Below are 70,236 nucleotides of genomic sequence, written 5' to 3'. Positions count from 1 at the left end.
ATCCACAGTCTTTGTCACCAGACGCCTGGAGGCATTTCCATGACAGTGTGTTTACCTATTCCAAGGCCCATCTTCCGCATGAAGACTCGGGCATAGGCAGTCCCTACGTGCTCTGCATTCAACACGCATCTCACGCACAAGACCGCGGCTGTGTTATTACGAGGGTACCACAAGAGTCTCAAGTGGTGGTTCTCATGGCAACCCTCCAAGAGCCACTTCACCAGCGTACTTGCAGATCACTGGACGTGACTCATGTTTGCAATCCCACTTGTGCCGGGAGGCGTAGGCTTCTTTCTTGTGTTTATCTCTTTGCTGATTTTCAAGCACACTGTGGTTGCAATTTGATAGATGATCGACGTGATTTTATCTCAGAGGCCCCTATCCTGGGCCCATCTGTAGAAAAGAAACGAACATATTCAACTCAGTGAAACGCGTGACGATCATCTTCTATATACAAAACACTAAAGTGGAGATTCTAAGAGAAACCAAGATGAATAAAGGTGCTCTCAGGTGGATGAGACCCTCATACGGAGGATCTTCGTGCCAACATTATAGCAAAAGATGGGCTTTGGCATGAGCTGTTTTGCAGACCTCGGGAGAAGTGACTTGTGGCCAGTGCCCATCCAGGAAGAAGTTCTACTGAGAAAGACGCTCACCACATCAGTGTGTCTGCCATTCCTGGCTTCAGAACTTGCCAGCAGGCGATCTCGGGCCACTTCCCCATCTTTAGAATCAGGAAAAATACTGTCAACCACTCAGAGTTGGACAGGAGAATAAAAGGTCATGTATGTGACCTACTTAGCACAAAACCTGGCATGTAGTAAGTGCTTCATCAGTGTCGGCTGTTGTTATTTGAGCTGGTAGGATTTAAAAAAAAAAAAAAGATAAATAAACCAGGAGGCCCCTGGTTGCAGACAGAGAGCAGGGCAGCAGGATGGGTGCTATCAGAGGCCAGAGGTGAGTCAGGACCTCTGTCTTAGTCCACTTTCTGTTGCTATAACAGAATATCCAAGGTCAGGTAATTTGCAAAGAAAAGAGGTTTACAGTTCTGGAGGTTCGAGAGCATGGCACTGGCATCTGCTCAGCTCTGGTGAGGACCTCATGGGAGAAGGCAGCACAGTGACGGGCACTTATAGGAAAGTGATGATGCAGCCCGTGCCGAAGAGGGTTCAGGGGAAATGCCAGGCTCCCTCAGAACGCATCTTCTTGTGAGAACTCACCCCTTCCTGTGAGACCCCGGTTAGTCCTTTCCAGGGTCGGGGACCCGGGACCTAACTACTGTCCCCAGGCTGCACCTCTTCAAGTTTCCACCAGCTCAACACTGCCACCCTGGAGGCCAGGCCTCCAGCCTGTGCAGCTCTGGGGCCAACCACAGCCGGGCCACCACCCCTTCCCTGGGAGGCTGCCCCGCGGTCCTCACAGTGCCTTCTGCTGAGGCCTGGAGAGGGTTTTATTGATACCGTGACCAGCTTCTTTCCAGCCAAGGACAGAGGCGCTGTAGGCTCGCACCGTGGGAGCCTGTCTCCATCCCCCGCCCCTGTGTTGAGCTCTGTGCTGGGCTGTCTGCAGAGCTGCAGAAGAGCCCCTCTCCCCTGGTCCCCCACGACAGTGTGGCCCCCCAGGAAAGGGGAAGGTCCCTCCTTATCACCACCCCCTAACACACACAGGCCCGTGGCTCTCGTGTGAGAACGGTGTGATTTCAGTCCCTGCCTCTTATCTCGGGGAAGGTTCCCCCATTTCCTGGGGGTGGGGGTTTCTGGGAAGCCGTGAGATTGCATCTTGCAGCTCAAAGCATCTTTTTCCTGCTGGCTCTGAGTCAGCTCTGTGAGATGCCTTGACACCGACAGGTGCTGATCGGTCCTGCGGTCCAGGCGGCTTCGCAGAGGCAAACCCTCTCTGTGCCCGGCAGCCCCAGCCCCCATCCTGGAACTTGGCAGCAGCTGATCGGGTCAGTTCTGGTGTCTGCCAGTCACTCAGCTGTCTTCACACGGAGGACTCTGTCGGGTAGAGAGGAAACTGTCGCTGAACAAGCCAGGCGAGAACTTCTAGAAGTGTCGGTGGGCAGTCCTGGGGAATTCTGGAAACACAGTAACAATAAGCTATTTTTTATTTTTTTCAGAAAGAGCAATTCTGGAGTGGGAAGTGCCATTTGATTGCTTTCTTGACAAATGTATTGGACAGGGAGCCTGGTCAGGAGTGGGTTAGGGCGTCTGGGGCCTCCACAAAGCCCATCCCCGGGCACCAGGGGGCTACAATACAGGTCAGCCAGCAGCAGTCGAGAGGAAATGGCCACTGAAGTTTTGCAACCTGAAGTCTAGAAAGGGCAGAGGTGCATATGTGAGCAGAAGTAAAGGGGCGATCACCCAGGCAACCAGCAAGCTGTCTACCAAGGACACGTGGAGGTCAGGGCGTGGGGAATCGCCACGGTGGCCCAGAACCGTCCAGAGTGCGGGGCCTGGAGATGGCTGTGGCACAGAGCCAAGGCCACTGCCACCCTGGGGCTCTCCTCTCTAAGTGAGGAGCATGCAGGAACAGAACCCAGGATCGCCTCCCACCCCCAGACACCAACTCACCACCTGGTGTACCCTCCATGCCCCAGGGAGACCTGGGGCACCTTCTCCAGGCCTGGAAGGAGACTCCTGGTCCCCCTAGCCAAAGCCCCCAGGTCTGGGGCCTCCACTGTGATTAGAAAGTAGCTTCTGGAGGGAATAAGCCGAGGTGAGCTCTGGGCCGGACCCAGGTAAGGTGGGCCTCCTTGCCCTCCAGTCCTCCCTGTGCCCACCAGCCCAGCCCCGGGGGACAGACACAAGCACCCTACGGCCCACTCTTTGTCAATTTGTCCGGCTTGGGCCCCTCACTGTCCTGGGCCCACGCAGCACGGTTCTCTTCCTCTGGGCCACAGGTATTTACAGTGACACAGCTTCTGGCCGGGTCTCCCGCCCCCCCCCCCCCCCCCCCCGCCCCTGCCTGCTCCTCGCCGACAGGTGGCCTGACTCTGGCATTTCCTCTCTGGATCCCGGGGTGCTGGCTCTGCCGGGCCTCTGGAAGAGCCTGGGCCTCCCAGGGGTCAGGCCCACTTCCCCTCTGCTCAGGTCTGCACCATGACCCACTGACCTACTTTTCGGACTGCTTGGGGTAACTCGGCACCCTTGCAAGTGGCAGCTGCCCCCCGCCCACGGATCTGTGATGTTTCAAGTCTGTGACAGGAAACGTGAGGGTGACGGCCTTGCAGATAGAGATACAATGCACTGAGATGCCCGAAGCCATCGGGCGGGCTCAGGCACACCGTCATCATCCTGAGAGCTGTGACAGGTCCATCTTTATTTTTCCCTCCCAGGTGACTATCTGTGTTGAACCAATTTGTTCATTTACCCTGAGACTTTCAGCTTAATAGAGATTGGAAAACTGTGTGTGTGTGTGTTTCTGTGTGTGTCTGGGTGTCTGTGTGTGTGTCTCTCTGTGTGTCGCTGTGTGTGTCTGTGTATGTCTCTGTGTGTGTTTGTGTGTGTGTATCTGTGTGTGTGTGTCTCTCTGTGTGTCTCTGTGTGTGTCTGTGTATGTCTCTGTGTGTGTTTGTGTGTCTGTATCTGTGTGTGTGTATCTGTGTGTGTCTCTCTGTGTGTGCACGTACTCTGTATTTGTTTTGCCTTCAGAGGGTTGGAATATCTGAATTGAATGGATCATTCAGAAAGAAATTTCCAGAATGTCTTGGATCATTTGCACAAAACAAAGAGTCTGAACATGGCCCAGGAGAAACATCCTCAGGGATGAAAGAGCCGTCACCCACAAAACCAAGCCAACATGGCAGTCCGTGCATCGTAAATGATTCACACCTTGACGGAGAATCACAGCGAGTGTTGAATGGCTTTCTCCCGCTGGGTTAAGGGCTTTGAAGGAAGGACAGGGCAGTAGGGCACCGCAGGGCCTGACCGGGGCTACACAGAGGCCCCGGGTCTGGGGAGAGGTGGCACCTGCTGATGGAGGAGAAGCCCTCTCCGTGGGGCAGGGAGATGGGAGGCAGGGGATCTGGCCCAGCAGGGAGGGGTCGCCCCTGTAACGTGTCCTTCCTTGTGAATGGCACCAGCCTCACCCGCAGACCCCTCCCTGTCTGTCTCTGAAGCGCTGTCTGCTCTGGGTTTCCAGTTTCTCCCCCTCAGGTTCTCGGTCCTTCTCCCCTGGGCCATGCTGGTCCTCCTGCGGGTGGCCTCTAAATAGGGGAGCTCCCCACGCCTTCGGAGACTGTGCCTCACTCCTCATTGATTCGTCCAGTCCTGGGGCTCTGAGCAATGTGTAGAAGGTGGAGATCAGAAACAGGCTGCTCCATCCTGAGGCTGGACCACCAGCCCCACCTGACACCCAGCCTGGACCTGAGAGGCATGCAGACGGGTCCAGAGGAGGATCCTTGTCACCGTCCCTGCCTGATCTGTGCTGTCCTGGTCTCTCCACCTCAGTTAACACGCCATGATTTAGTAGTCACACACTGGGGTCCACTTTGGTCCCTGACTTTTCTTCCCACAACTCCTGGGGACTCTACCCAGTCCATCCAGAGTCTTTTAGCTTCTCAGCACCCTGGGCCTCCAGCATGCTTCAAAGCCCCGTCCCCACACCTGAACTACTGCCATGGCCAATTAAAATTTTCTGCCTCCTTCAAACCACTCGCAGAAGCAATTCTTTCCAGAGCTTTTAAAAACTGAAAACAATCATGTCATGCCCTGCACAAAACCCTCCAGAGCTCCCTGTCTTCCTCAGAACAAGCCCCAGTGTCTCTGAGTGGCCCTTCGCCCTCTTTCTGGGCCCCATGCACTGGGGCTCTAGCAGAGCGACTCGCAGGGCGAGGCTTCTGTTTTGTCATTGCTGTCGCCCAATGTGCAGCAGATTCATTCCCTCTCTCCTTGTCTCTCTCTCTCAATTAGTTCCCTTGTTGTTTCTTATAACACAATGCCACAGGCTGCGTAAATTGCAAAGAAAAGAGATTCATTTGGCCCACAGATCTGGTCTCACAGCAAGAAGCAGTATCTGATGATGGCTTCTCGCTGGGAGAATTCCAAGGGGATGCCAAGGATCACATGGCTAGAAACAGGGTCCACACACGTGTGTGTGTGTGTGTGTGTGTGTGTGTGTGTGTGTTTCCATTTTTTTGAATGGGGTTTTGCTATGTTGCCCAGGTTGGCCTGGAACTCACGATGCTGCCATCTCAAGTCCCTGGAGTATCTGGGATTGTAGGCATGTGCCACCACACCTGGATCTCTCTCTTTTTATAAAGCCCCCAGGATGCAATCATGGGGCTCCACCCTGATGACCTTATCTAACCCTGATCGTCTCCCAAAGGTACCAGCTCTCCACACTCCAGGCAGATTAGGCTTCTGCCTTCGTGATACCTCACAGTGGAGATCAAACTCCAGGAGTGTCGGAGGGGGTGAGCCACATTCAACCACAGTGTGTGCATACACACACACACACACACACACACACACACATGCATATATGTACATACTAACACACACAACACATACAGGCGCACACATACACACACGCGCACACACACACACACACACACACACAATATCCACTCCTTTCTTTGTCCTCACTGCATAGCAGTCCATGGCATGGATTTACCATAACTTGTTTAACTACTCTTATACTGATAAGAAATTCTTCATCAGTGTGATTGACAAATACAATGGAGAAAGGGAACAGTTTTAATCCTCACACAGGAAGCTGTGGAAGGGCCTCAGGGTGTCTGGAATCCTCTAAAGAACGTGCTTGGTCATGGAGACTGTGGTTCTCTACCTTCTCAAAAGTTATAAATCACTGGGTCAGTACCTTTGCTTAAACCCAGGCCATCCACTAGGCTGGTCCAGCCAACCCCTAACAGGACCCCCAGAAAAGGAAATAATTTAGAAGACAGTTGACCGCCCAGAGTTTTTGAGGCAGCATGTTCTAGGGAAGGCACCCTAGAGCCGCAGTGAGGACATCAGCACTACGTCCTGGTGGCCCCTGGTAGCCTCCAAGCCTCCGCTGGCCTCTCTGCCTCCTGACCGTGAGCCTCAGGAGACCTGAATACCTCCAGGAAGCACACAACTGCAGGTTGCCCTCCAGTGACACTCACTGTTCTGTTTTACTTGGGTTTCCCCATTCCCCCATCTCTTCGTCCCACACTAATGACAGGAGAAGGAAAAAAAGAAATATTAAATGAGATGAGGATGAGACGAAGTCCACGAAAGCCGCCATGGGTCTTTAAGATGTGAAAGGCTCTGAGGGCCCCGCCCCGGGCCCCGCCCCCTGCCCCGCCCCCGGGCCCCTCCCGGGCCCCGCCTCCCAGGCCCCGCTCCCAGGCCCCGCCCCCAGGCCCCGCCCCAGGCCCCGCCTCCCGGGCCCCGCCTCAGGTCCCGCCCCCTGGTCCCGCCCCCGGGCCCCGCCTCCCGGGCCCCGCCCCCGGGCCCCACCCTCCTGTGTTCCCGCCATCTCCTGCAGTGTGGCCATGTGGCTGTGTCCTCCCCTATGGAGTGTGAACGCAAGTGATTCGTGCTGTCCCCAAGCCGGCTTTGCACCCCCTCCACACTGGTGTGCTCTACTTCTGATGCCTTAAGCATCGGTGAACCGAGGGCCTTTGGAGGCCGTGTGTGGACAAGGGCAGGACAGCAGGAGCCTAACCCTACTGCAGTCCAACTTGGAACTCAGAGAGTCACTTGAGAGAAAAGTGGCACTTGGTTCAAGCCACCCTATTTTTAGTCACTTAAAGCAGCCTTGCCTTTCGTGAGGATTCTCATGCAATTAGGAAGGAAAACTTCTGTAAAAATTATGTGGTATGTTTCAAAACTCTATGTGAAAATTATCACATGCTGTGGCGTTTTCTAATCTCCAGCCCACAGGTCAGGGTTGTTGCCCAGGTAACCTGGAATCGACCAGCAACACAAAATGCAAAAGCATATGATATTTGGGGTTATATCTTTGGTTACGAAAATTTTTTATGATGACTAAAATAATGTACCCTGCTCAGAAAGTTCCCAAGCCAAGTAATTAGCAACTTGTGCCAAGAAGACAGAAATGGAATGATAATTACCAGGATGGATGACTTTCCCACTACCTAGAAATATAAATGGGAAGCAGACAGATGCACCGGCCCTTTCTTAAATTTGATTGTGATATCTCTTTGTGTCTACTTTTCTGTTTTTCCGCCATGATGTTGACACTTTAAGGTGCTTCCGGAAAGTCCCGGGCATCTGTCATCATGGTGGAGCTCAACCGTCTGTACAGATGTCACTCTGCGATGCATGTGCTCCCAGGTTGCCTGGTTACAGGAGCAGAGCAGGAGAGCTACAGTGGAAAGGAGCTGGCAGGAGGAGCCCCCGACTTACAGCAGGTGGACTGATGAGTTGCAGGAGCTTTTTGTTTTGATACGCGTACAGTTTCCCCAGCTTCGCTGCATGTCGGCCTAGGCAGAGATGCCGCCTCTGCTGTCAGTCAACCTTGATGCAGATCCCACAGAGGACCACTACGGTCATCTGCACTGATCCCTGCTCTGGACAAAAACAATAAATGACTGAATTATTTCCAGGTCCCCTGGCTGGGATCATGGACAAGGACCTCGGGCTCTCCAGCTGTGCCCTGATCCAGAGACAGGCAGCTCTGGACCTGACCCAGGGGGACAGGGGCCCGCTGGCCAAGATCACCTGCAAAGCCTGAGTCCAGAGTGCGCCTCACATCACACCAGCATCTGTGGACCAGCTCCGAATGCTCATGAAAGCCAGATGCACCAAGGTCACTGAGAGAGCCTGACTTCCGCTGGCAAGGTATCCCAGAATTCCACAACCCCCTTGCAGCTGCCATACCCCGTCGAGTGCCAGCCGCAGTCTGGACGTCCCACCCAGGCAGCTGCCTCAGTGAAGGACTAAGTGGGCAGAGAGCAGGGTGGCAGAGGGGGCGGAGGCCCAGGCACTGGAGACAGACACCTGCTTCCTCCACTTATGGGCAAATGACCTGGTTTAGGTCTCTTCCTCCTCCGGCCTCCGTTTTCTGAGGACATGGAGATTCACACAACAGAGCCATCAGTCAATGCAGATTAGGGAGGCAAAGTGCTGAGCACAGAGTCTTCACACAATGTCTGCTCAACAAGTAGGGTGACAGTCCCAGGAGGACCATCTCTTGTGCTAAAGTAATTCATAATTACCAGAGTAATCATCAAGGACCCTCACCTTCACATTCCAAGGTGTCCCAGTTTGAGTGACAGAGAAAACGGTCACCCTGTTCATAGTCGATGATGACAATGACGGGTGGTCAGGAGCTCGTTGGGGACCTGTAGGAGTCCCCGAACACCAGTTTCCACCCTGCGACTCTGAACCATGGCTGAAGGCCTCACCCAGCCCCTGCGTGCAGAGTGGAACGTGGGTGTGAGCCATTGCACTTGGAGCTGCTCAGTACCGCACAGGCCACACAAGGAATGTTTTGTTGGAAAAGGATTCCTCCTGGAGACCTGACTCAGGAAGGGAGGCAGCCTAGAGCAGGGATGAGCAGTGTCCACAGAAGAACTCCTGCAGCAGGCAGAGCGGGGCTGTTGGAAAACCTTCTGAATGGTGCCAGGTACTGATGTCCCTGAAAGACTGCCTTTGTTTTCCCTTATAGCAAGGAGCTCTCTGGTGACGTCACAGATGACAACAATGAAGTCACTTTATAACCCAGATGCGGCCGTCACTGATTGAACTGGAATCAAGGGCTCTACATATTGTTGATCCTTTCTTCACCCCAGCAGATGGATGGAGTTAGTACTGTTATTCTCCTTCCAAAGAAGGGGAGATTAGAACCTGGGAAGATGAAGCCTTTCCTGTGGCATAAGCCAGAGTCAGGTAAGAACAGACCAAGTCAGGTGCCCCTCCAAGGGAAGCCTTGCCTTCAAAACAAGGCGTGCAGGATATATCCGTCAGCTTTCCACTACTGTAAGAAACGCTGGAGATAATCGACTTACAAATAGAAAAGGTTTGTGTTTGTTCACAGTTTTGGAGGTTGGAGTTCATGACTGGTGGACCCCGTGTGTCTTGGGCCTGTTGTAAGGCAGTACATCATGGCAGGAGCATCTGGCAGAGAAAAACCCCTATCCTCCTGTCAGGGCAAAGAAAGGAGAGAGGACAGTCCTCAGGCCCTTCAAGGGCATGCCCCCAGCCACCCGAGAACCTCCTGCCTGGCTCCACCTCCCAAGAGCACCAAAGCAGGAGCCAGGCCTCGGGTGGACATTCCAAATCCAAGCATAGCCCACGGGAGACACAGGACACGCAGAGGGTCAGACCCCCAAGCTCTGTGTGTGTGTGTGTGTGTGTGCGCGTGTGTGTGTGTGATGTGAACCTGCAATCCTGTCAAAGGAAATCACACAATGTGAAAATTAATTTTTCTCTGCTGGAAAAGAGCACCGGGGTCTACAAAGTGTATGAATGGCTTCACACGCAGGGGGGGAGGCCAACGTGGCCCCAGCCTGGGGATGGAGGAGAATAAGTACGTGCTGAGAGCAGCAGAAGTCAGGGTGTGCATGTGTCCATGGAATGAAGGTCGAAGCCCGGACGAGCGGTGCAGGAGTTGGTATCTTTGTCTCCTTTCTGTGGCTATCACAAAATATCTGAGACCAGGTGATTTATAAAGAAGAGAGCACCTATCATGTGCCATGGCTGATGTTCTGCAGGCTGGGGAGTCTAAGAACATGGCACCAGCCTATCTGCTTGGCACTGGTGAGGACCTTCTTGCCACATCAGAACATGGCGGAGGGCATCCCTGATGAGACAGAGCAAGCGTGATAACTCAGGTCAAGTCACTAATGCCGTTATCTAAACCTGCTCCCCTCCTAATGGCTCCACCCTCAAATGCGCACTGACGTGTGAACTGGAGGATTGAGGTTCTAACACATGAACTTTTAGGGGATCTACTTTTGGGTCCCCAGTTCTTGGGTCTTTGGGCATGAGGTACAGGTTTGAGGCAGGGAGAATGGGAGGGACAGATGGTCACAAGAACTGTGTTCTGCAGTTGGCTGGTGTGGGCAAGGCAGGAGCCCAGGGGCTGGGACTGAGATCCACGGACAGAGTGAGGCGAGTGGAGCTCCAGGTGCCCCATCTCCAAATAGGAGATCCTCCAGGGCACCCTGACTCGGGCGGGTGAGGCCAAGGTCTGCACTGGAGGCACAGGCCGCGGGAAATGGGGCCCAGGGCTGGAGGGGAGTCACCTGGCAGACGCCTTTCTCGTGTCAGTCAGGATGCACAGCCTTGGGTTAGACGTCACTGCTCATGTGTGGATTTTCAGAGGGGACCCCAGAGCACCCTGCTTCCCATGTGCTTCTGACAGCACATCTCAGGAAACCTCTGGAAGCAGTGTCCCGCTTGTAATTTCAACAGGAATTGGTTTTCCCCAAAGTAGGTCAGAAGCTCCAGAGAAACTTATGGATTTTGACTTGGCTTTTTCCATCTTGAAGTTCAAAGAGCTTGAACAAGTTCACTGGAAAAGAAAAAAACATGACTTTTTTTAAAAAAAAAAAATCTGAAATATGCGTGGCATGAAGGAAACTGAAAACGGACGGCGTCAGAGAGAACCTCAGTGCTGGCCCAGTCAGTCACCCGAGAACAAGTTCACTGTCCCAGGCTGACGCCTAGGTGGACCTCCCCTTTGCCCAGGTGGGGCAGGTGCAGCCCAGGGTGCAGAGACCACAGAAGCAGGTGAGGCAGATGGCTCTTTGAGGCTGCTACCTGTCCCTGGTCTCACTTATGGTCAACTCTGTCATTGGGCCTGCCTTTCTAGGTGAGTCACAAGGACAATTTATAATCTTCAGTCAATTTCCTGTGCTTCCTACACTTTGCAAGGTTTCTTCAGCCTCTCTGCTAGAAGGAGGAAATGGGGGTGGGGGTTCATGCACAAGGGGGGAAAGCGTTTTGTCTCCAGCCCCATGTGTGCGTATGTCGGGCAAAGAACCCAGATCTCCAAGTCCCACAAAGACACCCTATTTTTCATCCTCAGTAGTACTCGGTCAAGGACCTTGTCCAGAGCCAGCCCCCTTAAATGGCTGCTGAATAAATGACCGTGTGACTACGGCTTGTGTCTTCACTTGACAAGGAAGCGTATGCCTGGGAGGGCTTGGAGGGTGGGGTGAAGGGAGAATTCCTCTCTGTCTCTTGCCAACTCCAGGGGCTGCTACTTCTCCTGCTGATCAGCAGCCCTTCTGCCGTCTTTAGGCATCAGAACCCGGATTTTCCACTGATGGACCACCTTTTTCCATTCTTCAGTCGTTGGGTTTGGGTGAGCTTGAGTTCCCCAGGCTCCAGTGGGTCTGTGGCCAAACCTGGAAAATTACAGAATCCAGTGAATGCCTTGTCATGCTTTGGATTCCGCAGGCTAAGAACTCCTACATCAGAAAGTGATTTTGTCCAAATAAGCCCAGATGGCAATAGGCATCATAAACTGCCTTCAATAGCCCTGGTCTCCCTCCTTAGAAGGGCTGGCAGATGACTAGGGTGCAGGTTACCTTGTCCCTGGACTTTGGAGAACATTTCTACAGATGACTAATTGGGAACAAATTAGATTCCATCTTATGTTGCTAGAACTTCCGCAGGAACAAGCACTCTTTTTATCTGACAGCTGGACCTCGCTCTGCCACAGCAAGATGGGTTTCAGATTTGCGTACAAACTCCAGTGATCTTGTGATCTTGTCCTTCAAACGCTTATAGCAATGCAAACCGAAAAAGAAGGAGCATATTCACAGCTTGGTCAGCACGCTGTCTTTGGAGCAAGACTGGAGGAAACGTGTGATCTCTTTACCCCTGAATATCTTCATTTGTGGCCAGGTGCCCAGCTTCTGGTTGAGTGTCAACAGTTGAGTTCAATTCCCTCCCAACTGGACATGGCATCTGTTGGCTCTGTGGTCTGGAAGACCCTGATCAATGACCATGAGGTGGTACTGTGATCTGCACTTGCCGATAAAGACCTGCCACGATCCCTATCCTAAAACCAAGCCCCGAGCCAGGCAGCGTCCGATTCTCAGATCCATTTCTGAGCAGCTTCTTCATTGGGCTGAGGGAAGGGGTGACGGGACCTTGTGGGGTTCATTAGATCCACCTAAGGACTGCATAGAGAGGTCTGTGCTCAGGAGCTTCACAGAGCAGAAGACACAGAAATCGTTGTCATTCCTGAGAGATGGCTTTCACGTGAACAGGAAATCAGAAGGACTCTGTCCGTCCAGGTGGAGAGGCCAGCCTTTGGGTTTGCCAGCCTCCCTCCCCAGGGGAAAGGCAGGAACACTGCGTGATTCTGGCCGTAACTCCAGGGTGCACCCAGGTCCCACCCTCTCTGCTTTCATCCAAAATGTCCCTTCTGGAAAGAACCTGCTTCTCTATGGAGCCTGTTTACCGGAGTCGCGAGAACTCTCAGAACACTCCATTCCCTGTCTCTCCACCCCCCGACTCCCACCCCACAGCATCCCCGTTGGCTCCCTTCCACATGGTGGTCACATCGACACAGTCTGGCCCAGGGTGACCATATAGTCACTTCATTTATTTTTAAAAATCAGAGGGAAAAAAAGAAGCCTAACAATAATGAACGTCACATTCTGAATCCAGACTGGAGTGTGCTCATCCTTATGCCCACACAGTCACAAAGGAGAATTGTTAATACAGTTTTATGGAGCAAGGGGTGCGCAGAGGCAAGAAGACCTGGGTTCAGGAAAGCCACCTGAGGCTCTAAAGACCTAGAATCTTCTGGCTACAGAAAAGTTCTAGGAACATAGAAAGGCCAACTTCCTCTCTTCCTCCTCCCACCTCCTCTTATGTGCCCAACAACAAAACCTGTGCTTCATACAGAGCGGGGACAGTCTGCTCCCCCGGGGGACCTCGCAGAGGGGGATGCACTGACCCCATGCCAGTGTCCAGGAATACCACAGAAGACCCCTGGCCTCAGGATGCACCGCACAGTGCCCAGGACCAGGCTGGGGTCTGACGGGGGGCTGGGCCCCACTGTTCACACCCTCTGGGAGACAATGGAGCACCCACTCTCTGCCAAGTTCAGAGGCCCTCCAGGCCTCCCTGTGCTGGGCGGGACAGAGGTGGTGAGCTGCAGGGCCACCGCAAGCAACTCTAGGCAAAACTGGAAGCAGGAAGACAGTCAGGGAAATGGCAGGAGGCTGGGGACGTGAGGCTCCGAGTGGATCTGGAGGCTGGAGGTGCCATGTTAAAGTGCCATCTCTGGACCCAGACCAGAGACTCAGACTCTGGGGTCACAGCTGGGGCCCCTCCTGGGTAGGGACAGAGAGGGGTGGGCGGGGGTGGAGTGGGACATGTGGATTTTGAAAGACACCTGAATGGGCATCAGCAGGCACTGGGGAGGGACAGTCAGCCAGACACTGGGGAGTCAACGGGAAAGCTCTGGGCAGGACACTCACCTGTCCCCTGAGGCTTAAGGCTGCCAGAATGACTCCCCTGGGCCTAGGTCACTTTCTGTCAAGTGCTGAGAGGAAGTTGGCTCAAAATGGCCTCCCAGGCCCTCCACAGGGAAGCTGTGTTCTGAGGACCATGAGGAGGCAGCAGCTGGCCACTGTCCAGGTGTGCGTCCACCCAGACGCCGCCTTGCCCAGCACAGCGACCTCGGCCCCTCGGCCACCTGTTCTGAGGTCATTCTTCTGTCCCCAGGCTGTGACGTGCTGAGCTCCCAGCTGGAAATGCGCCCAGGGCTGCGAAGGGACGGGGCGGGGGCAGGTGGACGGGAATGGGAAGTCAAGGACACTGGGTTCCTCAGCGTCACCAAACCTGGCCACCACCGTGGGCAAACCACCACAGCTTTCTGAGCCTCTGTTCTCAACTGCTGGGAGGAGGACCGTCCGGATGTCCCCAGTCCCCTGCAGAGGTGGTGTGCTGGGAACTCACAGGTCAGGAGCCCGGGCCTCCCACGCTCACCGGCTCTCCAGTCCTCTGGCAGAGCTTCCTGGAAATGCAGGGAGGATCTCCCCTCAACCCTCCTCACCTTTCCACAGCCATCTGACCCCAAAGAGAAGGCCGTCCTCACTGGGCTTAGCTGCAGCCAGGACCCCCTTTCCCAGATGGGCCAGCGCTGCCTTCTACACCACTGCCCAGTGGAGCCCGTGTGTTGGGCTGCAGGCCTGGGGACAGCGTGGCACCTTCCACCTGCCTGCAGAATGACACCTGCCCTGCTCATCAGGCATGCTCCTCTTCTAGAAGCCACTGCGGGTCTGAGGCCAGCCTCCCCCTTAGCCTTTGCCCCATATCACAGGCTTGTGTTGCCTTACAAACCAGACCCAAGTCTTGGCAGTGTGCGCCCAAAGCCCAGGTCCTCCGGGCTGGGGGGAGGGATGCTGGAACAGAGACGGGCCGCTCTGCTGTGGCTGCCCTCAGCTCAAGCGGCCCCACCTGCCTTCCTTGACAACAGAGATAAGGAGGCTCAGAATTGACCAGGCAGTCGGGAGAAACAAAGTCCTCCCACACCAGCAATTGCCCAGAGATGTTGCCATGGTAAAGGGGGCATGGCTGAGAGCCAAGCTCAAAGAACCAGTTGCTGTCACCACTGCTGGCAAGGTACCCATGGACGTGCACCAGCCGCCTGAGGCTGCAAAGGACCTTTGCACTCCTGAATATATAAATAGTTATCTTTTAATTTTATTTTAAAAAAAATTTAAGGTGCTGGGGTTCAAACCTAGGGCCTTGTTCATGCTAAGAATATGCTCTACCATGGAGCTATACCCCCAACCTGCTGGGGATTCCAAGGTTAACCAGGTTCCAAGTTTAACCAGGAGGAGTTTGAGGATTGTTGCTTATTTGTGAACTGAATAGCTGGAGAGAGAGAGAGAAAGGAAAAAAAAGAAAGAAAGAAAGAAAACTTGGTGCTTGATAGCCTGCACCTAATACATAAGATGATCCTTGCTGGGTTGGTGGCTCATGCCCACCATCCCAGCATCTCGGGCAGGAGGCTGAGGCAGGAGGATCGCAAGTTCAAAGCCAGATTCAGCAAAAGCAAGGCGCTAAGCAACTCAGTGAGACCCTGTCTCTAAATAAAATGCAAAATAGGGCTGGGGATGTGGCTCAGTGGTTGAGTGCCCAGAGTTCAATTCCAGGTACACACACCCCTGCCCTCCAGAAAGAGAGATCATACTTACCTTACTAAATTGCAAGAAAGCAGAGGTGAACATCATCGGCTTCATATCTAGGAATTTATGATCTGGTTGAGATACTAATAGAGACAAGCAGGGCATTCCTGGATCTGCCTGGGGTCAGCATGTCCACATCCAGGGGTAACTTCTCCACGTGCTCCTAGTGGAGCGAGCTGATGGGGGCACCCGTCTGTCTCTGTCTCTCTCTCTGTCTCTCTCTCTCTCTCTCTCTCTCTCTCTCTCTCTCTCTCTCTCTCTCTCTCACGCACACAGGGCAGAACCCAGTTCACAGACCCGCTTACCAGATTTCTAAACACAGGAGGCCTGGGAGATAAATCAGGGGCGCTCAGAAGAGGCAGCATTTAGTTGGACAAACAGGAGGGAAAATATTGCGAGCAAGAGGAACAGAGCGAAAGAAAAATGGAACGAATTAAACTGAACATGAGACACGTTTGGCCCTTGTTGAAGTCAAGTCAGGTGATTTATGCTCGAGACTTCTAAAATGCCCTGGAGGGCTTCTCTGAAGTTCCGTTCCCTTCGGTGCAAAACGGGCACCACCGCGCCGTAGAGACGCGGTGTTAAATGTGAAAAAGAGCCAAGAAGCAGGGGGATCAGGCGCTGCCGAGGGCGAAACCTCACTCTTCAGTACATGAAGCTTTTGGGTGACTAACGCCGTGTGAGCAATTTGTGTGGGCGACGACCGAGTGGATCCAGAGCTGCGAAGAAAGAGGATGCAGGAAAAAGCCTCGCGCTGCTGCTCCCACCTCGGGTTCACTGCAAGCTCGCTCCCGCCCGCTTCTTCCCAGGAGTTTCTTGGGGCTGCTGAAGGCAGAGCAGGCAAACGGCGCGGCTCCCTGGCGGATGGCGCCCTCGCGCGGCGACGCCGGGAGTGACAGCTCGGCCCGCAGGTGCGGGGGAGTCAGGGGAGGATCAGGCTCCAGAGCTGGAAGGGGAACGCGTGGTGGGGGATACCGAGGCTCCGGGGACCCTGTGCCTGCAGTCCCTGCTCCCTGAGGGCATGTGGATCTCAGCGCTGGCCCCGAGGCTCCCAATCCCCCTCCTCCCGCCCACCCTGGACCCCAAGGCTACTGCATCCTGCAGAACGGCTCTCTGCAAAGTTAATTAATTAATCCAGTAGGCGGAATAACAAAATGACCTTAGATTTATCTTATCCTCTCCTTTCAGTGAATCTGAACGTGGCCTTGTGCTGAGAAGCTCTTCTTTGTGTAATGAAAAATGTCATGTTAACAGCATTCATAAACAGAAGTGAGCTTAAAGGCTTTTTTCCCCCCACTGGCTCTGTTCTGTCCTTGGTGCTAACGGTGTTCCCAGAGTCCCACCAGGGCCAGCACGCCTTGTCACTACCCCAAGCAGTGGACATTCACAGACTCGCATGCTGATACTTACCTGGAAGGTACATCTTGTTGTTTGTGCTGCTGTGGGGAAACTGAGGCTCAGAGAGTGAAAGCAACTTGCTCAGGAGTCAGTGGTGGAGTTGGCTGCAAATTCAGGTGTGTAGACCATCAGAACCATTCCTTTTTTTGACACCAGAGATTGAACCCAGGGGTGCTTTACCACGCAGTCACATCCCCAACCCTTTTTAATATTTTATTTAGAGACAGGGCCTCGCTGAGTTGCTTAGGGCCTCACGAAGTTGCTGAGGCTGACTTGGAACTTGGGATCCTCCTGCCTCAGCCTCCCCAGCCACTGGGTTTCCAGGTGCACACCACTGCGCCTGGCACTGGAGGTCATTTCTAAAAGGTTGTGGGCTTCCTGGAAGGTGCCCAGCTGCTTAGGCTGAGAAGGAACAAAAATTCTGGGTCAAAGAAGCTTTCAAGACCAGCTGGTGACCACAAAGCTCCATCATCCTGAGCAAAGTGAGAGGTCTTTTCTTTCTGGCCACCCTGAGACACTTGGCTCGGGAAGCTTCCCCGTCATCGGGAAGTGACTCTGAATGAAACATATTTCAGAAGAGGCTGGAGCCTGTGCCTGGCCACCCACCGGGGTGGTGACTTTAGAATTCAACCCCTCCCACGGTAAGGCACATCACTACCATTTGATCAAAACCCAGGGGTCATCGGGCGCCATGGCGCACACCTGTAATCCCAATGGCTCTGGAGGCTGAGGCGGGAGGATCGTGAGTTCAAAGCCAGCCTCGGCAAAAGCCAGGCTCTCAGCAATTCAGTGAGACCCTGTCTCTAAATAAAATACAGAATAGAGCTGGGGATGTGGCTCAGTGGTCAAGTGTCCCTGAGTTCAATCCCTGGTGCCCCCACAAAAAAAACCCAGGGGTCATAAATCTTGAATATTTTCTACAAATGAGAGCATTTTAAAACACTGAGAACTCAAAACTGAATAGAGGAATATTTGATTTTTTTAATTTTTTTATTTTTTATTTATTTATTTATTTTTTTGTCGTACCTACTGACGTGGTCCGTTCTCTTGAGAGCTTGGAACTCAAAGCCAGGCGGCAGGAGCTGAAGGTCGTCCTGAGATGGTTCAGCTGCCAGCTCCCATGGCACAAAGACAATTAGAGGAACCAGTTTGACACCATGCACCCTGGGGCCACCTTACCTGCTGTCTCCAGCTACAGCCCCCTCAAGCTGCCCAGATCCACTGGGCACTGAGGGACCTCACCCGTGTGCAGACAAGAGACAGGAGCTGCCCCGGTACAGTAACATGAACAGGGAGAAATGCACCATAAACAGGCATCAGCTATTAACACCATAGCTGCTCTGAGCAGGGGACAGGAAGACTGTAAATAGCCTTGGGCTAAGGGAAGACAAAGTACGCCAGGGACAGACATGGCTGGGATTCAGACCCCACTGGACAGAGGGGCCATTGGTTTGAGGGTGACTTCTGCTCCACAGCCTCCCCCAAGGCTGGCTAGCAGATGGCAGCAAACCTCACTGGGGGCTGAGCGCCGCCCCGGGGGCACCCAGCACTGACCAATGTTGCCAGAATGTTCTCCTGAGCACCAGAAGCAGGAGGAGAGGCCCTTTCTGGCTGCAGTGTTCTCCCAGGTCCTTCCAGCGACCAATCTGGCAGAAGGGAAATGTTTACAGGGTCCAGCTCCAGGACTGAAGCAAAGCAAAGGAAGGACGAGGGGCTTTGGAGCTGAGAAGCCATGCATTGCTTGCAAGAGTCCCAGATGGGAAGCAACCCGAATGTCCACCAGAAAAACAGGATTAAATAAACAGCCATAGAGATCTTCAAAGATTCAGGGTACGGTGGCGCACACCTGTCATCCCCGCAGCTCGGCGGCCGAGGCAGGAGGATCGCAAGTTCAAGTCCAGCTCAGCAGCTTAGTGAGGCCCTGTCTCTAAAGAAAATACAAAAAAGGGCTGGGGATGTGGCCCAGTGCTAAAGTGCCCCTGGTTCAATCCCCAGCACCACCCCTCCCCCACCAAAAAAAATTAAAACAAATTCAAAGATTCAGTAAAAAAAGGAGTGAATTCCAGCCACACATGACCACACGGATGAATTCTAGAAACAAAATTCAAGGAGAAAAAGTCGCAGAAGATCAATGCAATTCCACATTTATAGAGGTCAAAACAAAGTGGAAGATATAGATGTGGTATTTTTTAAATGAGTAAATTTTTAATGAGCTATTTTTGATGATTAAAATCATGAAAACTAATATTTAGGAGAATGGTTACTTTGGGGGTAGGGGCTCAGATTGGAGAGCAGTTCGTAGGGAGTTTCGAACCTATTGATCATGTTCGAGTTCTTGTATTGATGGCAGTGCATGAGCATCCATTTTACTGCTATACTTTTACTTTCATGAATGTCTGCGTGGATAAATATAACTTAGACTAAAATAAAAGCTGGGCGGAGGCTGTAGCTCAGTGGCAGAGCACTTGCCTAGTATGAGTGAGGCACTGGGTTCCATCCTCAGCACTGCATAAAAATAAATAAACAAAATAAAGATATTGTATCCATCTAAAAATAAAAAAAAAATAAATAAATAAAAGGAATTGAATTACAGAAGATGGGTGGGGACCTACCTGGTCTGGCGGCAGCTCCTGTTTAGAAGACCTGTGCCTCTTAATGGATACAGCTCCACGTGAGCCAGCCCAGGACAAATTGTTGACAGAACATTTGCAAACTTTGCAGAATCCAAAAAAAAGTGCCCAGGACCAAAGTAAATTGGTCCTTCGTGACTGAGAATCCAATTAAAATTAAGCTGTCTGCATTCATTCCTGGGGGATCTTCCACCGAGCAAAGACTTTTGGAGAATTTTCCAGTAACTCATGAGTCACTGTCTTGAACAATGAAGACTGGCCTTTCCCTTGGGGTTCCGGATCTCACAATCGGGAGCGATGCTGAAGAGTCCAAGGATGTTGATGTCCACTCCATTCAAAGACCTGGGTGTCCGTCCGATAGAGAATGCTAAATGTTGGAGAGAGTGTGCAGACGTGGGGACGCTGGTGCTTTCCTGGTTGGGATGCCACGTGGTGCAGCTACCGGGGATTCCCATGTGAGGAAGGTATTTGGCTCCGGAGAACAGACTCCAAAGAACTGAAAACAGGGACCCTGACACCCATGTTCATAGGACATTATTCACCGTAGTCAACAGACGGCAGGAACCCAAGTGTCCACCCGTGGATGAGTGGATACACAAATGTAGCATAGTACTGAGGAGGAAGAAGGAGATTCTGACACCTGACACAGCATGAAGAAAGCTCACAGACTGTAAGTGCAGCCAGCCAGTCCCAAGACAACTCACACCGTGGGGCGCATGAGGTGCGCTCACACACTGTGTAACGAGAGGTGTTTCAGTCGACAACGGAGCGTGTGTGCCACAGGGGTCCCCTAAGATCGCATCACCTGGTGACGGCACAGCATTGTGATGGTACACTCGACGGCGCTCACCCCAGGACAAGATTGCCCGACTCTGCATTTCTCGGAACTTGTCCCCATTGTTGAATAAAGCAGGACTGTACCCTAAGTGTAGTGGTGGCTGTCACGGCTGGGGAGAGGGAGGGAGGGAGGGAGAGTTGGGGCATCATGGGGACAGAGTAGGTAGATCCTGAGATGGACGGTGGTGTGTTTGCACCACCAAGTGAACTCGCAGAACTGGCCGTTTTGAATTTTGTCCTGTTTACTTTACCACACACAGGAACAAATCTATGAATCCAGCCTGAAGGGCTCAGCAAGTTCCCCTGTGCTGAGAGGGTTCATGCCAGGGCTGGGGCGTGTCTTGTGGGGAAGAGTTTGGTCTGCGGCTCTGGCAGCTGTGACCCAAACCTCTGCTTAAGGAAATCAGTGGGAGGGTCCCAGAGAGTGGCTTCCTCCAATCCAAGAGGTTCTGTGTCCTCCCAAGAAAAGCAGTGGGGTCTCCCCAAAGAACCCAAGCCCCCCATCCTTCACAGACCCCCAGGGCTCCTGGAGAGGGCTGCCTCGGGGTCTTGAGATGCACCTGGGGGGAGGTGGTCTGGAAACCCCCTCCCCCATTAGCATAGGCCCCAGGGCCCATGTATCTGTTTGTGTCACCAAGCTACACTCTGCTCGGATGTCATCACAGCATTCCTCTCTGGCCTGCCCAGACCCTCGGGAGCCCCTGTAAAGCTTCCTCATCTCAGCTCTAGGCCAGGATTCCTCCCGGCCCCTGCCTGAGCAGGCCAACCCCATGCACCTTCCACCCCAGGCTACTTCCGCCTTTTCCTAATCGTGGTCGGAGCCCAAGGAGGTAAACGTCACTGTTGTTTTTATGGATAGTATTCAAACCTAGAAATCTAAACTTTGAATTGCAACAGATATCCAGATCTTGAAAAGAAACCACCTACAATCAGGGTTGGCATTGACAGTGTGCCATTAATAGGCAGAAGTTAAGGAAACTTAAAGCAAAGAAGCCAAGTTAAGAAACCTAGAAAAGGAAAACAAAACCAAAATAAACAAGTCTCAAAAGAAAGATAAACTGAGAAAACTAGTAGTCATAATGAAGTGCTAGTATCCTTCATATGCAAAGATTAGTAACAAGTCAATAAAAACAAAGGAATATCTTGGGCTGGGGTTGTGGCTCAGCAGTAGAGCACTTGCCTAGCACCTGCGAGGCCCTGGGTGTGATCCTCAGCACCAAATAAAAGTGAATAAAATAAAGGTATTGTGTGCAACTACAATTAAAAAATACAGGAATATCTCAATAAAAGGGAAAAGAAAAGATAATTCTTGGCCTGGGGTTATAACTCAGTGGTAAAGCAGCACTGGCCTAGCACAGGAAAGGGTCTGGGTTTGATCTTCACCACATAAAAACAAATAAATAAAATAAAAAGGTTAAATTCCAAAAAAGAAAAAGAAAAGGAAATTCTTCAAAAGATATGTAAATCTCTGCCAATGCTTCCTTATAAGTTTTAAAAGTTCAGACCTCAGCAAAAACAAAATCTGGACTAGCTTTTCAGACTGTATGAACTGAATTTCTTACCTATCCTCATCCTTCATATTTACCTTAGGAGCACCGCCCTGAGGAAGCCGCTCCTGAGCTCCCCTCCAAAACTCGGGGTCCCTACATTTGCCTTCGTGCTCTGGTCTGTTTTAACACCTATGGCAGCTGGCTTCCACCAGGCCTGGGCTGCACCAGGACAGGACCCCCAGCAGCAGCATACGTTCAGCATTCAGTAGGCACTTTTAATAGGTGCTTGCTGAAGCACTGAATGTATGCATGCATGAAGATGAATACAGTAAAAGCATAATTTTTAGTTATGAGCCAAAATCTCACTTGACTCGTCATGACACCTCGTGGTGACTGATCCCCTCTACAAACCTGACAAAATCAGCAGAACTTACCCTAAGGACAGGCACTTCCTTTTGTTCCAGCAAAGGCCTTCTGAGCACCAGAAGGAACGGTGTACCAGGGACCGTGTGAGTGCAGGGGACACTGGATGAGCTGATGGGCCCCATCCTCTTGGGGCCAGAAGCACCTGCTGGTGCTGACCACCACAGGGTGGGTGCTGGTGTTAATACTGTACCATCGTAGGAGAAAGTGTAGGAAACTTCTCGGAGGGTGGTCATGGAATTAGCACCAGAAGGGTAGCCTCCAGGAAGTGGAAACTTTCCATTACGTGAAGCTGCTTTTTAATATCCGGTTCATCCTTCCCTCTAAAACTGACTGGGGTTCCCCGTGGCAGGGTATCGCCTCAGTGTCACTCCTGGTTCCAGCAATCCCTCTGGAAGTCAATATCTAAAGCTGAGTGGTCCTCCACCTCTGCAGAGAAAGGAGGCTGGGCAGGGAGATGCGCCTTCAACTTCCACGTCCTCCAGTCCGTCTCCTCTGCTCTCCAACCCAGCTTTAAAAGGACACCCTAATTGGGTCACCCGGGGCTGGATTTCTCATGCTAAACCTGTAGCAAAGCACATGACAGACATTAAAATACCAGGACTAAACCTGGGTGACATTTCCTCCCAGCCTGCAAAGGCTCTATGCACAGCAGCTCCCTGACTTACGTTGGGGGTTCTGCCTCAATAGAACCAAGGCTGCGTGAACATGTGAGTTAAAATGCATTTACTACACCTGACCACCAGATCCCAACTTAGCCTGGCCTTCCCTCCACATGCTCAGAACGCACACATTAGCCTACAGCTGGTCAAAATCATCTAACACAAACCACTTTGTATAATATGGTGGTGGAAAAACAAAATAATAGCATGGTGATGCTTTTGTATCATCATAAAGATGAAAAATCATAAGTTGGGTATTACCAAAAGCTATGAGGGATGATATTGAAATAGTTGACTTTGTGACACTTCTATGTGGAAAAAAATAAAACACAAGAAAAAATAAAAATAAAAAAAGATAAAATAGCAGTCCACACACAGTGAAGTGCTAGTGTCCTAATACATAAAGAGCAGTTAGAAATCAATGACTATATTGAATATCTCAATAAGAATAGGTAGAGAAGAGATAATTTTTCAAAAAATATATAAATTAGGACTTGGGATGTCAGAACTTGCCTAGCATGCATAAGGCCCTGCACTTAGTTTAAAAAAAAAAAACAGAAAAACATAAAAATAGCAATTGCATGAAAATTAAGACAACATTGTTTCATGGGTTGAAAAGGAATGAAAGATTTATAATACTTAACTCTGACAACAGAGTCCTTTGGGGTGTTAAAAGTGACATATTTCCAGAGGAAGTTGTTGGTAATAGATATTTAAAAAATAGTAAACCTTTATATTTTAGATATAAATACAGTAAGAGTTCATATTTAGATATAAAATTTCTAAATTTCATAAGTAGATATGAAAATAGTAAAATGCCGTATTTTTAGTGAATTCATCATTATCTGCCAACTCTTCCACTTCTAGGACCATATTCCCGTTGGCCAAGAACATAAAGAAGCAGCATGTTGGTGAAAGCACAGCTGTGCGTGCAGAGCGTCTGCATACATGGATATTCGAAATAACTCCCTTTCCGTAGAGTGAAAGAAGAACTCTTGAAAAATTATGTGTTTGAAGCCGAAATTTTACTTGATTCAAATAAGAGTCGACTGACCCTATACTATCCTGTCTTAGGCGGGAGACATAATGTCATTCAAGTTTCTTATCAGCTGAGAACATTTAAAATGGTGGATGTGTCCACATTCTGGCCGTGGTCTGAAAGGATTCTCACCAACAGGCCTGCAGAGCTTCATCTGTGGGTGGATTTAGGTGGATGTTCACTTTACTCATAATTTTAAAAAATAATGTGTCGAGGATGTGTGGTTTTAAATTTATTTATTTATTTGTACCAGGGACTGAACTCAGGGCACTCGACCACTGAGCCACGTCCCCAGGCCTGTTTTGTATTTTATTTAGCGACAGGGCCTCACTGAGTTGCTTAGTGCCTCACTGTTGCTGAGGCTGGCTTTGAACTCCCGATCCTCCTGCCTCAGCCTCCTGCGCCACTGGGATGACAGGCGCGTGCCACCATGCCTAGCTGAAACGCGTTTTGAAATGCAATTTAAAATCGCATTATTAAATGCCAGCTGTTTCCATTTAACATAAGCCTGACCTTTCACACATGCCCAATTCCAACCCAGCCACTGCCCTTGAGCTTCGAGGTGACACAGATCACCTCCTGAAACCCACAGAAAAGCTAGGTTCTGAGACTCGGGGTGAAAGATTTGGCCCTTCTTTTCCTTTAGCGTGACACCGCTTTTCCAAACCCCTCCACGAAGCCATCGGACACTTGGAACGACCCAGGTCACCGTGCACGGTGCCAGCTCTACCAACGCACAGCAGGAAAGCCTGCCTCCGCTGAGGCTGCGGTTCCGTGTGGAGGCCCGTGGAGCCTCCCAGCCCAGAATAGCGCTCCTCCGAGGCTCCGTTTACAGGACGCGGAATTACACCTTGATGGCGCTCATCTGGCTGTCACGTCCCGGTCGCTCCTATTTTTAACCAGCACAATGGGAACATTCGTCCTCTGACTCACGGGAGAGTTTCGAGGCCAGGCTTTGGCTTTGAATGCGACAGTCCCCCTCGTCCTCACGCTGCCTGTTCAATGAAGGAACAGCCTGAGATTAAAACCTCAGCGCCCAGGCCACCTCCGGGGACAAGAATAGCGACTGCGCCGAGGAAGGGGACCTGGAGCCCGGGAGCAGCAGACTCGGCCCGGCTTGGTGGCCTTGGGGGACCCTCGAGTCCCGCAGGGCAGTGCCTGGAAGGGGCGCTGGGTGCCGGTCCACTCGGGCAGACCCACCAGGGTGGGCCGAGTCCCCAGGCCTTTCTGCTCCCCGGAACCAGCCCCAGGGTGGCCCTGGTGCCCACGCAGACCATAGCAGGTGACATTCAAAGCCGAAGAGCAGTGAGGTCATTCCCTCCTCCAGACCCAAAGCCACCCAGAGGGGAGGTCTGCGTCCCCACCCTTGCATCTCAGCCAGCTCCTGAGAGCTCCGTCCCCAGAACGTCCTAGAAGTGCCACTGAGCTGCCTGGGGCAAAGGCCAGGCGCCCTCCTCCTGGCTCCTCTGCCTGGCTCACTGCTGGGACACCGCCTCTCGGAACCCGGATGCTAGGGTCTGCACAGCCCGAGCCGTGATTGACAGCTCTGATTGACACCTCTGATTGACAGCTCTAATTGACAGTTCCCACCGACCTAGCCGCCCAGCCTGGCCCAGGCAGGTGAGGGAGGACACGACACGTCTCCAGGGTCCCTGCCAGTCTCGGGGTCTCCCTGTCTGAGTGCTTATTGGGTCTTGATCTGTGGAATCTGTGACCACAAGGGAGGGGTGTCTTCTAATGCCAACGGTTCAGCGGGGACCGCTGGGCAGTGATACCAACTGCAGCTCAGGTCTGGTGGATGCATTTGCCAGGACTTGCTGCACACAAAGCCCTGTTCTAAGTGAGACACGAATATTAATGTAGTGGAACACCCATCTGCGTCACAGCCCTGTGAGGTCCACACTAGTATCATCTACATCATTCACTGTGGAAACTGGAGCTCAGAAAGGTTAAGTCACTTGCCCAAGATCATGCAGCTACCAAGTAGCAAACACAGCATGTGCATTGCATACATGCTCTTACACTGCTTGGTAGGTACTTTGCTTCTGGTGAAGGTTTTCTCTTTCAACTTTCTACATGGACTCCCTCTCCCGACTCCAGTGTCCCCTCAGTGTCCTGTTTCCTTTTTTGTCCTGCCTTGCAGGGATGTGATCTGAGGGACATCTGCCCATCTTGCCCACCTTGAGAAAAATCGGATAAAAATGTACTGTCTCTGTAGCAAAGGGACAGTTCATCAGACCAGCCTCACGGTGCCTCCTCGCCCCGACCTGATTCCTCGCAGGCCCCGGGCAGGGGTTGATTTACATCCTGCAAGCACACAGGCGGCCCGAGATGCCCCTTCAGCTGCGGGCCCCTCTCAGCAGTCATTTCACCTGGGTGCACATTGAGTTCCTGGGCGCTGGCTCACTCAGCAGGCCTGCTGTCTCCAAAAGAGGACACGGCAGCACAGTGGCCTTCGGGAGCTCTGAGGGGCTGGATTTCTTGCTTCCTTAAACACTTATATGCACCTGCTAACGCATCCCATCAATAAAGGTCACTGCTGTGCAGCCTTCTAGCTCTGCCTCTGCCGGCTGGGAGTCCCTCCTAGAGCCCTGGGCAGCTCTGACAGCGGTGCACTAGATGAGGAGGAAACCCATCCCACCCTGGTATCCACCCCAAATCAGCAAAACGTTCTGATTGTTTTCAAACAAATAAAAGCCTGAGTGGCAGTGGCCTCAGTCTTACCCACTTACCATTCTATTTGCCAAGGAGATGAACTCATTGACTTTAAAATAATTGCCTGAACAAGACCTGCAGACATCTCCGATTCTTTCCTCTCTTCCTCTCTCCTCCCCTTCCTTTGTCTTTGATTCTTCTTTATCTGAGTGTTTTTTTTGGGGTTTACGATAAGAACTGTGGAAAGTCAAGTGGACCCTGGGAGAAGCCCCAGAGGCAGGTATTATTTATATATTTTGTTTGTTTGGTTGGTTTTTTGGTACAGGACATTGAACCCAGTGGTGCTTGATGGCTGAGCCACATCCCCAGCCCTTTTATGTTTTATTTTGAGACAGGGTCTTGCTGAGTTGCTTAGGGCCTTGCTGAGGCTGGCCTTGAAGTCGCGATCCTCCTGCCTCAGCCTCCCACGCTGCTGGGATTACAGCCATGAGCCACCCTGCCCAGCCACGACTGCATTTATTTGACAGAAGCTTCACTGTTACAAAATCATTGGGAGGATATGTCTGTGACTTACAGCTCATTTCAGAGAAAGTCCCTCCCTGTCCACTGATCATTGATGGAGGCATAGATGGGTATCCAGTGACACTGACAGTCTGTTCTCCCAAGACTCCCCGTGCCCAGATGTTACAATATAAGCAGCAGGATCTGCGGGGGCAAGCTAGGGAAGATGGCACAAGCCGAGGAGGGGGTCCCCTTACATTCAGGGGACTTTCCTTCTGCTTCATGCCCTGAACCTGTCAGGCTCTGCCTTCTCTCATGCTTCTCTAAAACAACAAAAAAGGGAAGATGTGCCTTCAACCTCAGGGGCCCACTCTGCTCTCGGGACTGGTCAGCTGCTGCTACGGTTTTTACACCATCCTAAAAGAAGTCCCGTCTTTGGATTCTCCAAGATGGAAGGAGGGACCGGGAGGGGGGGGGGCTGCTCCGACCAGCTCTCTCCTCTCATGTTGGTGTCCTGTCTGTAATTTAGAGGGTGAGTCAGTCCACAAACCACAGGGCAGTAGTGGCTTTAGGTAAAGAAAAGTCAATGCAAAAAAAAAAAAAAAAAAAAACCAAGCCACCATTTAATCTGAGTGAAGACCAGAAGCCATTGATCCTAACAGTGATAAATGCCATGAGACAATGAGACTCAGGTGCATTGCATTGCAAGATACCTTCCAGGCGGGACACCAGGGAGCAAGAGATGAGGCAGAGAGAGAGAAGGGAGGAGAGGGAGAGAGAGGAGGCAAGGGAGAGAGAGGCTTTTTAACCTAAGAAAATATGGAAGAATGTAGGAAAATAGGTGATGCTGATTTTAATAGATTTTTATCAGGTCATGGTGGAGATGCAAAAGGAAGCAAACGATAGGAAGTTGCCCAGATGAGAAGGTTAAAAGATGTATTTTAAGATTCTCCCCCAATTTGTACTGAAAAACTGGAAGAGTTTCTGGGTTGTGCAAGACACAGTTGAGAAATCATAAGTACTAGAGCAAGCAATTAATCTCAAATCGCAAATGGTTACTAGCATGGAAACAGCAAAGCAAAAAAAAGAATACCAACAAACCCACCTAAGTGGTTTATAAGTCTTAGTTTATTTAATCCTCACAACAATTGAATGCAACGGATTCTTCTCACAAGGGAGGAAACTGAGGCTCAGGAGAGTAAGACCATTTTTTTTGGTGGGGGCGGCTACCAGGGATTGAAGACGGACGGGGTTCTTAACCACGGAGCCACACCCCCAGGCCTTTTTATTTTGAGACAGGGTCTCATTATAAAAAGGGCCTTGCTAAATTGCTGAGGCTGAACTTGCAATCCTCCTGCCTCAGCCTCCCAAGCCCCTGGGATTACAGGTGTGCGCCTCCGCACCTGGCGACCGAGACTCACTCTAAGCGCACCACGAGTCTCCCAAGCTCTGCTGCGCGTGATGAGAGACAGAGATGAAGACATTGCTTCAGGAAGGTTGGTCCTCTGGAGGTAATCTGGGGTCATCCTGGGTTTCCAGGGTCTAGTTCTCAGCCTGACATTTTCAACAACCTCCTTGATTAATGCAGAGGTAACCAAGTCTCAGAGATGGATTTGTGCTGATCAACGCAGCTTCAGATTGAGTTTAAATTATAGTGCCGATATATACGTCCATTGGTTTATGGCTCAATAGTTTTTCCACGGGGCTCCTAAGCCAGATAAACAAACAAACAAACAAACAAACCCTGACAGCTTATTGAGTAGTTATTGTCAAACAGCTTAATAAGCTTTCAGATCTCAAAATTGTTGAGTTGTTTCAAAACAAACATAGATGAAAATTAAAGGAAAAATAACATCCTTGCTCACGATGTACCAAGTGTCTGTTGGCCACCACACAATCCCTCCAACCCTGGAACTGGGTCAGATACCACGACCCCATTACCTGCTCCATGATGATTTTCACACTGTCCTTGCTTTGGTCACAGTGGCCACCCAAAACCCAGCTTTAGAAAGATGTGACATCATCAAAAAGAACCAAGTCCCAGCAAATGTTGAAACTGGGAACTATGTGGAGCTTCAGGGGTCAATGGCATATCACAGGGTTGCCCTTGAGAACTCGGAATGTCTGGTTCCTAGGAACTTGCAGCAGGGGCCTGGGCACTCAGCGTGTGGTTTGGGAACTAGAACAGTAATTTCTACTAAGAAACAAAACTACTGCTGGCACATGGTGGCACAGTCCTGGAATCCCAGCAGCTCAGGAGGCTGAGGCAGGAGGATTGCGAGTTCAAGGCCAGCCTCAGCAATTTAGCGAGGACATAAGCAACTTAGTGAGACCCTGTCTCAAAATAAAAAGGGCTGGGGATGTGGCTCAGTGGTTAAGAACCCTGTCTTCAATCCCTGTTACAAAAAAAAAAAAGAAAAGAGAAAGAAAGAAGAAAGAAAGAAAGAAAGAAAGAAAGAAAGAAAGAAAGAAAGAAAGAAAGAAAGAAAGAAAGAAAGAAAGAAAGAAAGAAAGAAAGAAAGAAAGAAAGAAATAGAACTGCTATTAAGAAATATAAGTGCCAAATCCCAAGTGGTGGACTTCCCACCCTGTGTTCCCAGTAGGACTGGTAAACAAATCAGAATCAGTATGAGAGATGACCTGAACCTGACAGATGTACCTTGACTTGGACTAGTTAACTGCAGGCAAATAGTTTGTGTGTGTGTGTGTGTGTGTGTGTGTGTGTGTGTAAGACAAGAGTGTGTGCATGTGTTAGTTTCATCTTAGTATCTCAAATCCCAGAAAGAAAAGCAGTTGTAGGTCTTTCATGCTTTTCTGTAACACTGTAAGGCAAAAGATTGGCTTGTTAATTATCCAACTCTTATACTAAGGACAACTTACAAGAAACATACATGTTTCACTTTTCTAAATCATCATCTCAGAAAAAGTGAAAAGGAAACACCGATGCGGATGCTTATTTTCCTTTAAAAGTCATATTCACTTGAACATGTATTCAAGGAATAGTGGTAGCATTTTCCTTCTTAGGAAGTTGGTATTTCCAGCATCTGAAGGAGCAGTAAGCATTCCCAGAGAGTTCATGATCTGCTTCCAAAATAAAAGCGACAGCGGTCAAGATGAAAGAACCAGACGGGTCTTCCTCCACTGAGAGAAAACTAGGTGGTCTCCTCCATTCTGAGGGCACCTTCTCCCGGCTCACAGTCCTTAAGGTCAGGGTGGCACTAAAGGTGCCTGGGGACAACTGCCATCGCGATCAAGTTGCCATTGTGCGCCACCTTCTGGCAGGATCAAGAAAGCGCCAGCAGGAAAACTAGCAGGAAAAGCCTCAGAGCAGGACTCAGCTGGACTTTCCTGTTTCTATTCCTGGTTATGTAGGCATGAGGGGGACGGGGGACAGAAGCCGATGCCTGAACATGTCTAAGAAAGTTCTCTCAAGGGTATGCAATACCATCCTGCTCCCTGCGTCACCCAGCCACATGCTGGCTCCGCTCTTGTGCAAGAACAGCCCAGAAGAGCAGGGCTGTTGACTCCCCTGGGCAGTGGGGACCAGGATGAGCAAGGCTTTCTGCTTCTTAATACAGAGGGACCGAGCTCCCTCGGCCTCCAGCCCTGACCTCCGATTCTCACCCCATCCCCTGCCGGTGTCTCTCAAAGGCCTCTGCCCTCCTGCATCCTAGGATTTCTACTTAAATAAAATTAGCCGTTCGCCTGGGTCCTGGCTCAGGCTCTGCCTTCAGGCAGATTCAAACGAGGACCTAGGCAGCCCTTTAGTTCTGGCACTTTCTATCAAGAACTGAGCAGCACCTTTTTTATTATAATTATTTTTTGGTACAGGGAATTGAACCCAGGGATGCTTAACCACTGAGCCACATCCCCAGTCCTTTTTGGTTTCTGAGACAGGCTCTAAGTTCCTTAGGGCCTCACTAAGTCGCTGAGGCCAGCCTCAAACTTGTGATCCTCCTGCCGCAGCCTGCCAAGTTGCTGATATTACAAATGTGCACAACAGCACCTGGCTGAGCACCACCTTCCTTACATGATTTACAATTTCCATTTTGAAGTGGTTCATGAACTACCACATTTTAAAGTCAACTTTTAATAGTTTTAGATCTGCAGAAAAATCAGGAAGATAGTTCAGAGTACCCACATATCCGCAGCCAGTTTCCCCTGATTATTATATGGGAACAATTTCCTCCCTAAAACTCCCTTATGCTTTATCTATCCGGCCCCTCCCCTGTCCCAGCCCCTGGCAATCACTTATCTTTTCCAAAAAACTAGGGATGTGGCCTTGAGTGGGGGAACAGCCTGGTCCATCCAGCTGCAGGACTGAGACATGAGAGATGTCATGGGGAAGGAAGGAGGGGCCGGCTGTGGCCCAGGGGTGGGGCTCTCACCCAGCACGTGTGCCGGCCTGGGTTCGAGCCTATCGCCTCTTCCCCAGGAGAAAAGGAACAAATGAGGCGAGACTCACCTGGTGAATTTGTGAGTCATCAGCTGGTTCCTGTGACTAGGACCGGAAACACATTCACGGTAGCAAGTTTCTACAGAGGCCACTGTCACGGGGGATGGGTGTGTGACATTTGAGAAATGTTAAAATTGGGGGTCATTTACAGGACAGTGGAACTTGGGGAAGGAGGCACAGTCTGGATCTTGGGGTGGAGGACAGCCTTCTCATCAGCCTCTCCCCTTTTGTTCCCAGCAGTTTCCTGGGGTCCTTTAGAAAGTGGCTCTGCTCATCTGCCACCTGGGGGCGGGAGAGCTTGAAGGACCACCAGGCCTCCCTTTTCTCCTCACTGAAACCAGGCAGCGGGACCTCTGGTGGTCAGTCTTACCATTTCACTTCTCTCAATCGCTTCCTATCCCAAGTTTCTGGAATATTTCTCACCCCTCTTAAAAGGGGCTGGCACCTGCCTAACACCTTCCCCTGGCACCTGCAGACAGCTATGTAGCTTTCTTGCATTCCCTTGGCCACGGTGTTTCTGCTGTGTCTTGGACAAACCAATGCTTTAGTCCATCACCTGTGACATCTTGAATGCCCCAAAGGAAACAGAAGGAAAATCATGGTAGATACCACATTATCTGGAGACGTCCAAGAATGAGCTAACCTATAGATACAGCAGGTCAGATTCAAAATTATAATCCCAATTTTAGGATAAAGATGCTGCTCTTTATCTAAATTAAGTACAGCCACATGATTGACAGCAGCCTGGGCTCCAGATGCTGTGTGAGCACAGAGGGCTTCACTAGCCAAGGTCAAGCGCACCCGAGCTTACTTTGTGCTCAACCTGAAGGTCTTACGGGGCACCGAGGCGAGACTCTGGGGCAGTGCTCAGTTAGATGAAAGTGACATGGTTCTTAGAATTAGCTCTGCCTGGGCTCCACAGCGGACTCCAGCTGCGGCTCCCCACACTTCTGAACGCTGCCTAACAACACGTCTCCATATACCGTCAGCTCCCAACCAAAAACCTCAGCAGCCAGCTCCTACCAACCCAGAGACGGTGTGGGAGCACCAGAGCCCTCAAGCTCGCGTCAACCCTGCAGCTGAGATTTCATGGCCACCTTTCACAGGACACTGGGCACGTTCTTAGCAGCAGCGCTGGCTGGTCTCATGAACATAGAAAGACGAGTACCAAGCACTTCTGACAAATAAACTGGGTCACAGCTGCCTGTCATTCTTTGAATCAGAGCAAAAAGTAATTTTACCATCTAATCTGAAAGAACTCTGTGCTCCAATTCTTATTTTTGAGATATGAAATCAGCATTAAGTGCTGTAGCATTCAAAACAAATATGAGGGAATATTTCCCCTAACTTTTCTCTTGTCAATATCGATTTGACAGGAAGTGATATAAAGTTCTGGTTCATAAAACATCTTGATGTTTTTTATTGATTGACTGAGACACATTTTATTTATATGACTGCTTAAATTTTATTTCCAAAAAGAATTTAATGTGGCCTTTTACAGTAATCAAGATTCCCTATCTCAACAGTCTGAGGTAAACATTATTTTAACTAGGAAAAAAAAAAAAAAAACACTTGAAGAAATGACAGTAAATTAAACCTGTCAGTTATTGCTTTGATAAAACAATGTTTTGCAAGAATTATCTATTTCTTCTCAGGAGGACAGAACAAAGATTTTTCTCTAAAGATCATTCATTTGTTGATAACTGTTGCTAGTTTATAAAATATATAATGTAAGTATAAAACTTAGTTTGTGGTTTTTCCACCATAACTTATTCACGATTTTTTAAAAAACTCATATCCCTTTTACATAATTACACATCAAAAAATAGAGAACACAGATTTATGGCTTACTTAAAATGCAAGTGGGAGAACAGACATCTCTGCCATGCCAGGAACAAGTCCTGACTGTTTTATAAAGAAAGTGCTATTAATTTTTTTAAAAAGAGTTCCAAGAAACTGAATAGAATTCCCAGCACTGATCATCCTAAAACGTACGATAGGAAATATCATCAAAAAAGGCTTAAAACCGAAGGCTCCTTCCTGCTTGCTCCTCTCCTTTCTTCATCCTCCGAGGGGCCTCCCAGGCCGCCAGCCTCCCCCAGCTCCTGGCTCAGGCCACCCTCCCGCCCTAGGACCTGGCGCCACAGGCCCAGGCCCAGCTCTTTATTCTTAAAAAAAAAAAAAAAAAAAAAAAAATCAGTTGATTTGTCACATCAAGAAAGTTCAGCAAATTATGTCAGCTGCGGCCTCAGTCTCCCTCAGAGTCACTGTCCTTCCTCGTGGGGACCGAGCACCGCACAGAGGACAGCAGCGTGTCTTCAATGGGTTTCCTGGGGTTTTCCTCCAGGTCCGTCTTGACTGCTCCAGACTCGGACAGTTTCCACTCCAGCTCTGCGAACCCAGAAAAGCACATGGCGTAAGGCCCCGAGCGCTCGGTCCCCTCACCCAAGCCATCAGGCTTCATCTGAACAGAAAACACAACCATCAAACTTGGTGACAATTTCAGTGCCATGTTTTTAAGGTGCTCAGAAGAAGGGGGGATCAGACATTTAAGGAAAAAAATAATACTTTTCACTGTTTTAGAAGATGGGCTCAAACGAGTTTGGACATAAACTTGAAACTGCCTGAAAACCCAAGAACAAAGGCTAACCCTGTCCTCTACCGACCGGTTTCCAGCTAGGACACTCCCCCAGGGAAGGCCAGCCGCCATGTAACAGCTGCCAGCCTGATCATTCAATCTGATTTTCGTTGATAAGAGTGTTTCAGCTCCTTGTCCAGCAACCCATCTACTAAGGTCAGAGGGTAAATGTGTGACAACACCCGAGGAACGACCCCAAAGTACCAGAAAGGAAAGGTCAGAGACCACCCGGCCCCAGGTCCCGTAGTTCACTCCCGTCATCAGTGAGACTCCACCGGGTGAGGCCTGTGAGCGAGAGTGAGCGGTTCTGCATCTGAGAAGCCAGGCGGGGTGAAGGGACGGCCCAGGAGCTTCCCAGCCACAGCATGGCCGAGAGGCAGGTCAATGCAGAGATTCTTCACAATTGCACGCTTCCCCAAGCCGCACCACCAATGTTACTGAAGCCATGTTGATTTAGAGCATGCCCCGAAATAGAGCAGAAGGGTACGGGGCGGAGGAGGGAGGCAGATGCCAGAAAGGCATGGACTTTGAGGTGGAAGATGAGTAGGTTCTGGGGACCCAGCACACAGCCGTGCCATTCAGAATGATGCATGGCTTATGTGAAATCTGCCACAAGATGGACAGTTGTGAAAACTCAAGAAACTTCTTTGAACAACCTTAAGACTTCTGATTCTGGACTCAGGAATGATTTCTGTGTCCACACCTGCACACATCTGTGTATGCGCTCAACACCGCTCACTTACACATAATCATTGTTCCACATTAAGTTCACTTGTCCTCAAACGAGACTCTTCTAGAAACAGACCACAGCTGTGACTGTACAGGCCAGGTGTGGGTGTGCTTCGCCGCCACCAAAACCAACGCTGAAATCCGGTGCCCACGTGGCAGTGCTGGGATGGGGTCCTTAAGGGGCCCAAGGTCCTTCTCTGGAGACTGCACTGGTTCTTACACGAACAGGTCGGTTCTCAAGAGAGCAGGCCAAGTGCCTCCCCCTGCGGCAGCCAATCTCCTCTCCCTCACTCTCACACGTGTTCCTTCCCTGTCACTTCTCTGTACTGATATGAAATGGCACAAAGCTGCCACCAGAAGCCAGGCAGATGCTGGTGTCGTGCTCTTGACATTCCCAGCCTTCAGAACCATGAGCCAAAATAAATCTCTTTCCTTTATAAAGCACTCAGCCTCAGGTGTCTTGTTACAGCAACAGAAAGGGGACTAAGATATACACCTATCTCCCTTCGATAAGATCGAAACAGACAAAATTAGATATTTATCAATTTGAAACACTGTATGTCTTTGAATACTGAATAACGTAGCCTACTTTATATGAGTGTCTGTGCAATTATTCCTACTCAAATATCACAGTGGCAAAGTATATAAAGTCATGTTTAAATACATATTCCTGTTAACGAGTAAAGTATAACTGGATATATTTTGATAACTCCATGTGCAACAGGTGGAAAAGAACAGCAATGCCTTCCAGGATTAAGAGGCAAAATTAAAATTTAAAAGCTACTGAGATATTCAACTGTGAAAATATTTCTATAGAGAAACACACACACATACAGAAGTTATGAATTAAATAAGAAACAAAGGCTGTGGTCTTGAGCTACAACTTAAACCCTCAACTGCAGAGACTGCACTGGTTCTCACTCTTGCTGTCATGACGGATCCCGTCCACCCCCTCCACTGCGCATCTTCTTTCCAGTTCCAGCTGCCCACACTTCCGTCACCCACAGAGGCAAGGAGAGCTCCCCGGCCGCCCTCACAAGGCAAGTGGGTGGCCAGGAACTCCCTCCAGCAGAACAGCCTCCCCACATGCCCTTGCCCGCCTTTAAGAGCTCTTACCATCTCTCGTCAGGTTCATGCCACCAAACACCAGAGGACCAATGAACTGAGCCTTGATGTCACCTTCCCGGTAAACAAACACGGTGGGCAGGTTCCTATCAGGATAGTTGGGTATGCAGGTGGTTGAAATGGCTTTGACAAACTTGACATCAGGAAACTTCCTGGCAAGTCCACTCAGGTGTTGATTTATCAGAGCACAGAGAGGAATCCTAGAACCCAGAAAGAGAAAACAGAAGCAGCTGTGATTCTGCCTGTGCACAGGACAAAGCACAGCCCCCCTCCTCCCCGACAGAGGCCTCCGGTAGCTTTGGGAGCAGCCTGCTGCCAGCCGGATGAGCCCAGCTTTGTGTTTGGTTTGCTTTTGGTAATAGAGAATGAACCCAGGGTCACTGTACCACTGAGCTACATCCCCAGCCCTTTTTACTTTTTATTTTGAGACAGAGTCTTGCTAAATTGCTCAGGCTGGCCTCAAAATTGCGATCCTCCTTCTGCAGCCTCCCAAGTTGCTGAGATTACAGATATGTGCCACTACATCTGGCTTGAATTCACAGTTTTTAAAAACTTTCTAATAAGTTCAGGGAGGGTGAAGATCTTAAAGTCCAAAGTCCAATTTAATTAGACCCAACAATAATTCAGAAAACTGACTTGGGTGTAAAAGACTGCTATCATGCTATACCATTGCTATATAATTGCTATACCATTCTATAAGGTTGCAAGAACTGAAGATTTAGAATGTTTGAAACAGGCCAGAATGCAATCCTGCTTTAAGAGAATTCCTCAACAAGCACTGAACTCTAGTTTAAGAACAAGACTGGGCAGGCGAGAAACACTGGAGGCTCAGGGCATCTCTAAGTACAGACTACCACTGTCAAGGTCACCCTTGTCATCTACAAGAGTGATTAGACACGTGGAACTTTGAAATTTGTTCCTCTAGAGGGATGAATAACTTAGGAATCATCTCCCCCCCTTTTTTCATTGGTGGGTATTATAGTTGCACATAATAACAGGATTTGTTGTTATGCACTCACACACACGTGCACACAATATAACAATACAATTTGGCCAATATCATTCCCTAGTAAATCTCCTTTCCCTCCAGGAATCATTTCTAATAAAAAAAATCAAGTCTTCATTGCATGACTTTAACAAAGGCACTTATATTATTAACAAATATTAATTTGAAACCTTAAAATAAGAATCAGGCACCGAGTTTTAGACAAATCAGCAACAAAAACACAATGTTAGTGAAAAACAAAACACAAAATCTGATATTAAGCCTCCTACAGGTTCAAGACATAAATCCCAACCAACAGCTTGCAGACCACGTGGAAGATGAGCTCACCCTTGTTTGTAAAGGTGCAGGACTACCCACAAGCCCTCACCGGCTTTCGTAACTTCTTGAACATAATCCTTGCCTGAGATCTCCAAAACTTCTCCAAATTTGTTCTTCAGCTGGGTCGCTTTCCACTCCGCCAGCCTTTGTTGCCTACACAATGGAAGAAAAAATAAAGGTCCTAGGAGCACACACACGCACCCAGGAGCACATGCATGCACCCCGTCTCTCCGGAGGCCTCCCTGGGGTGGTCCAGGCTCACTGATGTGCCTCAGGCCCACAGTGTAGGGCTGCTTCCTTGGAATGAATGACACTGATGTGTAATCAAGGTCTTTTCCAAATGTTATCTCAGCTAGAAAATTAATTTTTCACCATGCAAAACAAACAAACAAACACAAAAAACCCACACGTCCCTCTGGGTGGCACCAACCTATACATCTCAATGGCCCGCTCATCCTCCTCGCTGAATTCATCTTCATTCTCCTCCAGCTCCTCCAGAGTCATGTCTTCGTATGTTTTCACTGAAATGAGCGACAAAGGCAAAAGTGGCAAATTTAAAAGATGAACAGGCAGCAGTTCAGGTGTTCCTCACGTTTCTCCTAAAGCCATGAGCACAACGGCACTAGACCCCCAGCCCACAGAGCCAACACAGCCAGGGCCTGTCATTGGCAATGAGCGGTGGGCACCGTGAAGGACAGAACTCGCTAGAATCTGCTGGCTTGCCCATCTTACCCTCCCTCAGCAATAACATCTCCCACATTTCTAAAACAAAAGTAGAGTTGCCAGTGCCTGCGGCCACCTGGTCTGACCTTCAAGTCTGTGTGCTGGGGGCCAGTGTCCCCAGAGTCGTCAGATCACCCAAGGAGCAGGGCAGACACAGGGTCCTCCCCGAGCACCTTTCCTGGAGTGGAGGGTGCCCCTGCCGTACTCCTCGTCTTTCCTAGTGACCAGCTGCTATGAAATCCATCTTTTTTATGGTAATAAACACTCTTATTTCTTGACATCAAAGCAGGCTGTGCCCTTGCCCCTTCTTGACTCTTATCATGGTCACAATGACTTCCATTCTTGATAAAAATGGGCCCAAGCCACCACTGCCCTCCTCTGGCTTCCAGGGGCGTCTCTCCTCCCACAATCAAGGCCCTCCCACTTTTGTGATTAAAATCCCCAGGCTGATCTGGGACGCCTCTCTTCATTGCTTATGCTCACTCTTAGCAACTACGCCCAGCCCTGTGCTGACAAGCGCCTAAGGCAGGCCTCAGTTAGGCAGCAGCAGGGCAGTGCTGTCACCCTGTCCTGACCTTCAACTACCTCCCACCTCACAGCCATAAAAGCCAAGGCGCCTACAGAAGACTCCAGGTCCTCCATGCTTTGGCCCCTGTGGTCACTCTGAACTCCCTGTCTCCTCTTCTCCTCACTGGCCTCCTCCCGCACGCCAGGACAGCTTTCCACCTGCTGGGGGATGTCACCTCACCGTTAGGACTTTACTCAGGTGTCTCCGTCATCCCTTTCAGATCCACATGAATGCTGCCTCCCAGGGAAGCCTCTCTGGAACTGCTCTTATCCCTCCCAGCCCCTCCTAGCCCCTTTCCCCGTGTGACTTCCCTTATTATTCAGTCTCCCCCTGCCGCTAGAATGCAGGCTCCACACGGAAGGAGAACACTAAATCCCCACTGCCCAGGACAGCAGGTGAGACACTGATCGTTCAATAAGCACTTGCTGGACACCTTCTAATAAATCCTTCTCTGAGTTAGCTCTCGCGTGTCAGCTGGGCACAGAAGTACTAGGCTCTGTGATTGATGTGTCGCACACGTTAGTAAGAATCAGAAACAGTTTACCATGCAGATTCCAGGGCCTCACCAGAGACTGACTCAGTAGGGACTGGGCATATGGACCAGCCCTCTAAGGAATTCCAACTAAGAAACCCCCCCAGACCCCACATATTGCAAACATTCTAAACAGATTAAGTTGTTTTACTTTGATGTCCTTAACCAAACCACAAAGATCAATAAAGTGTACAACCTCAGGAGAATACAAACACTAAACTCTTTGGAGAAATTCCTATGACATTATTAAATTGAATCATGGTCAGGAAAGTCTGTGTTCACATAACACAGACCAGGACTTGCGGGGCTGCAAGGGTAGCTCTGAAGTTCTCTAACTCTGTGGCCTTGGGACACCTGTGACTCCCCTGAGGGCCAGCACTCCAGCCGTCTCCTGGCTGCTGCTCAGAGGCTCCTTCTGCTGCAGCGGCTGGAGGCTCTGGGACTTGTTCCCAGACCCAGCAGACACAGAACAAGAAGGCCAGCTCACCCACTGATTGCTGGAGGATTCGCTGCGCTTCCTCCTCCGCCTCCTCCTCCGCGCCTTTTAGGCTTTCCTTCGGGGGCAGGATGCCCTTCTTGCGTAAGATGTCGTTCCATTCAGTGTCTGCATTGGGGTCCTGCAAAGGAGGACCAAGAACACCAAGAATAAGAAGTGCCCAGTTCAGTGCAGAGGGGCCACACTGGACAGAGAGCCAAAGGGGAACAGTGGTAGGACAGGAGGAATTCAAGCCACATTACTCTGTGACCTATTTCTGAAAAAAAGTGTCAAAGACTCACAGACCCTGTTCAATTTTTTTTCTTCCCGTTCCTCCTCCTTATCCTCGGTCTAGGAATAAAATTCAGGCTATGACGTGCAGATCAGCATCCGTATTACAACCCAGGCTCTGACCTGGCTGCTGTTCAATATTTTTATTAATGACCTGGAATGACTCATTCCACAGATCCTTAAGTGCCTACTCAACACGAATTCCTGGGTTACGCATCAAGAAAGTCTGGTGAACACAAGAGTCAAGAGGGTAAGAGAGAGGATGCACAGATACAGACACAAACCGCATATTAAAAAAAAAACTGTGGTTACCGCGAGGACGAACGGGCTGCTGTTCTAGAAAGGGACAGGAGACCCACTAGAAAAACTGACATACACCAGTCACCTGAGGGTGATGAGAACCAAACAGGGGAGAGGCGGGCTTAAGAAATAACTTTCCAGACAAGGGACCAACACATATGAAGGCCCAAAAGCCAAGAGATATGACATTCGAGCGCCTCAAAGCCTTAAGTGGCTGCATCTGGGAAGGAGGAGGCCTCAGCTAGGCTGAGAGGAGCTGAGACCTTGGGGTATCCCTAACAGTCAACTCTCACCCACCACTAAGCGCTGCGCAATCTTCCAGGTCTCTACCTATGTCCACTCACTTGACCCTTGACCCTTGACCATCAGAAGCCTGACTGCTCAGCATGGTGTCCAGAAAGGCACTACCATTCTGGGCAGTCAGGCAAACTGACCAGGACTGAATGCCAGGTGGGTACTCAGAGGCAGAACCCAAGTGCCCAGGCTCAGGTTTGCATGGTCTGGCAGGAACAAGGACAGTGAGCTGCGACTCGGTTTGGAATATGAACTGAAGAAGTGCCCTGGACACCAGGGAGACCAGACCCCGGCCCCCCTGCATGTCATCAAGGGAAAAATGAACAGAATCTTTCAGTCCCGGTCAGGGAAGGCCCCTGAAGAGGCAGTAACATCTTCAAGCAGGGACCTGAAGCACAGAGGATACCAATGAGGTCAGAGGTGCCCCAGAGCTTTCTCTTCCCCCATTTAAGAGCTTCTGGTTTGTGCCACTTGCTATATATGTAAATATCCCCTCGGAGCCCTCAGTGACCCTCCCCCCCTCCAAAAAAAAAAATGTCATTTCAATGAAGTTTTCTTCACTTCCTTCGGGGTTTTTGGCAAATTCTGGCTACCAAATAAAACCAAAAACGATTCTTATTTAACTCCTTTTCAGAAATTAGCACTGAGGCCGGGCAAGGTGGCGCACGCCTGCAATCACAGGGGCTGGGGAGGCTGAGGCAGGAGGGTCGCCAGCCTCAGCAACTTCCGTGAGGCCCTAAGCAACTTGGCGAGACCTTGCCTCAGACGGGAAAAACAAACTCACACTGAGCGGAGAAACTGCGGCTGGGACCTGGAACCCAGGGAGCCCGACGGGGGACACCCCACCTGCACGGCGCGAGGTGCTGGGGGACGTGGTTTGCGCCGTGGGCACCCCTCCCAGCCGGGCCCCACCTCTCCAGCTCGGGCGCTAATGCGTGGAGTTTAGTGAACGGGGAGTAACAGACCAACCAAGGCCTGACAAGCGCTTCACAGGCCCGGAGGAGGTGGACCTCAAGCAGGGGCGGCCCCTGAACACGGCGCTCCGGGGAGCAGGGCCAGCGGCCGCCGCGGCGGGGAAGCCGGCTGGACCACGCCCGCCCGCCCGCACTGCGCCTGCGCGGGGCCTCGCCACGCGGGGCCGGTGCCGAACCTGCGGCACCCGGCGGTTCTCAGGCCTGGCGCCCGCGGCCCGAGCAAACACAACACAACAAACGAGACCTGTCCTTCAGACCCCGGGGAACCTGCCCCGATTACCTGCATCTTGTCTCCGAACGCTCAGGCCCCCCAGCCCCGCCGCGCCCTAGCTCCTTTCCGCGCACGCGCGAGGCCCAGCCCCGCCTTTTCTCCCAGCCAGGCTTAGTCCCGCCCCCAGAAACGAACTGGGCGGAGCCAGGCGGAAGCGAGGGGTCTGAGTCTGCGCCACGCCAAGGAACGGGCGCGAGGGCTGTGCGCGTGCGCAAAACAGGACGCGCGTAGACCAGGGTCGGGTAGTGGAGCTCACGTGACTCGGGGTGATCCTGGACGCTCCCTTATTAGGAAAGGTCTTCGGCCTTGGAGTCGCTTGGTGGAAGAGATGCTCAGGGGCGAGGCTGCCACCGCGACCCAAGCAGGTGAAGAGGTCTCTGCCCTCCCAAAGAAGAAGTCCGAAAAAGAAACTCGTCTCAGTGGTCTGACGATACGATTGAAGATGGTGCAGGGTCACCGGGAGTTCGTCCTAAGTCACGTTTATTGTCCGCCGTGTGTCACGCTCTATTCTGGGGTCTGTGGATGCAGCAGTGAGGAAAGCAGTCAAATGAGGGCTGTACTCGGTGGCACAGTGCTTGCCCTTGGGTCCAGGCCTCAGCACCGAAACAAAAAAGAGGTGGAAGTCCTTTCACCACTTCAGCCTCTGGAGAGACACCTGTGCAAAGGCTTTTAGCCGCACGCCACTGAAATCAGCAGTCTGACTGCTAAGAGCAGGTGTGGGTCCCAGCGCTTCTGCCTGTGCACCTCTCCAAATTTGAGTGGAGAAGGGTACTCTTCCTAATGCTAAAGGAAGCGCCCTGGTAATAGAGCCACGCACCTGTGGGGCTCCCAACCTCGCCCGCACATTGGAATCACCTTCAAAAACTGCAGCTGTTCTGGGGGCTCAATAGCCCGGCAAATTAAATTCCCAGAAGTAGGTCTAGAACTGATATTTCCTTCCTTCCTTCCTTCCTTCCTTCCTTCCTCCTTCCTTCTTCCTTCTTCCTTCCCTCCCTCCCTCCCTTTTTTATGTGCTGCTGGAGATGAACCCAACACCCCGCGCATGCCAGGCATGCCAGGCGAGCACCCTACCGCTTGAGCCACATCCCCAGCCCTAGAACTGACATTTTCTGTATTTCCCAAGTGATGCTAATGTGCACAAACACTGATGAGGGGATCAAATGATTCCTTGAGAGCAAGGAGTTTTGGTTTAATAATTTGCAAGGGTCCTAAAGATTTACCTAACTCTGACTCAATTACAGGCCTTTTTAAGTATTTGTTTATTAATTTATCTGGCAGCAAAGTGTGAGTGAATTTTCCATGTTATCACCACCTAAATCAACTGGTGCTAGTTTGGGGATAACTCTAAATCTATGCTTTCCTCTCCATCCTGCGCAGAAATAAAATGGAGGGGTTTGACCTTTCCTCATCACCAGTTAAATCAGTTCTTCTTTGATAGTTTTGGAAGTAATTCTATCAATTCCTTTTTCCTACATATATCAGAACCATTTCCTGTTAATATGATATATTGACTTTTGGTTTTATTATGTTGGCATAAATACTCGGGGAAAAACTTTTCATTTTAACACACATGAGAGACAGATTGCTCAGCTGGTCTTTAATTTTTTTAAAAAACTACCAAAGTTTGTGTGACAAAATAACAATCTGAACAGGAAGGTGAGGGACAGCTGGCCCTACCAGATATTAAAACCATGTGGTTTGATGCATGAATAGACAATAGTATCAAAGGAGCAACATAGCAAGTTCAGAACAAGTTCAGGAATGGAGTCAAGTTCATAGAAACATTTAGTGTATGCTTCAGACAGTATCTCAGCCTGCTGGAGAAGGAGGGTGAACTTTGAATGAAGGGTGTTGGGACAATTGGATAAAAACCATTTGAAAGTATATAAAACTGAATACATACTTCACAATGTGTATCAGAATAAAAGGACTTAAAGTATTAAAGGAAAACATGGCATAATTTTATAACTTAGAAATGAAAAAAAAAGACTTTGATGATAATCACTCAAAATTTAGAAGAAACCAAATTGTATTTTTATTATTACTAGTATTTGCTCCTGGGGATTGATTGCAAAGTGCTTTACCACTGAGCTACATTCCCAATCCTTTCAATTTTGGGGGACAGGGTTTCACTAAATAGCTGAGGCTGGTCTCAAACCTGTAATCCCCCTGCCTTAACCTTTCACTGGATTTTGCTTCAGTCTCCTTATCTCTGGAAGTGTCCAAGTAAGGAGGTATGCACCACTGTGTCCAGCTCAAATTTTAAAAATGATTGATTTAATAATTTTTAACAGAAATAATGTGTATAAGCATGATGCCTCTGAAGTAAAAATACACTTACGTGTTTATTCATCTTTGTTTATTTTAATTAATTTATTTATTTATTGTTACTAGAGAGTGAACCCAGGGGTGCTTAACCACTGAGCCATATCATGAGCCACTTTTTTTTTTTTTTAAAGAGAAGTTTTTGCTAAGCTGCCTTAGGGCCTTGCTTAGTTGCTGAGCCTGGTTTTGGAATTGGGATCCTCTTGCCTCAGCCTTCCTAGTCACTGGGATTACAGGCATGCACCCCCATGCCCAGTCATATTTGTTTAATTTTGTAAGAATTACAGGAAGAAGGAAACAGTGGGAATTCCTAACTGTTGGGGGGGAATGAGGTGGTGGGGACAGGGATGAGAATGAGAATTCTCTAATCAACTCTTATATAGGAGCAAATATAATTTTGTGTGGCCTGAAGCACTTTTGACTTTGGAAGTCCTCTTTAAGAATGCAAAATTAGACATGAAAGTGAATGTTTATTTAGACTGAATAAAAGAAACAATTATAAATTACTAATTTTACCTGGGTGTGGTGGCACACACCTGTAATCCCAATGGCTCAGCCGAGACAGGAGGATCTTGAGTCCAAAGCCAGCTTCCACAAAAGCAACTCAGTGAGACCCTGTCCCTAAATAAAATACAAAATAGGGCTGGGGACATTGCTCAGTGGTCAAGTGCCCCTGAGTTCAATCTCTGGTACCCCAAATAAATAAATTAATGACCAATTTGTGAAAGTTGACAAATTCAACTAACATCACAAAACCCAGAAAAATATCCTATTGTTTATAAACAGTTTGACATGATCCTGTAGACTAACTCCTGGCTAGTACGAGTCAAGCCCTGTTTCTTCTAGAATTACTCAAATACCTCATCCTGTGGACAGAGCCCATATTACATTATGTTCCCTGGACCTGCAACTTCATGTCCCATCACTGGTCAGGGTTGATGGCGGTACTTCTGCAGGTCATTCCTGCCCTGGGATGGCGTGTCTGGAAGGTCACACCTGTAGACCATGTCAACCAACGCATGTCTGTAAATGCCCCCCATCTTCTGTTAGTGGCTTTCTTGTTCCTTGTAGACCACTTTGTTATTTGACCTTATTTCCTCTAATGAATGTTTTTGGTTTTTCTCCAGCAGAACTGTGGGAAGGCTTTCACTGGATTTTGCTTCAGTCTCCTTATCTCTGGAAGTGTCTGAAATAAGGTCAGTTTTTCTTGATATCTTTGAATATATTTTCTCACAGTGGAGATGGAAGACTTGGGGTGGGCACATGACTGTAATTCCTTCCTACAAATGTCTGCTTATTTCCCTCTCCCTTCTGGGGCGTGTTTATGACTCCTTATAAATGATGAATGGAGAAAACCAATTCTGAAGTTATATATTATGTATGGATTTCTTTTTTTGGTACCAGGGATTGAACCCAGGGTACTTAACTACTGAGCCACATCCCCAGCCCGCTTTTTATTTTTTATTTTGAGAAGTGTCTGGCTAAGTCGGTTAAGTCTTCACTAAGTTGCTGAGGCTGGCCTAAGACTTGCAATTCTCTGCCTCAGCTTCCCAAGCCCAGTGTACAGATTTCTTAACGGGTCAGTAAAGAGCTCCCCAAACTCCCCATATATCTCGAAGCCTCTGTACAAATATGATTCAGACACACTTCACCAGGACTGTCCTGTGATGTGTACCCATATAGGATGTTGTCACTTCTTAGAAAATTGTACCAGCAATTTTCTAAGCAGTAGCCTGGTATTGATGGCTCTTGCTCAAGTTTCTGCTGCAATTGGCATTGAAGTTTGGCTGCTGCAAGTCTTGCCATACAGGGTCCTGAGTACAGAAAGGATACCATCCATTAGCTCACAGTTTCTTTGCCTCCTAGGGAAAGGGACAAGTAGATTCATATAACAAGCTGACCTCAAAATGTCCTTTCTTTCTAAGACAAAGGCCTGTCTGTAACATACAACTGAGTGTCTGTGGTTAAAAGAACTATTAAGAGTATGCTCTTAAAATTAAATGAGCTCTCATTAAACGTGGGATTCCATGGCTGCTGCCAAGTAAAGAGGAATTCCCTATTCAGAACGTGCTTCATGGTGGCTCCCTAGGTAACCATCTCCCCGAGATCCCTGTGAGTGGCTTCACAGTAGATGAAAGACTGCCCGCCTCTCTCTTCCCTTTCCTGTCATCTCCCCTTCCTGGTTTACTTGACATGAAAAGCGTGCTAGTGTATCCTGTTGAGGACTGCATCTGTGTGATACTGAAACACAGAGCAAGATTCTGTGTCTCACAAATTGGAAAAACAGAATCCACAGATACAAGCCTTAGAGCAAAGTATAGGATTTATTAGAGTAACAGAAAGGAATCAGAGCTCCCGAAGGAGAGGGGTCCCGAGTGATGGGGTCTGCTGTCTAGAGGTTTTTATGGGCTTGATCTGTCCCTATAAGTGATTGGCGGGATGGCATAGAAATATAGGATTCAGAAAGGGGACCTATCATCTCTATTTTGTCTTCTTCAGCAAATTTTTTCTAGAGCAAAGTGACTTCTAAGCCTTTATTTGCATTGGGTGGGAGTGAGGTCTGTTGGCACAAGAAGTACCTTTTGCAGTTGGTCCTGTCTAGGGGCTGTTGAGGAACTGTCCTTGTGGATAGGAATAGCTGGGGTCAAGAAGCTTGATTCCCCAACGTCCTCTTCCTTCTTTCCTTCTCTGAGTCCCTGTGCCTGGCTCCCTGTGAATGAACTGTCACGTCTATCCATTCTGAGATCCTCTGGAAGTTAAGACATTAAGAGTTGACTGCAACCAGTCACAATGGCACATGCCTGTAATCCCAGCGGCTTGGGAGGCTGAGTCGTTCAAAGCAGTTCACAGCCAGCCTCAGCAACTTCGTGAGGCTTCAGCAATCCAGTGAGACCTGTCTCCAAATAAAATGCAAAAAAGGACTGGGGATGTGGCTCAGTAGGTCATCACCCCTGGGTTCAATCCCTGGTACCCAAAAACAAGGTGCCCGCAGGGAGTGACTAGATGCTGAGATGATGTCTACATGAAAACATTTGGAAATTTGGGGACCTTTAGGACTACTGAAGCCAGTGAGGCAAACATGTAAAAGAATATCTAGAAAAAAGCTTTGGTAAATCCTGATCAAACTATATTCTCTAAAGACTAACAATAATTTTTTTTAGAAAAAAGTGAAAAGATGGCCCAGCTTCTGCTTGTATGGGCAGCTTAGTATTTAAACTTTTCTAGGTTTCATAATAAGTTGTTGAAGCCAGGCATGGTGGTGCACACCTATAATCCCAGTGGCTAGGGAGGCTGAGGCAGAAGGATTGCAAGTGTGAGGCCGGTCTGAGCAATTTAGGGAAGCCCCACACAACTTAGTGAGCCCGTCTCTAAATAAAAAATAGAAAGGGCTGGGGCTATGGCTCACCTCTGGCCTCAATCCCTGGAAGAAGTAGCAGATGAAGAAGAAAAAGGAGGAGAAAGTGGGGAGTTGGAGCGGAGAGGGAGAGAAAAGAGAGAAGTTGTCCAGAATATTGATGTATGGGTGGTCTGTGGGACACCTTTGATTCCCTTGGAATTCCAGGGTGATCTTTAAAAATGATCACAAAGACTACCATAAGCATTTCCCATGTCATTAACAAATGTCAAATGGAAAAAAAGTCAGTATAACTAGGGAGTGCAGTAGGTTCTTCATCAACCAATGATGGCTTGAAAATATCCAGGAAAAAAGGTCCTGTCTATGCTGAACATGTGCCAGCATTGGGGGCCATTGTTCCTTAAATAATACGGCGTAGCAACTATGTACATGGTACTTACATTGTGTTAGGTGCCATGACTTCTCTGAGATGACTTCAGATACACAGGAGGACATGCCAAGGTCATATGCAAATACGAGATCGTCTGATATTTGTGATTGTGGTGTCCACAGGGAGTCTTGGAACCAATTCCCTTTGGATACTGAGGGACCACTGTGTGGTAGGAGGACAACCCCTGAAATAGTCTCCTCATAAAATTGAAATCAAGGCACCTTCCAGAGGTTAGCCGCACTGCGTCAGAGTCTCGGTGGCCGGGCGTTGACTCCTCTTGCCCACTCTGTGTTTTCAGAGCTTTGCTGTGGGCGGCAAGGAAACTAGTGAGCGAATCCTGCCCATTCCCTTCCTGGCTCCCTGTGATGTCCTGACCCCAGGGTGCAAGGGGTAGGCCTGACGCATCAGACCCGGGGACCAGCACAGGGAGGGACCTGCATCCTTCCTCACACCCAGCCATGCCTCCCCACAGCATGAGCCCAGTCGCCCCTCTAGGGAGCAAATCCCAGGTTCCCTCATTCCCTGGCCCCGGGAGTGAGGGACTGCACTGACCAGTCTCTGAATCCCCTGCCTTGTCTTTTGTGACTCCTTCCGTCCTTGGGACAGTTCGTAGCTAGGCATGTTTTGTATGGGATCCCATCCATTTGAAAAGAGCCCTAGTGTAGTTCCTTTCCCCCTGGCTCAGGTTCTGAATAACGGTGAAATCAGGGCCATTTATTTTCTCTATTTTTTACATTTTCCTTACTATGCCTGCATTTCTTTATTTTTAAACAACAGTTTTATTGCAGCAGAGTTCACATGCCATAAAATACCCTGTTAAAAAGTGTATACTCAGTGAATTTTAGTATATCGCAAGGCTGTGTGGTCATGGCCACTAGCTCATTTCACAACATTTCATCACCACAAAAAGAAACTGTGCACTTCAGCAGTCCCTCCCCGTTGCTCCTCTCTCCCAGACCCTGGCCACCACGAATCTGCTTCCTATCTCTGAGGAGTTACCCATTCTGGACACTTGATACCTGTGTGGCTGTTTGTATCTGATTCTTTGCTTTAGCAAACGGTTTCAATTTTCATCCATATTGTAGCATTTATCGGTACTGTTTTTTTATGACCAAATAGCATCCATTGTAAGGGTATGCCACATTCTGTTTATCTACTCATCTCTAGGTGGACATTTGAGTTGCTTAGAATTTTGGTTGTTATGATTTATGCTGCTGCGAACATTCACATTAATTTTATGTGAGTCCGGTGCAGTGGTGCACACTTGTAATCCCAGCAGCTCAGGAAGCTGAGGCAGGAGGATCACAAGTTCAAAGCCATTCTCAGCAACTTAGCAAGGCTCTAAGAAACTTAGTGAGACTCTGTCTCAAAATAAAAACTAAAAAGGGCTGGGGATGTGGCTCAGTGATTGAGAGACCCTGAGTTCAATGTCTCATACCAAAAAAAAAATGTTTTGTGAACACGTTTTTCACTTCTCTTGGGCGTTTCTAGGTTAAATGGTATTCCCAAGTTTTTGAGGAACTTCATTTTCCAAACCTATTGCACATTTTACATTCTGTTTTAGTCAGCTTTTTCTCTGCTGTGACTCAAGGACCTGACCATTACAATTATAGAGGAGCAATAGTTGATTGTGGGGGTGCACAGTTTCAGAGGTCTTCGTCCATAAGTGGCAGCCTCCATTCCTTGGAGCTCAAGGCAGGGCAAGACCACATGGTGGAAGAATGTGGCAGAGGGAAGCAGCTCACTTGATGATCAGGAACTAGAAAGAGAAGTGGCCCCCCCATGAGCCACTTCCTCCAGCCACACCCACCTGCCTCAGTTATCACCCAGTTCATCCCATCAGGGATAAATGCTCTGATTAGGTGAAGGCTGAAACCCAGTCATTGCTCCTCCACACCTTCTTGCATTGTCTCACACATGAGCTTTTGGGGGACACCTCACATCCAAACCATAACACACTCAAAATAAGAAATATACAGAATGTACAGAATGTTCCCATTTCCCAGCAGTGTGCAAAGGTTCCTGTTTCTCTACATCCTTGCCATTGGTTGTCATTGCTCGTGTCTTTGGCTAAAGCCACCCTAGTGCGTATAATACAATACTACATTATAGTGTTGACTTGCATTTCCTCATTGAGTGATGATCCTGGGTTACTTTACTGTGCTTACTGGCTATATGTATATCTTAGAATAAGGTTTATTGTAACCCTTTGCTTATATAAAAATTGGGTTGTCTTTTTTATTACTGAATTGTAAGAGTTCTCAATAGATATACCAGTCGCATGTTAGGGACATGATTTGCAGAAACATCCTGCATTCTGTAATTTGTCCTTTTGTTTTCTTGCTAATGTCCTTCAAAGCAGGAAATTTTAAATCTTAATGGCATTCAGGTTAGGGATATTAGAAGCGCAGTTGATGTCTGATATTTTTTTATTGTGCTTCAGGTTTTATATCTAAAAAACGACTTGACTATTCTGAAGTCATGAACATTTACACCTATATTTTCTTCTAAGAGTTTTATAGCTTTAGCTCTTACATTTTTTAGATCTATAATCAATTTTACCTTTAGTTATTACACTTATAAAGTCTATGATCCATTTAAGCTGATTTTGTCCATTGTATGAGAGGAGTCCAACATCGTGCTTTTTCGTGTGACTTTCCAGTTGTCCCAGCACCATTTGTCAAAAAGATTATTCTTTCTCCATTAATTATTTTGCCACCCTTGTCAAAAAAATCAACTGACCATTAATGTGAGGGTTTATTTTAGGATTCTTAATTGTTACATATCCGTTCTTACCCAAGTACTACACTATCTTGACAGATGATCTGAATAAGCTTATAGCTGTTAGAAGTTTAAATCAGTAACTAATAACATTCTCAAACAGAAAGAACCTGACACAGGTGAATTCACTGTCTCAAACATCTACCAAACATTCAAGGGAGAAATTTTAACAAGTCTGTACCATTTCTTCCAGAAAATAGAAGCAGAAAGAGTATTTCCTAAGTCACTCTATGAAGCTGTCATTAATCAACTGTCAAAACCAGACATTACAGGAAATGAAAAATAGAGTTCAATATCTCTTGTGCACATAGATGCAAAAATCCTGAACAAAATAGTGGCAAATTGAAACCAACTATATAAATGATTATATATAAAATTATACAGATTACCAAGTAAGATTTATTCTGGGTATGCAAGGCTGGACTAACATTTAAAAATCAACCAATTTAATTCATCACATAAACAGGTTAAGGAAGAAAAATTACATGCTTATATTAATAGGTGCAAAAAAATCATTTGTCAAAATCCATTCACAATTTAAAAATAAACCTGGCAAAAAAGGATTAGAGGGGACGTCCTGGACTTCATAAACAGTATCTACCAAAAGACGTACGTAATGGTAAACCTCATGTTTGATGGTAAAAAACTAGATACTTTCCCTCCAAGAACAGGAATAAGACAAGCGTGTCCACGCCCACCACTCCTGTCCAACGCTGTATTAGAACTCCTAACTGCTGCAGGAGGAAAATGAGTAAACATTTATTTAGCAAATATAAAGATGACTCCAAAATTATGAATGGGTTTAGTGCCCTCATAAAAGAGGCCCCAAGGAAAATCTCTTGACCACTCTACCCTATGAGGACACAAAGTGCAAATGTTACCAGAGTTCTAGGCCAGAGGCCTGATTCTGGAGGTTCCAGAAATCATGACTAGTCACTCACCCCAAAAACCAGAGGAAGCAAGCAGCAGCGGAAAGCCCTAGAGGAGTGTAGCTACACCAGGAAGATCAGGGGGATCCAGGCCCCTACCTCGGTCTTTGAGGGGCTGACACGACTTTGAGGCAAATAGAAAGGGCAATAAGAGCAAGGGTTGGGTTTGCACAGCTGCCGAAGCAGGTGAGCTTAGTCAGATGTGGTCTGTCCACCATCATCTCAGGACTGCTTAGGAAGGACCCTGTCAAAGTAAGGTTACTGTTGCCTTGGTGCAGTTGACTCTTGTCACAGGATGTTTATCCTTCAGACCTGTTGTTCCTGGAATCCAAGGTGACTGTAGAAGAGAATAGCTCAGGAAAACTCAGAAAATGAGTGGAGGGGGGGTGGGGAAGAGAGGCAAGATGGAGTCAAAATGGTGTTAGTGACTGTGTCCTTCTTTGAAAAGACTGCCATCTGCAAACCAGGAAGGAATCTCACCAGACATGGAATCTGTTAGCACTTTGATCTTGGAATTTTAAGCTTTCAGAACTGTGAGAAATAAATTTCTGTTTATAAACCATCAGTGTATGGTATTTTGTTACAGCAGCCTGAACAGCCTAATACACACTGCTTGCACATTTCAGTGCCTCCACTGCTTGTGTCGTAATCTGAACCATCATCGTCTCGCCTCTAGATCCCAGTACAACCTGCTCCCTGTGGAATCACACTAGTCTCACGTCCTCCAAACCCATTCCACAGATTGAGGACTCCCTAACATAAATGTGATCCTTTAAACCTACCACTGGCTTCTTGATGACTTTTGAATGGGCTTTAGCCTTTTAGCAACCCTGTGATGTTCCCTGGGGGCAGTCTGGCTTCTCTTTCATCACAGTTACATCCCCAAGTTCCCATTCCAGCCTTCCTGCTCCTCTTTGTGGTTCTCCCCTGTGCCGTGCTCACTCATGCTCCAAACTACACACTCAGGTTCCGTGTCAACACATGCCCAGACACCGCTGCTGCAGCCCCAGAGTGACAAGAGTCTCTTCTCTGGTTTCCTTCCACCCACCAGACCTCACGCCTCCTGGGTAACAAGCACTCTGCACACCCTCCCGGCTGCTGTGAGATGAAGTTCACAGATAAAATCACAAAGAGCGATTTCATATCATCGCCATCATGACTTAACTGTGAAAAGAGAATAATGTGTTTTCAGTATGAAAGTCCTCCAGCAGAAATGCACAGGAAGACACAGTAGTCGGGTGGATTATACCCGTTTCTAATGAAAAAGGTGCATTTTTCTTTGTTTCCAATCTTTTGACCTAAGAACTAAATAAGCGTATCTGTCTAGACACAAGTAGAACCATCGTGAATACAACTGATACTAATGTCCAGGAAACTGTACGTTGCCTTGGTAACTGAAAGATCACAGGCAGAGACTCGGTTTTCAAACATGATGAGAAACTTGGTAAAATTCCAGTCAGAGCACCGTTTCCCCTCAATGTAAAAGGTAGTTACTTTCCTAGAAATGTGAATGCTTCTTGAAAAATTCAGCCAAGACTGAACCCAACTTCAGTGTCAGCAGGTTTATAGCTAGGTGCCGTTTTCAACCTTTTCCCAGCATGCAGCATTCCTGAACCCCACCCAGGAGTGCCAGCAGCCACCCCCCTTCCCACCCATCACTGTGGCAACCGGCAAGGCCTACCCCACTTCCAAGATGACCCTTGATGTTATAGACAGGAACTTCCAACCTGGTGACAATAGGAATGGAGACCAGGCCACAGGATGCCAGCACACAGGCAAAGCTGTCATTGAGCTAGGATGGCCATGGAAGCATACAATCCACCGACTTTTTCCTCTAGGGGAGGGGACACAGAGGCCACCTCTAGCAGCAAAGAAGGGGCTATATTTTTATCCATACGTAAGTGTAGGGCTGGGCTACAGCTTAGGAAATTTAATTGGCTTTGGGTACATTTCAAAGGGATTTTTCTTTTCCTATGTGAGCATTTCAACATTGAGGAAGGAGTGATTAGTTTGTCAGTCCGAAGCAAAATATTACCTCTCTCTCAGTCCTATTGCTGCTCATCCTGTGTAGGGGAAAAAAAAAAAAAAAATATATATATATATATATATATACACACACACATACATATACATAATCTCAATTGAATCCAGTGGTACTTTACACTGAGCTACACTCTAGCTTTTTTTTTTTAAATACTTTTTTAGTTGATGGACTTTCATTTTTATTTATTTATATATGATGCTGAGGCGTGCACCACCATACCCAGCTCATCTTGCTTTAAATTTTAAATCACACACTCCCGTGGACTCTCCAGACTCCACTGCCCTGTCCTGTTTCCCTTTGCCCCAGAGAACTGTTTTTCACTTGTCTCTCTCTTCAAAATCCTAATCCCCTCTTCTCCCTGTTCGCTGAAGATGATCTTGAACTTTATCACATGGAGAGAAGCATTCAGAAGAAACCCCCGCAAGCTCCCGCTGCCAACTCCTCCGTCCACGTGAACATAAACCCACTGACCCCAGGGTCTTCCAGCCTTGGTGGTCTGTGGTCCTGAGAAAGGACACTGCCTGATACTGAAACCCTGGGCCTCCTCCCCAGTGCTGATCCCATAACAAGGACTAGGCTTTGAGAAAAAGGAAAACAGAGTTGGATTGCTTTGCTAGCAAGGGAGAAAGGCAATGGCTCACGTCACAGAGGCTGTTATTCTAGGGGTAACGCAGGCTTTTAAAAAGGGGATGCAACAGCTGTTTTTCAGTTCTCAATCTCAGTAGATCCATTAACGTTCAACTTATATCTGAAAGAGCCGCCCTTCCAATTCCAGGTCCACAGTTCATTTACTCTTGTAGACAACGCCAAGTGAGAGAACCCGGCTTAGACAGGGAGAATGTAGGTCTGGAGCATCTCACAGCTGGGGAGGGAGGAAGGAGAACAATGTTAGCTTGAGAACAAGCTGCCAGCAGCCAGCACTAAGTTTTATGTTGAAAGCGTAAAGTGGACCCTTCTCACAGGAAAGGGACCTGATCCACGCACACTTTGTGCACTGGGCCCTCCCCCTCTATTGTCCCCAGTGGGACTCCATGTTAGCAGTTGTTCCTACCTATCCCTCATATCCCCTGAGAGTGTCCCCTCTTTTCTCATGGACACGTGAACATACTGAAAAACAGTCCTGCCCTATATAATGACAGTTGGGTCAATGATGGAGGCTTGGGTGGTGGTGGTCCCATAAGACTGTAATGAATCTGAGCCCATCAGATTATTCTTGGAACCCGATTTGACTGGCTGGCTGCAATGTCACCTAGTGACGTCAAAGCCATCCTAACATTGGCACTGCTCCTGAGTCTGCTGGTGTACACACACCTCCTGTGCTGCCGGTCATGTAAAGTGTAGCCCATTCAGTCGTGTCCAGTGTATAATACTCCATGATGCTGATAACTGTTACTGGTTATCTGCTTACCGCACTCTGCGTGTTAGGCTTGTTTCAGAGCATACTCCTCCTACTTACATTCTAAAAAGCACTCTGAGCAGTAAGCCATCTTATATTGACCCTGTCTTGTGACAGCTTCAAGTGGCCACTTGGAGTGACTGACCTGTACCATCTAGGTTTGTGTCAGTGCACACTCTGACGTCAGCACAACAAAGTGGCCTGGTTCCATCTTCGCTGCGCATGACCCTGTCTCCAGTGTTACAGGAAAGCCCTCCAGTTACTGCCGCCTTCTCCGGGCCCCTTGCAGCAGAGTTCCCGGCCCAGCCAGCTCCTTATCTCCACCCACCCTCTCAGCTCACTTGAGTCAGGCTTTGGTTCGCCCATTGAATAGGCCTTTGTTGCGGTCACCCTTGACCTCCAGGATGGGGGGTCAGTAACCCCTCTGTCTGCACATCTCCTGGTTCTCAGGAGGTCTCCCACCCGCCTTCCCCTCCTTTGCGAAACCCTCCTTTGCTTGGCTCTTGACTTTCCCGACTCCCCCCTCCTCTGCCCCATGCCTGGGTACCTTTTTTTCCCTCAATTCAGGATTTGATCATGTCTCCATTGTCAAGTCAGCACTCTTCTGTCTCTACGCCCTCCTCTTGGGGGACCTCAGTGGGTCCTGGGGCTGCAAACGCCATCTGCACTTGTGGAAGGCTTTGGAAATGAAACCTCCACCAATGGAGTCTCCACCGTACTCCAGACTCCTAGACGGGACATCCTGCTGCATGCAGATGCCTGTGAGCAAGTCCTAGCACCCTCAGACTCCGCTCCTGCCCAACCTCGGGAGTGGGGCCTCCAGAGTCCCAGCTGGCAGCGGCGGTGACTCTCCCGGCCCTATTTGCCTCCTCTCCCAACCAAACACCAGCTGAAGGCTGTGCTCAGTCAGGAGAGGGAGGGAGGGAGGGAGGACCTTGAATTCTGAGTACCAAATATCAACCCCTCCCTGGTCTGGCTCCCCAGATTCACAAGGGAATAAGAGAACCTGAAATGCAGAACCCAAATTCAGTTCCCTTCCTGGTGTGTTCAAGGGAAAGTGCCACTTATGATTTTGAATTCTTCATGCATTAACTTTCTACCACACTGGATTTTTGTATTATAAATATTGCACGTGTTCCTCAATGTTTCTTAGGCTTCCTTACTTCAGAGAGATAATAAAATACTACAAAAGACATGATTATAATAGAGTTATAAGAGATTAAACTATAACACCGTTAGAAATTTCATGTAAAAAAATGTTTCAATTTTGTGGCTGTCGGAGTTTGAGTAACCAACAGCATGTTCTTATATTTAGCATGGTAATCTTCATTAAGAAAGAGACTAAGACAGATAAAATTTGTTAAAGCAAATTCTGAAGCTACTTCTATGTAGCTTTAGTGGGTTAAAAATAGATGTTTCCAGTTGCTGAGAAACTCATAATGGACAAAAGAACAAAATTTTTTTTCACATTCAAACTAGAACATCCACAAAACATCCCCATGGTTACTTGGTACTTCTTAGGTTTAGAATTCTTTTCTACCAGTTTCTGCTCTCAAATATTATATTCTAGGGGGTAGGCGTTGAACTAAATCATGTAGGTGAGTGACACAAACCTGAGCCATATTTCTAAGAGATGAACAAAATTTATGCCAACAGTGCCAATCAATTGAAAGTAGTTCTATTTTTAAAAATAAACAATACAGAAAAATGCAGAGAAGTGTGTCTCCTTTCCCCCTGTTCCCTGGACATAATTGCACACCTTGTAATGCAGAGACGCATTCATTTAAATAGGCTAACAGGCTTATATTCCCACACACATACTCTGGGGCTCTCTTCACATGACTGAACAACTTGGATAACGGAGGTTCTGTAGAACCCAAGGTGTCCCTGTCCACCCGTGTCCATCTCTCCTTGCATTTACATGTGATTCTATCTCTGCTTCTAGAACAGAACATCTGGGCCCATATTCTGGCTCAAACACTCACTAGTAGTGTAGTCTTGGAGTTGGCTTCTCTGGTTCCCCGCTTCTCATCTGTAAAATGGTGGTGATAATAATAGTGCCTACCTGGCAGGAACACTGCCGACCATTGACTTAGTTCATACACAGTCATCAGCACTAAAAGATTCCATCCATATTGGCTGTTATCATCATTTGCATCAATTGCCTCCCCTCCCCCCATCCTTACAAGGTAGATTATGGAGATACATACAACCCAGCATGGGGACTAAGGGGTTATGCAGTAGGAAACCCTGAGGAGCCAGGAGTGGGGTCATTACTCAAAACACATGCAGTGTCTTACCAGAGAGAGGTGAAAACTTGGCTCCGAGCTTCCCAGGAAACAAAGGATGCTCGGTCAGTCTCAAGATTCACAATGTCTATAAGCAAACACAATCAATTTGATCATGGGAAACAGGTTTCCCATGTCTGTGTGGTTTAAATCTCCATCTCCCTCCTAGAAAGGCTTCAGGAAGAGAGGGCAGAGAAAGAATCAGCCTGACTACGTCTCACAATGTGGGATTTAAGTTGCTCCTGTTTCTGACTGTTTAAAATAAACCCAGGTGGCAGTTCTTAGCCAAACCTGGGAACCATAAACCTGGAGAGGAGAAAGCCAGTCTTAGGCTGAGCTTGGAGGCCCTAGCACTTGATATGAAGCTACGATAGTGTGCCTAACTTTGACATCCACATACTGGGCCTTAGCAACCAGCCAGGAACCTCCTGAAAGGCCAGGACTGAGCAATGCAAGGTGGAAAGTTCAAGCAAATTTCAGGTGGCTCCAGAGACATGTTCTGGCAAAAGACAGGATAATATGCAGCCTGGTTGTAGGAGTCCATTTCCCTTCACTGTAACAAAATACTTGAAGCTGAATATTTTTATTAAGAAAAGAAGTTTACTTGGCTGACAGTTTTGGAGGCTGAAAATCCAAACAGCATGGTACCAGCTCTGGTAAGTGGAAGCCCGATGGTGGTGAATGGCATCTTGTTAGGAGTGCAGGAGAGAGTGGTCACGTGGGGAGACAGGAAGCCAGGAGAGCCTCAAGAACCAGGCTTGCTCTTCAACCAGGTCACTCTCACAGGGACTCAGTGGGGTTCCATGGAACTACTTAATCCCTTCCTAGGGACTTGTCCCCTGTGACTCAATCACCTTGCCCTGGGCTCCCTCCCAGTAGTGCCACAATGAGGACCAAAGTTCCCACACAGGAACCCTTGGGGGGTGGGAGGGACAGACCAAGCCAAACCAGAGCACTAGTTAAAGGAACTTTAAAAGGAAAAGCACAGGGTGGCTAACAATTGAGAGTCTGGGGCAGCAGGCTGGATTTAGCAGGAAGGGAGTCAGGCCTCAGGTAAGCGTGCTGTCCTCCTGTCCTAAGAGCTAGCGCCTGGCTTGAGGCCAGCTTTAGGTCAGAATGGCAGGGGTACAACGGAAGGCTTGGTCCTTGTCCCTGATGCCAATTCAATGGTAAGAAAGAAGAAAGAAGTTTTATTGCCTTGCTAGCAAGGGGAAACACAGGGGCCTCCAGTCCCAGAGGCTGTGATTCTGCCCCTCAGCAGGAACAGGGGTGCCCTGGCAGGGGGTCCCAAGGTGCCCGATGGTGTGTGAGGATTCACTTCTTCAGTTGGGAGCTGGTCACTCCCTAGATCCTCAGGCAGACCTCTCCTTCCTGTGGATCACAGATAACTCCAGGTAACCTTGTTCCGGCCCCCAGGTTAGGGAGGGGAGAGGGAGGGGAGAGGAAGCGGAAACAGGTCCCCTTAAAAAATAAGCCTCAGAGCCATGTTTCCTTTTTTTAAGGAAAACAGGTCCCCTTAAAAAATAAGCCTCAGAGCCATGTTCAAAGATGAAGGCCGCTGTCACAGAAGCCGTGTCTCTGAAGAAAGATCGAGGGGTTCCCAAAGGGAAGGGGGTCTTGACTCAGGGTCAGCTGGGCGCTTGGCATTCATGGTGGTAAAGAAGCGCAGCCTGCACCAGTCCAAAGCACATGCAAAGGTTTATTTAGGAAAGTTGATGCGTCTTCAGGGGAGAAGGGGAATGCCAGGTTGGTGTGGAGTGTTAGTACTTACGTCGGGGCTGGTGCTGGGGCACAGTAGAAGGCCCTGCGCTGGGCTTTGCCGGCACGCCAGGAGGGCATGGGTCGAGGGCAGGTCGCCCTGGAGCTGCTGTTGCTCCTGGGTCCTGCCTTTCAGCTGCTCAGCTTACGGGTGAGTCCTTTGAGAGTCTCTTTATCCCAAACCCCTGTCTCAGTGGGAACCAGGAAGCTGTCACTGACATTCCATTATCCACATTTCAAACCTCCTGGCACAAAAGGCTTCTGAAGTTCACCAAAATGTCACAGTTCTTTCCTTGGACATAGGATGTCAAGGATCATACGGATTCCATCACGGATGGCTTTTTGACACACATGATTTGGAGAAATTAATGACTAATGCAGTTTATTTGGTGAAAAATATCTAGCAGGAGGGTCATAAAACAGAAGGAGAAAGAAAGAGCATTATGGCAGAAATAGGGAGACAGAGTCTGCTCTTTGTATCCACAGGTCCCACCCTCACAGTTCAGTCAATAGCGAACTGAAAATGTGTTTTTAAAAATGGTGTCCATCAGGATCACAGGCAGGATATTTTTATTGTCATTATTTTCTAAAAAGTGCTATAGAGCAACTATGAAATCCAGGAGAAAATCCCCATGTGAGGCAACTTCCAGGGAATGTCGGGCGGCCTCCTCACATATTTGGCTGCTATCTGGGATGTGAACTCTGGAACCAGCTTGAGAAAGGACAGTGGAACGCAGGCTTCTGAGGTGGCCTAGACTGAAGAGCTCTTGGCGTCTTCTATTGGAGGTCGCAGCTGTAACTGTTATAGATGACAAGTGAACTCTTCATCCAGAGACAGTCCCAATCATCATTAACTGACAAGGAATGACGTACAGCCCAGCGTTAGGACAGCTTCTCTTTACCGGTCACCTTTATTTTTATGTAACTCGTGGAGTTTCCTTGGTCCCTAGCTTCCTTCCCCTTCCTGCTTTCTTTCTGGAACTGGGCTTGAACCCACTGAGCCACATCCCCCACCCTTTTTATTTTTTATTTTGAGACAGGGTCTCACTAAGTTGCTGAGGCTGGCCTCAAACTTGTAATCCTCCTGCCTCCGCCTCCTGGGTCACTGGATCTCCTTCCCTTTAAAAGTTCTGTAACAATCTGAGTTTTGGGGAGCACTCATTCAGAGTTATTTAAATCTGAATGTTCCCAAATTGCTAGTTTCAGACCCCAAATAAAGTTCTTTCATAATTTCTGAGTCTGAATTGATTGGTACAACTGTCGACATAAAATATGCTATATTAACTATTATAAGTAATCTAGAGATGATTTACAGCATAAAGTAGAATGTGCTCGGGTTAATATGCAAATATTTTGCCATTTTATATGAGGAAGTTGAGAAAATTGAGAAAAGAAATTTATTCTAAAATCTCCATTTGGTTCATATTAGCTGTTTAAAGTTTTCTCTAATTTATGCTACTATTTCACTTAGTCTTTAGGTATGGAGAATTCTACTTGAACAATAAATGTATCCCCATAACTTTAAAAAAAGCAAGATGAGGCTCCTGCAAAATTTGTCAGATTGTCACTGAGGATAAAAGAAAGGCATAAAAATTTCCAAAGTAAGAATGACTCTAAAATTGACCAGACATATCTGGAAAAGAATCAAACTTCTTGAAATAAAAATACAATTATTGAAAATTTAAAAACACATGAAATTTATTAAATGAGGTATCTGAAGAGAGAATCTGTACACTTAGAAGAGCTTAGGACGTTATCAAGAATGGCACACAGGGAGATCAAAAGGAGATGGAGAACCACACAGATCCAGCAGCTCGGGAGCCTGAGGCAGGAGGACTGGGATTCAAGGCCAGCTTCAGCAATGGCGAGGTGCTAAGCAACTCAGTGGGCCCCTGTTTCTAAATGAAATACAAAATAGGGCTGGGATGTGGCTCAGTGGATGAGTGCCCCTGAGTTTAATTCCTGGTAACTCCCCCCACCCCAAAAAAGAACATGCAGAAAGGGATCAGAAAGCCCAACATATTACTAATATATATTTATAATAGAGAGGATGTTGGGGCCACTCAGAGAAGTGGGATGGAACCCCACCCCAAATCCACTTCAGAGGTTGATCCCATACACACTAAAAAGGTAGGGAACATTCTTACTCACATAGTGGGACTCTCAAGGGGACAGCAGGGCAGGCATCCCCAGCTATCTGGAAAAAAAGGTTTTGTGAGAACAAGAAAAGGATACTGACTTGATATTTTGCAGGTGGTTAGGGTGGGGTGGGGATTCTCGTGAGCAGGTATCGGAGAGGGGGAGTTCTCAGGCTCTCGTCTGCTTGCCCAGGTGTAGGTCAAAATGGAAAGAGGGAAAGGCAAGACTTAAAAGTAGTAGCCACCAGATATCAAAAAATGAGTTAGGCTGGGCCCAGTGGCCCATGCCTGTAATCCCAGTGGCTCAGGAGGCTGAGGCAGGAGGATCGCAAGTTCAAAGCCAGCCTCAGCAAGTTAGCAAGGTCCTAAGCAACCCAGCAAGACCCTGTCTCTAAAGAAAATATAAAAGAGGGCTGGGGATGTGGCTCAGAGGTTAAGCACTCCAGATGTAATCCCTGGTACCCCCTCCCCCCCAAAAAAGAGTTAGGCTCTGTATTGTCAGGGAGGGAAAAAATATTCAGAAAGATAAGGCTGACGACGTGTCCAAATTAGGAACGAATACTCTAATGCTGGAAGCACAGTGGTCTTGAGTAGGACAATAGAAATCTCCACACGGGGACCCTGAACTGATGACAAGACCCCAAGGTGCCAGATGTCCTCTAGTCACCCTCAGACTCTCCATCCACCGTCCCACGGTCTTGTTTTACCTCAATGGCTACAAGACAGAAAACTACACTTTCCCATTTCCCAAACTCCCACGCCTGCTGGGTTCTCACTAGATTCTGATCATCTAAAACGGGGCAGACAGAGGCACCACTCTGCCTTGGGTGCTTCCTCTAAGCATTTTGGAGGCCTCCGTGGGAGCAGCAGAGACTCACAGCTGTACCAGGGAGAGTGCAGGCCCGTGGGCTCCAGCCCGGAGAGGTAGCTGCTCCTGACCATGGGTCAGGGTATGCTGCCCCTGGCCTCTTCATCTCCTCCAAGGCGTTGTGCGCAGTCCCTGGACAAATCCTTCTTCTCTTGGAATATCTAGAACAATGCCATCCTATAATACTTTCTGCAATGAGGAACAGATTCTCTCTGATTCCTACCCAACAGCTGTCGTTATTGAGAACTTAAATATGGCCGGGTGCCTGAAGAAGTGAACTTTTTATTTAACTTAAAATTGGGGGGCTGGGGATGTGGCTCAAGCGGTAGCGCACTCGCCTGGCATGCGTGCGGCCCGGGTTCGATCCTCAGCACCACATACCAACAAAGAACTAAAAAATAAATATTAAAAATTCTCTCTCTCTCTCCTCTCTCACTCTCTCTTTAAAAAAAAAAAAAAAAAAAAATTGGATTTCAGTGACCATTCCTGTCTGCGGGCTTCTGGATTGGATAGCACAGTTTTGGTTTTAGTTTTGTTTGCTTTTGTTTTTGTGTGTGTGGGGGGGTTGTTTTGTTTTTTGTTTTTTACCAGGGTTTGAACCCAGGAGCACTTCAGTACTGAGCCACATCCCCAGCCCTTTCTTTAGTTTTTATTTTGAGGCAGACTCCTGCTAAGTTGCTTAGGGCCTTGCTCCTTTGCTGAGGCTGGCTTTGAACTTGCCATCTTCCTGCCTCGGCCTCCTGAGCTGCATGGATTACGAGCATGTGCCCCAAGCCTGGCCAACAGCACAGTTTTAATAAAACACAGTCATGGGTTAGTAAGAAGTAGAGGCTGGGAAGCCCCCCTGGCTGAGTCACAAAAATGTACACCAGCTGAAAGTGGGAGACATGTTGACAACTGAGGAGAAAGTCTCTGGTAGTCAACAGACCCCGCCCCAGGGCTAGCTCCCTAGGTCAGGTTTCCCAGCATGCACTTAGCTCAGTGCCCAGCACGGGGTCCTGCGTACTGCAGGCAGAAACCCATGTTAGAGAGGCTTGTGAGGATGGTTGCCCTTGACACCTGTCCAGGCAAAAGCCTGAGTCCCACTTGACTTTGTCACCTGGACCCAATGCCTGTGCCACTGGTTGGAAGAAAAGGCTGGAATTAAAGAGGCGGAGATAGTGTCAGTGTAGGCATTTACGGCCAGGCAGACTGGGGGTTCTTGTGGGGTGAGGGTGGGAATTGAGAGGCAGCTAACTATTAAAGTGCTTTGAATGTCGCATACATTGAATGCTTGAGATGAAAGAGACTACCACTTCTCATCAGCCATCTCGGACGGGTCTGGTAGCTCAGTAGAGGACTTAGAGCCATCCTTTACAACAATCCAAATTCATCGCTCTGCTTGACATTTCCATTTTGCTAGAAAAATGACTCAGATGTCTCCCTACCGCTTTGTCCTAGCATTGTGAAGATTCAATTAAGAAAATGTGTTTAGCTCCCTTTGTGACAATTCCACTCGAACAAATCACGTCAAAATCAGAAGCTTTCTCAATACTCTTACATCTGATTTCTGTACGATTCAAACCAACAAAGTTAGTTTTTCTCCTAAGGGCTTAAGACAAAAATCACTTTTCAAAACAAGGGTGGATCATTTGTTTTGCTTCTTTCTATTTGTATATTTTTTTAACTTACTGAAGACGAGAGAAGCAGAAACAGGACATCCCAGCTCCCTGCTCTGACAGCTGCCGAGGGCTTGATGGGGCACTGCAGGGCTGGAGCCAGGCACGGGGACTTGTGGCATTGAGTTCTCTAGAGAACACAGGGCAGCAGAGCTCCCGGAGGACAGGATCTAAGTAAAGGTCAATGGCACCCGGTCAAAGGATTTATGAACCGAGCAGAGCCAGCACTTGGGAAGCTCCCACGGGTCCAAAGGAGGCAGCGGGGAGTGTTCTTCCTAAACCAACAATCAGTGATGCAGCAGCTTTCCCTAGAGTCCCAGGCCAACGCGTGCCGCAACCCTAAATAACCTGAAGCAGGGTGACCAGACTCGCTGGGGGCCATTCTCCTCCAAATTCTTGGATCTTTTGCAAATAAAATAAAATCTGGAAATTTAGAAGAAAGGTAAGTGCTGTCTTTCACTAGTCAATAGGCAGCTAATTGAGTCAAATGTTTCCATGTTTATTCATTTAGGCACCTAAAGAACACATATTGAGTCCCTCTCGCGTTCTAGAGCCAGTGGTAGGTGGACAGCATCCATAGATGAAGAGAACACTAGCAGCTACCTTTGAGGTACTTGCTATTGAATAGGCAGACTAAAATGAATAAGTTTAACCAAACATAATGTCAGCTGCACCAGTTAGCACTTGATGTATAATAAACCACTCCCAAATTTAGTGGCTTAAAACAACCACCATTTGTATGTAACTCATGGTCCTGAGGACTCGCTGGACAGCACTAAGCCAACCCGACTGATCTCTGCTGATCTCCTGCGTGAATCTTGTGGGCAGTTGGCAGGTCATCGAGACACTTGCCCGTGATCTCTGCTGTTTTAGCCAGCTCATTCACTGCCGTGACTAAAAGGCCTGACGAGAACAATTTTAGGGAGGAAGAGTTTATTTGGGGGCTCATGGTTTCAGAGATCTCAGTGCACAGACAACCAGCTTCATAACTTGGGGCTTGAGGTGAGGTTTAACATCATGGTGGAAGAGTAAGGAGGAGGGAAGGGGCTCACTCGGTGATCAGAAAGCAGAGAGAGAGAGACTCCACCTACCAGAGACTCCACTTACCAGGTACAAAATATACACCCAGAGCCATGCCCCCAACACCCACCTCCTCCAGCCCCACCCTAACCACATTCGGTTACCACTCAGTTAACCCAGATCAGGGGATTAATGTACTGACTGGCTTAAGGCTCTCATAACCTAGTCATTTCACCCCTGAATATTCTTGCACTGTTTTAGACATGAGCTTTTGAGGGCCACCTTACATCCAATCCATAATATTGCCTTAGTCTTTTTTTTTTCTTTCTGTTACTATAACAGAATACCTGAGAGTGCATAATGGATAAAGGATAAAAGTTTACTTGGCTCATGGTTCTGGAGGCTAGGAATTCTAAGAGCACAGTGCTGCCATCGGCTCAGCATCTGGTGAGGGGCTTCCTGCTGAGTCACCACATGTGGAGGGTATCTCAGGGCAAGACAGAGCAAGTGTGCCAGAGAGAGTTCACTGTAACAAAACCACTCCCCCAGCAACCCAGCAATCCATGAATGGCGGTCTGCATGGATTGCCCCCGGAGTTCCCACCTCCAAACAACACTAACAGACGACTTTGGAGATTAAGTTGCCAACACATGAATTCAGAGGGACAAAAAATCAAATCACAGCACCCTCACTCCATATTTGATGATTGGCGGGCCCAACCAAGGAGATGGGAGTGAGAGATCAGGCCATGTGTCGCTCTCCATGCCTGGACTTCTTCACCTGGGGGTGGCATCTCTCTGAAAAGCAACAGGAGACGAAGTCATGCTGGCGCACATCCCAGGCAGCTACTGTGCCACAATCCTGCTGATCTTGCACCTGCCAAAGCGATTACTGCGACCTGCCTAGAATCAGTGTGGGGTAAGACGAGACGAATGGAGGGAGATATTTCCCAGGGAAAAGGAAACAATTTGGGGCCATTTTGGTACTTCCAAACCTGGGCTGTCATGAAAAGCTTAGGGGCAGAGATGAAGGAGCAGTTGCTCCTCTTGGGGCAGCGGAGCGGGAAGGCAGCAGACACTTCCTAAAGGACGTGGTACTGCAGAGAGAGGTGGCAGGTCGGCAGTGCTGACCAGACACCGACATCACAGGGAGACGCCGAATGCCCAAGGGCACCAAGGAGGAAGGCCAGCGGGTGCCGTGAGTGAGAAGGGACCCGGGCCGGGGGGTGGTCAAGGCTGGAGAGCAGGGACACATGCGCTGCCTCCTGAGCCATGCCCTTGGGAGCCATGGAGGTGGGTTAGCCAGCAAAGTGTAGAAGTCGAATCTGGGTTTTAGAAAACTCCATCTAATCAGACGACCAGAGCCTCTTACAAATTAATACGTCAAACAGTTTCACCACTTTGAAATGATCCCAAATCCTACACGGTTTGCTGTGTGAATGATACAGGGAATCTCTCCCCTTGGAAGTAGACATCAGGCCCATGAATGACAACCTGAACTGAGTCCTCCCACCCCTTCAGAATGTTTGTCACCCATATCAGACCCCCTTGGCTCTAGGAGGGCCACTGACCTCTATCCTGGACTTTGAAACTCAGGAGCTCAGCGGGCAGTGTGAGACCTGGGGCCACAGCAGGATGCTCTCTGTTGACCGCCTGCCTGAACCCTCAGAGCTCAGGCTGGGTGTGAGGTGTCCCCCAAAAGCTCACGGGTGAGACAACTCGAGAACATTCAGAGGTGAAATGACTGGATTATTATTATTATCCAATTAGTGCGCCAGCCCCCTGATAGGGATTAACCAAGTGGCATTTAAAGGCGGGTCGGGTGGGGCTGGAAGAGGTGGGCACTGGGTGTGCCTTTGGGGTATTCATTTTGTATCTGGGGGAAGAGTCTCTTTTTGCCTCCTGATCATCATGTGAGCTGCTTCCCTCTGCCAACTTCTTCCACCAGGATGTTCTGCCTCACCTTGAGCCCCAAGGAATGGAGCCAGCTGTATATGGACAGAGACCCCTGAAACCGTGAGCCCCCAATAAACTTTTTCTCCTCTAAAACTGTTCTGGTCCGGTCTTTTAGTCACAGAAGCAAAAAAGCTGGCAAAACCCTGGGTGACCCCAGTGTTAGTGTCAGCCTTGGAGTTTTGAAGCATGTTCTACCCCCAACACTGGACTGCCCCCTGCAAGGCAGGACCTCACATGTCAGCCCATCTCCAACGTTGGTCAAGCACCCTGTCCTGTGAATACTTGCCTCAAAGTCCACCTTGGTCTTTAATTAGATGGTCACTTCAGCAGAGGCCTGCTTCCACTGAAATCCAGCAGCTGGACTTCCATCATTTTGGAACCCACTTACCGGGTGGTGAAGGTACCTCCTCTACTGAGTGTGTTCTCTGTGAGATTCAGGGACATTATTCTACCCGTCTTTAAGCACTGTGGAGCTAAGGAAAAGATTTTCTTTGTATTGCAATAAACTGTGATTTGGGAAACCATAATTTGGTCATTTTCTTATTTCCATCACTGCACACTTACACAAGCAAAAAAGCCAAAACCTGACCCAGAACCTGACCCAGTTTTCATCTTGACCAAAATGAAAGCCTGTGAGCAACCTGCAGCACTGAGTTCTGAGGAATGGACTAATGGATGAATAGAGATGGTAGGGTTAGTTTAGGAATTAGTATCATGATTTTTTAAAAAAGCACAGAAATACTGGTAATTTTTTAAAGAGGCACTTAGGATTATGTCAGTCTTCTAAAAAATTGAAATAATTCAAATGACTGCTTCATTTGAAAGTTGAGACCTCCCTAGAGGTTACATTAACATTTATAATACAAAGCTGACACTCAGCCCTCTCCCCCGGCTGCTCCTCTGGAGAAAAATCTTCCAAGGCCTCTTGTTACTGAGGCAAATCAGATCATCCCTGTGTGCTCCTGGCCCTCCCTGGGCTTTTTTTTTTTTGTCCTTTTGATATGAGAATGGGATCCAGGGGTGCTCTACCACTGAACTACATCCCCAGCCCTTTTTATTTTTTGAGACAGGGTCTTGCTGAGTTGCTGAGGTTGGCCTTGAACTGGCAATCCTCCTGCCCCGGCCTTCTAAGTAGCTGGGACAACCAGCCTGGGGAGCATGCCTGGCCACCCTGGGCTTCTTGATGGGGACAGTGTGGAAGGTGGGAGGCAGAAAGGAGCCCTAGGCCTAGAAGGGAGAAGCACCGAGGAGGCGAATGTCTCTGCCCAATGCCTGTCCCTCTGATCACTTTTTTTCCCCCAGTTTTGGAGGCTGAACCCAGGGCCTCACACATGCTAGGCAAGTACTCTACCATGAGCCCCTGACCTTTCTGACGTGAGTGAAAATATTCTGAGGTAGGATTTGGGGATACAGAGAAGGAAAGATGAGTTTCAAAAGAGAAGTGTCCATGAACTGCTGGAATGCAGAAAATACTAATGAGCTGTTGGAAAATAAAGCAAACAATTTGTAAGTAGCCTGTGCCCTTGACCTTGTCCTTTCCCTGCACAAAGTAACTCTAGGGCATGCAACATGCAAGCTAGAAAAACGGGGGCAAAATTGTGTTACTCCACCCTGACTCCAGCCCCTAGGCACTGTCCCTGTGTAAATAAGATCAACACCCCAGATCAAGTGGCTGTTGTCTGTCCGTCTGGAGAGGGCCAGCCCTCTCCCTTGACTGTGCATTCTGGCTTTCCTAAATAAATGTCTGTGCCCCTACTGACATGTGCTGAAATCATTTTCCATCACGTACATCAAGAACCTCACTGACTCCCGTCCCCCTGCCCCAGATTCCTCGGGGCCCATCCTGGAGATGTCTCTTCTCCACTGACACTTCTTTCTCCTCCTCTGGAGCCGAATTCTGTTCCCTTCCGCAGGTCGTTTCAAGATTTCACAAGCATGCACATCACCTGGGATCTCATTAAACTGCAGTGTTCAAGTGTCTGCAGGTGTAACCTGGTCCCAGGGGAGGTCCTGCTCCAGGTCCTCCATCCTAATTGAGCAGCAAGATCAAAAAGTCTCAATATTGGCTGCCCGTTAGGATCTCCTGGAAAGGTTAAAAATGTACAATTCTCTCTGAGTATCTGTGGGGGATTGGTTCCAGGACCCCACCAAAGATACCAGAAGCTGCAGATGCTCAATTCCCTTATCTAAAATGATGTGGCATTTGCCTTTAAACTCTTGACATCCTCCTATTATATACTTTGAATTATCTCTAGGTGGCTTATAACACCTAACACCATCCCACACACCACTTCACTCCCGGGTATCCTGCATAGTATTCAGCAGGCAACAACAGATTCAAGTTTTGCTATTGGGAACTTTCCGGAATTATTTCTGAGTATTTTCAATCCCTGCTTGGTTGATTCCTTGAATGCAGAACCTGCTGATATTGAGGGTCAACTCTACAGTGTCTGGAATTCAACCCCAAGAGATGATGATTTATTTGGCTTGGGATAAGGCCTGACATGGTTATTTTTTTAAATTTCTCAGCTGGTATTAATGAGCAGACAGGGCTGAAAGCCATGATTCCCCCCGATCTTGTCATCCGCAATTATGACACTTTCTTCCCTAATCTCACTTCTTGGAAAGATTTTACGCTAGCAGACAGAGGAACTTTTTCCAGGGATCTGGGCCTCTGATAGATCAGTGAACAAGGAACAAAGTATAAAAGAGTACACACTAGTGTTCTGCAGACTCAACAACGAAAACAAAGGCATTGGATGGCTGCCGCAGTCCCTCCTGATCAGCTGAACCACCTAAGGTCACAGCTGGATGTGCAAATGTCATGTGGGCCCCTGAACCAGAGGAGGCTGGGCTGGCGGTCAGAAGACCTCTGCCCACTTCTTGGTTCCAACTGCTTCACAGTGAAGATCAATGATGATTTAAAAGCGTTGTAAGCCTCAGCAGGCCAGGCCTGTCTACAACAGTATTCGCTACAGGGCTGGCCTCGGCAGGACTGGAGATCAGTGGCTTTTCTTCCCACACCAGGAGCACCAGGACATCCTTTGCCGACATTAGAACAGTGGTTCTCAAGGTGTGGTCCCCAAAGAAATGGCATGAACATCACCTGAGAATCTGTTAGAGATGCAGATTGTCAGGCCCCACTTTAGCCCCACAGAATCAAAATGTCTAGGGTGGGACATTTCCATTCTGCCGTCTGAACTGTAACCAGGGGATCTGGATGCCTCTTCCAGTTTGAGAATGACTGATGTGTGGGGTTGGTGCCCGTGGCAGGACCTCTCCCTAGGTTTGTGCAAATGTCCTGTGGGCCCCCTGAACCGAATCCCCCAAAACCAGTGGCCCCAGGTGACTCATTTATGAGATTAGAGATGAACTGTCAACATCCAGGGGCATTTCCTCCATCTCTTCTGTGACTCCTCTCTACCTTAGGACAAGTCCAGGAAACCCTAGCTTCATGCTCAGCCTCAGAGAAGATACTTCGGGTCCTGTTTCGAGATGACTTCTACCCAGAAGGGTCTCGAGGGGACACAGGGTGGCCTGGCTCCAAGCTCTCCCCACCCATTTCTCTAGACCTTTCTCTGAGCGTTGTATGCTCCTCCGAGCTCTCTTCCTTTCTCGGTAAAGTCCAGGGCAGCAGCCCTGCCTCTTGCAAGAGGCTTCAAAGAACAGTCCCCAGACCAGAAACATCATGTCATCCGGGAACTTGTGAGAATGCCAGTTCTCAGGACCCATCCCTGCAGGACTGGAGAACCCTCGGGATTCTGATGAACAGCATGTTTGAGAACCACCACGTTTGAGACCTCTTGGGCCCAGAGCCCTTATTTTCACTGCCTTCAAACCT

The 70,236-nt window shown here is 48.7% G+C and overlaps 1 protein-coding gene and 4 long non-coding RNA genes across 10 annotated transcripts; 1 reads left to right on the top strand and 4 right to left on the bottom strand.

Annotated features, from left to right (window-relative positions):
- The first annotated feature begins 8,943 nt into the window (after positions 1-8,943).
- On the top strand, positions 8,944-26,325 carry LOC144369266 (uncharacterized). The gene is made up of 2 exons (XR_013428743.1): positions 8,944-10,770; positions 23,423-26,325. It is a non-coding gene; the product is annotated as an uncharacterized LOC144369266 (long non-coding RNA).
- LOC144369267 (uncharacterized) lies at positions 9,368-16,165 on the bottom strand. The gene is made up of 2 exons (XR_013428744.1): positions 15,421-16,165; positions 9,368-11,308 (listed from the first exon to the last, which is right to left on the bottom strand). It is a non-coding gene; the product is annotated as an uncharacterized LOC144369267 (long non-coding RNA).
- Positions 26,326-32,646: 6,321 nt separating the features above from the next.
- Pdcl3 (phosducin like 3) lies at positions 32,647-41,612 on the bottom strand. 4 transcript variants are annotated; one of them, XM_005336381.5, is made up of 6 exons: positions 41,460-41,612; positions 39,333-39,462; positions 37,453-37,543; positions 37,032-37,175; positions 35,690-35,898; positions 32,647-33,597 (listed from the first exon to the last, which is right to left on the bottom strand). In XM_005336381.5, the coding sequence occupies exons 1-6, from the start codon at positions 41,463-41,465 to the stop codon at positions 33,455-33,457; spliced, it is 723 nt and encodes a 240-aa protein (XP_005336438.2). In that variant the 5' UTR covers positions 41,466-41,612; the 3' UTR covers positions 32,647-33,454. The 4 variants fall into 4 exon arrangements, with proteins under 4 accessions (XP_005336438.2, XP_077884692.1, XP_021589647.2 ...); XM_078028566.1 differs by lacking the exon at positions 41,460-41,612 and adding an exon at positions 41,118-41,243; XM_021733972.3 differs by lacking the exon at positions 41,460-41,612 and adding an exon at positions 40,990-41,111.
- Positions 41,613-50,298: 8,686 nt separating this feature from the next.
- On the bottom strand, positions 50,299-55,677 carry LOC144369264 (uncharacterized). Of its 2 annotated transcripts, XR_013428740.1 has the most exons (3): positions 55,258-55,621; positions 53,956-54,176; positions 50,299-53,333 (listed from the first exon to the last, which is right to left on the bottom strand). It is a non-coding gene; the product is annotated as an uncharacterized LOC144369264 (long non-coding RNA). The 2 variants fall into 2 exon arrangements; XR_013428739.1 differs by lacking the exon at positions 50,299-53,333 and having other exon boundaries at positions 53,482-54,176; positions 55,258-55,677.
- Positions 55,678-58,677: 3,000 nt separating this feature from the next.
- On the bottom strand, positions 58,678-63,675 carry LOC144369265 (uncharacterized). Of its 2 annotated transcripts, none has more exons than XR_013428741.1 (3): positions 63,434-63,675; positions 60,908-60,953; positions 58,678-59,610 (listed from the first exon to the last, which is right to left on the bottom strand). It is a non-coding gene; the product is annotated as an uncharacterized LOC144369265 (long non-coding RNA). The 2 variants fall into 2 exon arrangements; XR_013428742.1 differs by lacking the exon at positions 58,678-59,610 and adding an exon at positions 60,437-60,654 and having other exon boundaries at positions 63,434-63,674.
- Between the last annotated feature and the right edge of the window lie 6,561 nt (positions 63,676-70,236).

The sequence above is a fragment of the Ictidomys tridecemlineatus genome, chromosome 12 (genome assembly GCF_052094955.1).
Source record: "Ictidomys tridecemlineatus isolate mIctTri1 chromosome 12, mIctTri1.hap1, whole genome shotgun sequence".
NCBI classification, from domain to species: Eukaryota; Metazoa; Chordata; class Mammalia; order Rodentia; family Sciuridae; genus Ictidomys; species Ictidomys tridecemlineatus.
The sequence above is the reverse complement of the archived record's forward strand: the minus strand, read 5'-3'. Positions and strand labels throughout refer to the sequence as shown.

What these genes read in the sequence shown, in the direction of transcription:
- Pdcl3 (XM_005336381.5), bottom strand. An exon ending in AATCCTCCAGCAATCAGTGG is followed by an intron (nt 37,544 to 39,332) that starts GTGAGCTGGCCT and finishes CGCTCATTTCAG; the next exon opens with TGAAAACATACGAAGACATG. An exon ending in CATGAACCTGACGAGAGATG is followed by an intron (nt 33,598 to 35,689) that starts GTAAGAGCTCTT and finishes CTGGGTTCGCAG; the next exon opens with AGCTGGAGTGGAAACTGTCC.